General features: G+C 46.4%; 2 protein-coding genes, 1 long non-coding RNA gene, 1 other non-coding gene and 1 pseudogene across 9 annotated transcripts; 1 reads left to right on the plus strand and 4 right to left on the minus strand.

Moving 5' to 3' along the window:
• Nucleotides 1–1,706: 1,706 nt before the first annotated feature.
• LOC136487367 (cell number regulator 13-like) lies at nucleotides 1,707–13,081 on the minus strand. 2 transcript variants are annotated; one of them, XM_066484533.1, is made up of 5 exons: nucleotides 12,429–13,081; nucleotides 11,569–12,342; nucleotides 10,971–11,023; nucleotides 10,258–10,310; nucleotides 1,707–2,347 (listed from the first exon to the last, which is right to left on the minus strand). In XM_066484533.1, exons 2-5 carry the CDS (start codon nucleotides 11,983–11,985, stop codon nucleotides 2,127–2,129), a joined length of 744 nt encoding a protein of 247 aa, XP_066340630.1. In that variant the 5' UTR covers nucleotides 11,986–12,342; nucleotides 12,429–13,081; the 3' UTR covers nucleotides 1,707–2,126. The 2 variants fall into 2 exon arrangements, with proteins under 2 accessions (XP_066340630.1, XP_066340629.1); XM_066484532.1 differs by having other exon boundaries at nucleotides 10,258–10,316.
• Nucleotides 13,082–18,515: 5,434 nt separating this feature from the next.
• Nucleotides 18,516–23,587, minus strand: LOC136485870 (uncharacterized). Of its 4 annotated transcripts, none has more exons than XR_010766596.1 (9): nucleotides 23,122–23,585; nucleotides 22,859–22,963; nucleotides 22,412–22,512; nucleotides 20,813–21,621; nucleotides 20,362–20,719; nucleotides 20,150–20,275; nucleotides 19,747–20,072; nucleotides 19,601–19,666; nucleotides 18,516–19,330 (listed from the first exon to the last, which is right to left on the minus strand). It is a non-coding gene; the product is annotated as an uncharacterized lncRNA (long non-coding RNA). The 4 variants fall into 4 exon arrangements; XR_010766595.1 differs by having other exon boundaries at nucleotides 20,813–20,973; nucleotides 23,122–23,580; XR_010766594.1 differs by having other exon boundaries at nucleotides 20,813–22,512; nucleotides 23,122–23,587.
• Nucleotides 23,588–23,979: 392 nt separating this feature from the next.
• On the plus strand, nucleotides 23,980–27,498 carry LOC136485871 (stachyose synthase-like). 2 transcript variants are annotated; one of them, XM_066482686.1, is made up of 3 exons: nucleotides 23,980–24,817; nucleotides 24,924–26,340; nucleotides 26,708–27,498. In XM_066482686.1, exons 1-3 carry the CDS (start codon nucleotides 24,066–24,068, stop codon nucleotides 27,281–27,283), a joined length of 2,745 nt encoding a protein of 914 aa, XP_066338783.1. In that variant the 5' UTR covers nucleotides 23,980–24,065; the 3' UTR covers nucleotides 27,284–27,498. The 2 variants fall into 2 exon arrangements, with proteins under 2 accessions (XP_066338783.1, XP_066338784.1); XM_066482687.1 differs by having other exon boundaries at nucleotides 24,954–26,340.
• Nucleotides 27,499–30,953: 3,455 nt separating this feature from the next.
• On the minus strand, nucleotides 30,954–45,648 carry LOC136489825 (stachyose synthase-like; annotated as a pseudogene).
• On the minus strand, nucleotides 44,417–44,555 carry LOC136490453 (small nucleolar RNA Z247). Its single transcript, XR_010767734.1, has one exon. It is a non-coding gene; the product is annotated as a small nucleolar RNA Z247 (small nucleolar RNA).
• Nucleotides 45,649–71,608: the final 25,960 nt, after the last annotated feature.

The raw sequence follows: 71,608 nt of genomic DNA on the forward strand, positions 1-71,608 counted from the left end.
TTTACTCATTTGTCATCATTTTTGTTAGGCGACCACTAAAGAGGAAGTTGCGCAACAAATACCGATTGCGATTTGTGAATAAGGTGTGCAAGGCATACTACACATGGGATCAAATAAAAGCGGATGACGGGAGCCTTGTTAAGGTTGCTTTGTACGATGAGAACAACATCAAGATCACATCCGGTCCCCTGTTTTCAGCTTTTGTTGAGGTCGTAGCTCTCCACGGTGACTTCAATGTCAATGCTGGTCAGGATTACTGGACTTCAGAGGAGTTCAATGACTCTATAGCGTGTCCACCACCTGGAAAAGAAGCATCACCAGTCTCAGTCTTAGGAGGTGATCGCATCTTAGTTCTTGCTGATGGAGAGGCATGTCTCAGTGATGCTTTTTTTCAGAGAACATCCATTTGTGCTAGAACTGGAATGTTCAAGATGGGTGTAATGCTGGCCAGCACCCAAGATGACAGAGTTCAAGAAGGCATATCAGAACCATTCCGGGTGATGGATAACCGTGTCAAAGGTACTCTTTTTTATCTGTTCTTTACTTTGTAAAAGAGAAAAAAAAAGCATGCCTACATATATAACTTAACATGGAATTTTATAGATCTTCAAAATTAGTCACTTAACTCACAATCTTGAAGACTGAAATATATTCCAGATGATCTGCAACAGATGTATGTATTCAAACATACATAACATATGTGTGTGCATTCGTGTTTCATATGTTTAATTTTTCAAATGACAACCTTTTGCGGAAAAAATTATTGATATTGTTGTCGTTTGAGTGTTTGCAGAGTTGCATGCAAAAGATGGGCCTACACAAGGTATCCATAGATCAGCTACCCCCTTTTTTCCACTCTGTATTGCCTATGATGGGTATCCTTACTGTTTCCTGGTCATTTTTAGGATTTAATCCAGCTGCAGCAACACTACAGTTCCAAGAAACAGTGTCACTGAAGCCATTGTAAGTTATACTAACTAAAGAAAACTATGACAAGTTTTGTATCTTGGGGGAAAAAACATGACTAGACCATAACACAAGGTTAATTTGCAAAGGTTTTGATGTACACAAATGAACCTAACTGTAGAGGAACATGCTTAAAGATTAAGAAGGTGGATCACATTGCTTTAATTATTTACCTCCAGGACATAGTATAAATTTAACTAACTTCGTTTGCCATCTGGTCGTTATTTCTTCAGCAACAACAGGCTTATATACCACATCAAATTTCTCATCTAACGGCCAGAAGTGCCCCATGCATGAGTATCCTACCTGGTACAGCACTTGTATTCACAGGATTTTGTTATTTAATTTCTAGCTTGTTCCCTACAAATATATTAAATGGTCGTTTAGTAGGGTAACTATTGTGAATTTTCTTCTAAGGATGTGGTCATTACTAGCACTGTGACAGGAGCCATGCTCCAAAGCTCAAATAAATAACACAAATCAAAACTCATTCCGGCTTCAGTCTGTCAACAAATTAAACATCAAACAAATATCATCTCACATATCAAATACACATACTAGTGCTAGATATTTTATATTAATATACAACAGTGTTAAAAGGAGTTACCATATTCGTCTAAAGAACCAAGAAATTACAAGGTTAATTGAGAGAAATAATATACACCGTTGATGTTAATGATCATTTAATGGTCTAGATTTAACAGAACAGCCAATAAAAATATGATTGATATTGTTCTGGACTCAAAGTTATAATTATTTAGATCCACCTATTATAGAAATCTGCATCTAAGAAGAGATACAACGAACTCTTCCATCGGATCATGTATACCTGTTTCTTCACGCTCTTCACGTCGACATACAAAATGGATTAGTGTCTACTTGAGGCATTAGTGGCTCCATAGCACATGGCATAATAAGGCAACTGAATCCGCAAGAGAAACTATAGGATCATAAACAACTTAGAATTTACAAGAGGGCCAATGAACTGAACATTTGGGAAACTTGAAATCTTGAATAGTAGTTTTGTTGAGGAATGGAGCTCTCACAAAGATGAAGTTGAAGGCAACCTTAATTTGGCCTCGAGAAGAATCCATAGCCTGAGTGCTAATAATCACAGCAACAATTTTGTAGCTGCACAACACACGGCATCCATGGCCAGGTTAGGCGTCCTTGAGGCAAGGACGACGACCGCGCAGCAGAAGCAACAGCTGCTGCGACGCACAGAAGTACCAGCAAGCAGAACACCGTCTCCAGTGATAAGACGAGCGTACATGAGTCCAAAGCTGTATCTTGCTCCCATGTTGGTTCAGAGTATCCCGAGCTGCTCGTTCCTGCAGCGTTGCTTCCTCTGCCAGAGGGAGCTCACCGAGGGCATGGACATCTACATGTACAGGTCAGTTCAGTTCGCCATACAAGTTTCAGTTATGATGTCGTGTAGTAGTATGGCGGGAAAAATCTGGTTTCTGATGATCGTGTACGGTTATGTAACAGAGGCGACAGGGCGTTCTGCAGCGAGAGCTGCCGGTGCCGACATATGATGGAGGATGGTAGCTCTGCCACTGACAGCGGCTGGGTCACGGCGCCGGACCGCTTCCACTGCTCTGGCAGCTGCTACAAGGCCACCCCCAGCGTTTGCTTTTTCTTGGAAGGCAGGCAGGTACAGGGATGACCGGTCGACCAGGGAGGCCAGCCGCCAGCTGGCCGGTAGGGAAGAAGAAAGGACATGGGATGGGTGTGATACTGAATTCCAAAGTTATAACAATTTCTACTGCCTGAATTTCTCCTCACCTGCAACTAACTAATGCAATGTGAATGTTTGACACTTGAGAGACCTTGTCTTTGAGCCTCTTACATGTTGCACGGAGCTCTCACCGATTCCGTGTGTGAAATTCCATTTATGATGAGACCCAGACAACTGCTTGCACGGTGGCTGCCTGGCGGGCGGCGAGACTGCGAGTTCCGGCCGGCTGGCCGCTATGAACGGTCAGGACGAGCCCAGCAGACTGACCTGCTATCGCTGCCCATTCAGGAAAAAAAAACTTGAGAAATACTATTTAGCTCTCTCCCTCAGACCTACTTGGGACTTCCACTGTCAAACGTCAAGCTTCAACTATCTGCCTTCGCCCCCCTCATTGCTAAAGTGGACAAGTACCTGGCAAGCTGGCAGGCGCTGCTGCTGTCCACAGCGGGCCGCATCGTTCTTATTAACGCAGTGCTCTCTGGTGTCCCAACCTATGCCATGGACGCGATGCTGTTACCACCTGGTGTCATCGCTGCCATTGATGTGCGTCGCAGGGCTTTCCTATGGACAGGGTCGGAGAACGCCTCGGGAGCTAGATGTTTGGTGGCCTGGGAGAGGGTGTGCCGAGCAAAGGAGGATGGCGGTCTCGGCATCAGGCGGCTGGACACTCAGAATGCCTGCCTGCTTCTGAAACTTGTTCATCGCCTTCATCATCCGCATGATGGGATAAGTCTTATGTGTGGTCTGGTCTTTGTGGGACTGTGCTGGTCACATGGTCCTTGTGGCTGCATGGTCTGTTTTTAGGACAACATCTTAGATTAGAAGATAGCATCTTAGAGGACAGCATCTTAGCATCTAGGACATCATCTTAGACTAGCATCTTGGCATATGCTTGGCTGGCTAGCAGCCTATAAATATGTACCCCCAACCCCTCAGGTTGGCATGGCATTGAAAAAATAAACCAAAAAATTATCCCAACTCCTAGTGTCATCCTCTCTCGATGAGAGTAAGAATTTTGCTACTACCAAAAGTGAGAATTCAGCGACTAACAACTGGTATCAGAGCCGTACTATTATGTAGCCTGATCTCCTGCTCATCTCATTTCCCAGCCGCACAACAGTCCCAGCTAGGAGCAGCGGCAACTCCGGTCGCTCCTGCTCACTCCTCTCCCTCTGCGCAGACGAGCAGCAGCTCATCAGAAGCAGCCCTCTCCCCACGCAGCAGCCCCCCGGTAGCGCGTCATGTCCACAGGGCAGTCTCAGCGCTCGGTCGCCTCGAGCACGCGGCGTCGGTAGGAGGCCGAACTTGCCACGGCAGAGGAACGCGAACGAGCGGCGGCAGAGACTGCTGCTACGGCGGCAAGGGCGTCGAGGCTGGCAGCGGCGGAGCTGGCAGCAGCCAGAGCGGAGGCGGAAGCAGCGGCGGCGGATGCAGCGCGTGCGGCGGCAGCAGAGGTCGAGGCCCTACGTGGCAGCATCAGCAGCTCCGTTTCTGCTGACGACAGCGCCGACGCGGACCTCGAGTTGCTGGGGAGGGAGACAGGACGAGCGCGGCGACAGCCCCGACAGGCGCGGACGCGCCGGTGGCGCTCCTGGAGGAGGCGCGCACAGCGACGGTGGCGGACGGGTCGATAGAGAACGCGGCCTTCACAGGCAGCGTGGCTCTCTCTCCCCGGATCGGTACCGTGGTTACCACGTGCTCCAGGCTGTCGTCAGGGATGTCGGCCCCGACGGTAGGTGGCCTACCCTCACCAAGACCAACTACGTCGAGTGGGCTACGGTGATGAGGGTAAAGCTCCAGGTGCGGCACATGTGGGAGGCAGTCCGGTACGACGACGTCGACTATAACCTAGATCAACGGGCGCTGGATGCCCTAATCGCTGCAGTCCCGCCCGAGATGCAGTTCTCGCTTACCAACAAGCGGACTGCCAAGGAGGCTTGGGACGCCATCGCTGCGGCACGCATTGGCAGCGACCGCGCCCGCAAGTCCACACTACAGGCACTTCGCAAGGAGTGGGAGAACCTGGCCTTCAAGCTAGGTGAGGACGTTGATGACTTCGCTCTCCGTCTCAACACTCTGTTGCAGAAGATGGTGCAGTTCGGCGATGACACCTACGGCGAGGAGAGAGCTGTCGAAAAGCTCTTTCGCTGCGTATCCGAGAAGTACAAGCAGATGGCTCGCTCGATCGAGTCTCTGTTGAATCTCTCCACGATGTCGATCGAGGAGGCGATAGGTCGCCTCAAGGTCGTCGACAGCGATGAGCCACAGTCCCTCTCGAGGCCCATCACCAGTGGCGGGAAGCTCCTTCTCACTCGGGAGTCGTGGCTTGCCAGCCAAGGTGATCGGAAGAAGGGGGAGCCTTCTTCCGCTACAGGCGGCCGCAAGCGTGGCAAGCCGCGCAGAGACGCCCAGGCCAGGGCGCGAGGACGTGCCGAGGGTGATGCCCGTGGAGGCGCCTAGGGCGGCGGCGCCGGCACGAGATGATGCCTGCCGCAACTGCGGCCAGCTTGGCCATTGGGCCAAGGACTGTCGACAGCCACGACGCGGCCAGGCCCACGTCGCACAGGCGGAGGAGGAGGAGCCGGCTCTGTTCATGGCACATGCAAGCATCGAGCTACCTCCAGTGGCACCGGCCGCAGCGGCTCTCCTCCACCTTGACGAGCCAAAAGCACACGTCCTCCTCGGCGACGGCTCCGACAATGACAAGACTGACGGGTGGTGCCTCGACACCGGCGCCACCCATCATATGACCGGTCGACGGGAGTTCTTCACCGAGCTTGACTCTAGCGTCCGAGGCTCCGTCATGTTTGGGGATGCCTCCGGCGTGGAGATCAAGGGCGTCGGCTCCGTCATCTTCACCGTCGTGTCTGGTGAGCACAGGCTGCTCACCGGAGTCTACTACATCCCCACGTTGAGGAACTCCATCATCAGCTTGGGACAGCTGGATGAGAACGGTTCGCGCGTGGTGGTTGAGGATGGAGTCATGAGGATTTGGGATCGCCGTCGCCGCCTTCTCGCCAAGGTATCCAGAAGCGCAAATCGACTCTACGTCCTTAACGTGCAGGTGGCACAACCCCTCTGTCTCGCTGCTCGTCGGGATGACGAGGCGTGGCAGTGGCACGAGCGCTTCGGGCACCTTCACTTCGAGGCCCTGAAGCGGCTCTGTGCCACGGAGATGGTGCGAAGCCTACCGTGCCTCGACCATGTGGAGCAGCTCTGCGACGTCTGCGTGTTGACGAAGCAGAGGCGACTCCCCTTTCCCCAGCGGGCGAGCTTTCGAGCCAAGGAGAGGCTCGAGCTTGTGCACGGGGACTTGTGTGGCCTGGTGACACCATCCACACCGGGAGGACGACGCTACTTCCTACTGCTCGTCGACGACCTCTCCCGCTACATGTGGGTGATGGTCCTCGGCAGCAAGGGAGAGGCTGCGGACGCCATCAGGCGCTCACAGGCTGCTGCGGAGGCGGAGTGCGGCCGTAAGCTGCGCGTGCTGCACACCGACAACGGCGGCGAATTCACGGCGGCTGAATTCACGTCGTACTGCGCTGATGAGGGCATTCAGCGCCACTACTCCACGCCGTACAGCCCGCAGTAGAACAGTGTCGTCGAGCGGCGCAACTAGACAGTTGTGGGGATGGCTCGGGCCCTTCTCAAGCAGAGGGGGATGCCGACTGTCTTTTAGGGAGAGGCGGTGGTGGCGGCCATCTACATCCTCAACCGCCCGCCTACCAAAGCGCTCGACGGTAGGACGTCGTACGAGGCTTGACATGGGCGCAAGCCGACGGTCTCCCATTTGCGGGTCTTCGGCTACCTCGCGTTTGCCAAGAAGCTTGGCCATATCAGCAAGCTCGATGACAGGAGCACTCCGGGAGTGTTCATCGGCTACGCGGAGGGCTCGAAGGCCTACCGCATCCTCGACCCGAAGACACAGCGTGTGCGCACGGCGCGCGACGTTGTGTTCGACGAAGAGCGAGGATGGGCGTGGGACAAGGCGGTGGACGACGGCTCGGCTTCGACGTACGACGACTTCACTGTCGAGTATGTCCACTTCGAGGGAACTGGAGGAGTAGGCAGCTCTTCTTCGGCGAGCACGTCTACCCCAGTCCCCGAGCCTCCACCGACCCGCCGCCTGCTACTCCGACAGCACCACGCTCTCTAGCCAGGACCTCGGCTGCGATGAGTCCTTCGCCGGCTCCACCACAGCCGGCACCGCCACGCACTCCAGCACCGACAGGCACCTCTCCGGGCACGTCTACTCCAACACCAGCTCGTGTCGAGCACAGCTCGGTTGAGCTCACTACTCCGCTCTCTCACGACGAGGAGCGCATCGACATGTACCACGACGGCGAGCCGTTGCGGTACCGTACGATGGAGAACCTTCTCAGCGACCAGCCGGTGCCGGGATCGGTGCCTCACGACCTGGAGGCGCAATTGCACCTTGCGTGTGACGATGGCGAGCCTCGGTCGTTTGTAGAGACCGAGAGACACGCGGCATGGCGCGCCGCGATGCAGTTGGAGATGGATGCGGTCGAGAAGAACCGCACCTGGGAGCTTGCTGACCTTCCTCGTGGTCACCGCGCAATCACCCTTAAGTGGGTGTACAAGCTGAAGAGGGATGAAGCCGGCGCTATCGTCAAGCACAAGGCTCGCTTGGTGGCACGAGGTTTCGTGCAGCAGGAGGGGGTCGACTTCGACGACGTTTTTGCTCCCGTGGCACGGATGGAGTCCGTGCGACTCCTCCTTACGCTTGCTGCCCAAGAGGGCTGGCGTGTTCATCACATGGACGTCAAGTCGGCGTTCCTTAACGGCGACTTGAAGGAGGAGGTCTACGTGCACCAGCCGCCGGGATTTGCGATCCTCGGCAAGGAAGGCAAGGTGCTCCGCCTGCGCAAGGCCCTCTATGGCTTGCGGCAGGCACCGAGGGCGTGGAATGTCAAGTTGGATTCCACGCTAAAGGGGATGGGCTTCGAGCAAAGCCCGCACGAGGCCGCCATCTACCGACGGGGCAGTGGAGGAAATGCTCTGCTGGTGGGTGTCTACGTCGACGACTTGGTGATCACCGGCACCAAGGATGCGGAGGTGGCGGCATTCAAGGAAGAGATGAAGGCCACCTTCCAGATGAATGACCTGGGGCCTCTCTCCTTCTACCTGGAAATCAAGGTGCACCAGGATGACTCCGGGATCACGCTTCGACAGACCGCCTACGCTAAGCGCGTCGTTGAGCTAGCTGGGCTCACCGACTGCAACCCAGCTCTCACTCCGATGGAGGAGAGGCTGAAGCTGAGCCGCGACAGCACGACGGAAGAGGTGGACGCTACGCAGTACCGACGTCTTGTGGGGAGCCTTCGCTACCTCACCCACACACGACCGGACTTGGCATTCTCCGTCGGCTACGTTAGTCGGTTCATGCAGCGACTGACGACGGAGCATCAGCAGGCTGTGAAGAGGATCATCCGCTACGTTGTGGGGACTCTCGATCATGGCCTCTACTACCCTAGGTGCCCTAGGGCGGCACACTTCATCGGGTACAGCGACAGCGACCACGCCGGCGACATCGACACCAGCAAGAGCATGAGCAGGATCCTCTTCTTCCTCGGCAAGTGCCTCGTTAGCTGGCAGTCGGTCAAGCAGCAGGTGGTGGCCCTGTCCAGCTGCGAGGCCGAGTACATAGCGGCCTCCACCGCTTCGACTCAGGCACCCTGGCTCGCTCGACTGCTCGATGATCTCCTCGGTAGAGACACTAGAGCGGTGGAGCTCAGGGTGGACAGCAAGTCCGCTCTGGCCCTGGCAAAGAACCCCGTGTTCCATGAACGCAGCAAGCACATCCGGGTGAGGTACCACTTCATCCGAGGCTGTTTGGAGGAAGGAAGCATCAAGGCGAGCTACATCAACACCAAGGACCAGCTTGCGGACCTGCTCACCAAGCCCCTTGGGAGGATCAAGTTCCTTAAGCTCTGCTCCAGGACCGGGATGGTTCAACTTTCCCACAGGACGACGCACAAGACTTAGGGGGAGAATGATGGGATAAGTCTCATGTGTGGGCTGATCTCTGTGGGGCTGTGCTGGTCACATGGTCCTTGTGGCTGCTTAGTCTGTTTTTAGGACAGCATCTTAGACTAGAGGACAACATCTTAGCATTTAGGACAGTATCTTAGACTAGCATCTTCGACTAGCATCTTGGCATATGCTTGGCTGGCTAGCAGCATATAAATATGTACCCCCAACCCCTCAGGTTGGCATGACATTGAGAAATAAACCAGAAAATTGTCTCAACTCCTAGTGTCATCCTCTCTCGATGAGAGTAAGAATTCTGCTACTACCAAGAGTGAGAATTCAGCGACTAACACCGCAAGGGTCAGCCTGGGCGCATTGGGTGCGCGACCAAATCAGCCTCTCAGACCTCGGCAGTGAACTAGCTGGGACACACTGGGCCGCGCTGAGAGACCTACTGCCAGCATATCAGCGAATCACGACCGTGTCAGTGGGGAACGGCAGAGACACCGCCTTCTAGCACGACACTTGGCTCCTGGATGGTCCGCTTGCCCAGAAGATGCCTGCATTATTCAGCCACTTCATCGGTCGGCTGACAACAGTGAGCGACATCCTGGGCGCCGGGGTTCACAACCTCCTCTAGCAACGCCTCACTGCCCAGGCTGCAGACGAGCTGCAACAACTCAACTCACTCCTAGATGATGTCAGCCTCGAGTGGACCAACACACAAGCTTCTACCAAGATGGAAATGGCAAACTGATGTTCGGCGTCATCTACCGGGCATCAACGAGAGAAGAACAGCCATGCCCCTCCTTCAAATTTGTCTGGCGCAACTTTGCTCCGCCAAGGGTTAAGTTCTTCGGATGGCTACTAACCAAGAACAGAATCAACTGCAGAACAGCCTTGGTGCTCAAGAACATCCTCCAGAACGCGGTTTGTGAGATTTGTGGGGACGCAGATGAATCAGCCGATCACATCTTCTCAGCCTACAACTTTGTTCGTGACTTCTGGCACAGAGTTGGTTGGAATCCGGAGGGAATTGCTCCAGTCACGGAGCTCTGGCAAACCCAAACCCCGCCCAGAATCCATGAAGATGTTGCTCATGCCGTCATCCTCCTATGCTGCTGGGAAATTTGGAAACACAGGAACGAGGTGGTTTTCAGAGGACTACAGCCAAATGCCGATCACCTGGTTGCAGCGTGCAAAGAATCCGCTCGTTCATGGGCATGCCGGATCCCTAGACGGAATGCTTCCCTTGCTGCTAGATGGAGTAATTCATTTGATATGTAATCTCCTCCACTTCTTTAGCAAATTCCTGTAATCATATTTGTACTTAGGGGCTTGACCCCTTCCACCAACCGGCCACGCTGGCATCTGTGGAATGCAATTCAGGTGAGGATCATTTTGATCCTCCCCGTCGTTGACCTCAAAAAACTATTTAGCTCTCATGAACCAAAGATTTAGATCGGTCTCAACTCAACTCTCAAGGGAGCTCTGAAGACTTTGTCAAAAAAACTATTTAGCTCTCATGAACCATTTCTCTATTTAATGGGCCATACCTGCGCAATTCAATTGGAGGGAGCACCTTTTAACTTCACCATACACTTCAGTCCTGCAACTAACAAGGTGAGTAAATTCTATCATGCTATCTAAGGTAGAAGAAAAAATGTTATCCTTGAATCTTACATATCAGTATAAAAAAGGTTCAAAATTCTAGATTGCGTACAGGACTTTCACGAAACTCTCTCTCTAAAGTAGAAAACCGCTTAACAAAACCATGTAGACAGACTTGATTCTTCTGGTAGTGTGCAAGAACATAACCAAATAACTAAAGAATCTCAAGACTCTCAATATCATTGAGGATGCAAAGTACCATAACTGCGGCCAATTCAAGGAATCCCACATCTCATTGAGAAAAATGCCAATACAAGAAATCCCAGATGCAAACTAATAGCAAAACCACAGCTTACTAAATGTTAGTTATTGAACTATGAATGATGAAAGCACAAGGGAGCCCAAATGTCAAGCCAACTAATGGGGTTATTTAGTGAAGTCTCCAGAATGTGCAACAAAAATTAGGCAGGGAAATATGTTGTTAACATTTATGGAACTTATCCATTATGTATTTTTAGCATATACACATAGATTGACATCATTGTCTAAAAATTGAAATGAGACTCAAATCTCTCTCTTTTTACCTGACATCAGGCTCAGGTCACATTCGAGCTAGCCAAAAAAGTATGAGCACACTTAAATAATTGCACATTCTAACCTGGTGTCACAAGACGAGCAACCTGCAAGCAGTCTTGGCACATCTCTTACAACCTGAAATAATAAAATAGGTGTCTGAGCACCAAGAATCTGGAAAGAGGATGTTTCTCAAAATAAATTAATTTGTGACATGGATAATTTGAATCCTACTATACTACTGCATGATGCTTCATAGGAAGTCTACAAATATGAGAAAAAATTACCATGTAAATGTGGTCATGCCATATTTATACAAATTTGTATTCCCCCAAGTGCACTTTGTTTCTCATATTCACTATTATCTAGAAATAACAAAGACCATCAGTTTTTTTTGGGTGAACAGGAATCACAGAGCCAATTAGGTTCACAAGATTCAAGTTTCAACAATGTCTCAAGCATATTTTTGGAGAAAAAACTGCTTAAAGAAGCTTTCATTGTCGCCAAGCTTGCACACGACCAGTTTACAATTCTTATTTCTTATTAACCAATACCAATTTAGAGGTGCTCCATATTTAATTTCAACACAAGACCTTCATGGAGCAAATTAACCAGACTATTTCTAACTACTTATGATTGATGCAATTATAACAAATTTCTTTTTATCTTACCAATTACCATACCTGTGAGCATGGAGGCCGTATGATTTCAAGAATTTTGTCCAAGCGGTCTGTGGTGTCGATGTGGCTGATGAGTGGGAAAACTTGGAGACACGAGTTCATCCTATTCTGCAGAATACGGAACTGATCTGCATGCTTCTTCCCTGTGAAGAGGTGGCATACATAGTTGTTGTTTTGGCAGGATGTGACAAGCATGTAAGCCTCACGAAGAATCTCTTCAAGATTGTTAAGACCGTTCCTAGTCTCTGGATGTTCCACCATCTCTGGAGTCTGCAGCTTTTTCAGGAGGTCACTGATTATCTGCACATGGTGGACTAGCTGCTGGCAGGTCTTCTTGTTATGGCGAACAGTCTGAGCTGCCTGCACAATCATCACGACAAGCTTGACAGCATCAACCCCTGCAAGCTTCGCGATGTCCATTTTCTCTCTGCTTTATTGGTTGCCTGCGGTACAAGTGATGAAATTGGACTGCTGCTGCTACAGAGTTATCATCCAAATAGAACAAGAGCAATCTTTTGCAAACAAGCTCTGGCCAACTAGGTGGATGAAACAAGCTCTGAGGAAGCAAGGTAGATGGTAACAACAATCTTCTAATGACTAATGGTGAACTAGTCCTGTGAAAGACAAAGAGAAGCAGCAGTTGTCATACGCGCAGCAGAAGTTGTCGACAAGGGGTCCCACATTGGCAAGATTTCCAACTTCCATACTACTACAGTGACCCTTTTGGAACTAGTATATAAACCATGGATAGATCAGTGGTGGGAGTGCTGATTGATACTGCATTCGAAAGTGTGTTTTGACTCATCAATGATGGTGCAACTACCTGAATATCTTACATGCAATGCAATTCGGACATTTGATACCTGAGAGACCTTGTCTTTGATCCTCTTACATGTTGGACGGTTTTTAGCTTTTGATCCTTGCTGCGTGAACCGTCCTTTCTGAACCAAGGCTGCGTGGCATTTCCACGAACACCTTGTGCTCGCCCTGCACGCAAACGGATGATTGTGCTGAACTGACGAACACCGCCGGAAAACCCCACAAAATCTTCAGGATCAGATAGTTGGGTTCGCTACAGACAGCGGAACGCCATGACATAAAATGTCCCCTTTTCTTGATTTCCGTGGAGAACGAGCTCCGCGGCGACGGCAAGAGGAGTCAACGCCTGACAGCTGGCTGACACGTCCTGCTCAACCCTCCAGGTGCCGTGCCGACGCCGACGCCGATCCATTACCGGAGAAGAGACGGCACGCTTCCCAGCATTTCCACGAACAACTTAGTCACAGTCTCACAGAGTCAGAGCAGCGCGCCACGGCCCGGACACCTCCGGTCCTCCGCTCTACCTCCTTTCCGTGGTTCCCGGAATGGTCCGATCCCATCGCGGGACCTAGTCGCGGCTGCCTAACTGGCGAGCTAGCACGTCCTGGATCAGTTCAGTGCGGCGAGACCCAGGGAACTGCTTGCACGGTGGCTGCTCACCGGGCGGCGAGACGGCGAGGTCCGTTCGGCTGGCACCTGCAGCTTTGAACGGTCAACACGAGCCCAGCAGATTATTCTTCTCGTTTTTTTAGAGAGAGAGAGGAGCCCAGCAGATTAATCTGTACGGATTGATTGGTAAGCCCACGAGGCCGATAAATAGTGGGCCGGAAGGGTGTGAGAGTTGAGAGAAGAAAAGAAATTGGAACAAAGTTTTATTGCCTCGGCGGTCCTCCAGCCGTGCGCACGCAGCACCCCCCGGCGGGGTGGCGTCTTCGCCTCGCAGCTCCTTCCACCAGATTCACTAGATCCACTGCGCGCGAGAGATCCAATGGTGGTGGGGACTGTGGCGCCGGTTATAGGGGTTGCGAGGGACTGCGTGTCGAGCCCACGATACCAGCGGCCACGCAAGGGGTCCCCGCTGGCCTCATAGTGAGCGGAGTCCATCTGGTCGATGGTGGCGACGGCGTAGCTGCCTCTGATGAACTCCACAGGCCGGCGAGCCTCAATTTCGCAAGCAGCAAGGAGATGCTGCGATGTGCTGAAAACGCATGTTGCAAGCGTATGTTTCAAGTGTTTCAGATGTTTCCGAGGTATTTTGTAATTGTTTCAGATGAATGTTGCAAATGTATATTAGAATGTTGCATATGTTGCAATGGTTTTACACGTATGTTACAAAAGGTCTGTTCTCAGTGTTTCATCTATGATTTTGGACGTATTGTTTCAAGTGTGTTTATCTGGATGTTGCATACGTTTCACACATATGCTGCAAATGTTTTATCTGGATATTGCGTATGTTTGCAACGGTTTTCAAGTTGTTTTCATGTGTTTTTGGAAGTGTTTCAGAAGCGTGTTTCAAATGTTTCATTTGTCTTCAGACGTACGTTGCAAGTGTTGCATCTGAATGTTTTAAAAGTAGATCGGGTGTTGCACATGTTGCAATGCGCGTGAGAAGCGGAGAGGACGAGAGCGGTCCCACGCGTGGTCTGGCTGCGTGGGTGGCGTCCGGGCGGTGCGGGGCCCGCATGGACACGTGAAACCCAAGCGCAGGAGGGGTCGTGCCGGTTTTTTTTTGTGCGAACGCGGGCATCCGGACGCGGGCCTTGGGCCGGACGTCCGGGTGCTAGCTGTCCCGTTATAAATTAGATTTCAGTATTCCTCAAAAAATAGTATTTTAAATAAATATTTATTCTTGAAAAATATTTGGATATTTGAAAACATATTTCTAAATTAATTTTTAAAATCTAGTTGACGTCCTAAACTATTGCGAAGGTCTGATTTACCACGCTCGTGTCTGACGTGGAGCCATCTCACCTAAAATCGTTTCCAAAACCGTTTAGAGAGCTAAATCAAACGGTTTAATGGAGTCTAAAAATCCGATTTTAGGCAATAGTTGAAGCAAGTTAAATGGACTTTTTCTGCAAATTTTGTGTGCCCATTGAATGGTCAGCTCATGAGGCCCATAAACACAGCCCACCGTCCACATCCAGCGCGCACGGCCCATGAGTAAACGTGACAAATCTTCCCTTTTTCTCTTTTGTATAAGCTTGTTGTTTTTATTATGTGTTTTTTATGTGTCTCCTTTACCTATTTTTTGAGAAATACAGTACACCGTCACAACACGCACTAATTTTTCTGCCTCAATAGTCCACGGAAACTCTGGCCTAGAAGGTTCAGGCCAACCGGCAACCCTAGATGTCCTAATGCCTAACTCCTCTATTACCATGTTTCTAGATCCGCCACTGATCTTACCTTCAACGGTTCAACCTAAGTAGGGCCATCCATGCTCTCTAACTGAGTGCTTCTTGCATTTTAATATTGTATATGTACTTAGCTTCAATTCCAAAACATGTAGCTCTTAGAAAAACAAAGATAATGGGAAAAGGCATTAATTATTAGGGGTCTATTTGGTTGGACTTTTGGCTTTGACTTTTGGCCCAAAAAGCCAAAAGCCTAACCAAAGGGACTGTTTTTGGATGCTGTTTTTTCAGAAGCAGTTGCTTTTCTGTAGTACATTTTTGAAAGCTGGTTTGACCCTGCTTTTGGCTTTTGGCTTTCTGTTTTTCGAAATTGGTGGAATAAAAAGCTCTTTCATAGTTGTTTCAAGAGAAATAAAGATAGAAGGTATATTTTATACTTGTTTAATTAAACAGCTTTCAGCTTTTCTACAGCTCACAGCCCACAGCAGCTTTCCCACAGCTCACAGCCCACAACAGCTTTTTTCCACAGCCACAGCTCAACCAAACACACCCTAGATCTTTAGAAGAGTCTCTTGTATGTCAGATCTGGTGTCTGACACTGTAAAAATGAAGGAGAAAAAGGTGACAAGCCCTGAAGTAAAGTTTCAAAAAAGAGTATACGAAGCAACGAGTAAAAACTGGGCTTCGTTAGTACCTTTCTGATTAGCACATCAGCAGCAGCTAGTGCCTTTAACCTTCTCCTAAGTTCCTAATCAGTGGATGCATGGCCCCACTTAATGCAGTTTGGCTTTAAAGAATCATGTCATGTACGTTCGTTCTCTCGAGAACACGCGCTTGTTCAGGAGCATCCTTTGCGCAATGTTTGACGTAGAAATGAGCAAGATCATTTTTGCGCTATCGCCTGCAATTTGCCACACTTTGTTACAGGCGAGTACTCTAGAGCCCACTGCCCACTGGAATGAGAGCAGCTACGGCTGTGTCTCAGATAGGCATTCTCTGAAGCTGATATAAAAACTGAAATGTGAATGGTTGGGATGGGTGGTCTCTATCATTTCCAGCTCCTTCGATGATCTCCTATATTATTATATTGTACATTTGTACTACTATCAAAATGCAGTGAGTAGGATTAGTTCATGCTGACTCATCACCCTCCTGGGCCCACACTGAATCTGCAACAGCAAAATGCTGTACAACTCCCTGTGATTCAGCAACCATTGCAACCAACCAATAAATGAGCTAACGTCAAACGTTTGCCCTCCCTACATTCAGAGATGGATCACAGAATTCAGCAGCAAGTCTTGGCAAAAAGAGATGCAATTGTAGGCCAGTGGGGGCCCATGATGGAATGTGTATGCAGGCAGGAGACGGCAGTGCACATACAGTATTGCAGAGGTTGAGGGCCCCTGCAACGCATTTCGACGCTGTGTATGTGCTCCTACTACGTTCTAGACACTCCTGATAACAACAGGGTCAACTCATACGTAAAGGAGCGTCAGCAGATTGAAGGTTTATCTGAACTTAAATATTTCATGGTGGAGGTTCAGAGAAATTCAGGTCTGTGTGGGACGGATCTAGATGCACTTGGAACGCTACTTTGAGATTCATTCATTCGTGCTACTTTCGTGCACAAACAGAAGTCTGCTTATATTATTATATACATACCTAGTGAGCCTTTTAACTTTGTTTTGCTAAGAGCTTTTCAGTTCACGATCAATGATGCTCTGATTCGAGTGTACTACTATCTTCTTCTTTGCAAAAAGATGATGTCTCGTTTGTTATGTCGTGCCACAAACAGTAACGAACAGTGCATGAACAACCCCTGCGCGGTCTCCAATTTTATTCGCCTTATATGCATCTTCGGTGGTGTATAATTATTTTGTTATGTTTAGGAAAGAAAATGATTACGTTTAGTTTTTGAGTGAGAAAAAAATGAGCATTCGCAACGCAAAAATATGTGAAAAAAAAACACCAACGCACAGAATATACCTGGTATCTTATTCTTACTATTATTAATTAGAAATCTTATTGGAGCCTCCACGCTGATTTTTGTGAGATACACTAAAATAAGACAAATTATAGGAATTCTTGAAATAAATAAAAATATCTTGCTACCAATGTGGTATACTATAATTACCATTAATAATAATAGATAATAGATTTATCATTATGAAAAAAAAACACGAAACAAACCCCAGTAAATATGCATCTAACCACCCATCTCTGCTAATATGAACCGTAATATAAAGTAATCCCTTAGATTTGCATCTAAACTACTCACTTCTGTCATTATTAAAAGAATAAACTAAAATATTCTCTCAAATTACATCTAAATTACCAACATGTTTTATTATGGAACGTTTAAATTACAAAAATTAGGTCCGCATATTTCTCTCTTCTATAATCTAAATTACCAACATATTTTATTATAAATGTTTGCGTCGTGATGTAGATCAAGTGTAGTTGTTTTGCATGAGTAATAATATAGATTTCTATATTTCAACAAACGAAAAAAATGCTCCCTTAATGTTTCATATACAATGTCACTAACTATTCATTTAAAGTTAAATTGATATTTAGACAGTAATTTTAACATCATTCTAGTAATTAACAGAGTGGAACCTTAGACCTGATAATATCATTAATTTAAAGAAAATACAAATGAATAATTTTAAATAAAAGTGCAATAAACACAAGATTTTAAACTTAATATGCGGATAAAAACTTATAGCAACTAATAATATAACAAAAAAAAATCTAATCGTGTCGCGTCACTAGACTATAGCTAGTATGACTTAAGCTATAAAGTTCCGACTTGAATATTCAAAAAAATCTTAATTTGCATAGGATGGGAATGCCATTCTGTCGTTTGTTAGAACAAGATAATAGTATCATGTAAATGCAAGTTCCACTCGAATATCGGCATGTTTGCTGGTTGGTTTCTGGACTGATAAGTTCGGCTGATGCAGGTTTGCTGTGAGAGAAAAACACTGTTGGCTGACTGATAAGCTCGCATCTGGTAACCTAGTACAGTTATAAACGTGCCATGTCATCGAGTAAGAGTCAACGACGTCGCGCGTGACGTCTCGCTACAAAACAATCATCACACTAACCAGCGACAAGCTGCATACATCATTCGCTCGTGTACGTGCATTTTCCTACACTTCTGTGATGCACGTAACGTCAGTAGCGTGGTGCCCGCGCCGCACCGCACCGCTCAGGCCCTGCATTTTTGTACAGTGGCAGCCGCTGCATACATCATTCGCCCAGCCGCCCAGGCCGTGGTCGACCACGTCTCGAACCTCTGCAGAGTGCAGACACTGCACACTACCCCAGCCATTTTTTTCCGTGACGGCCATAACTGTCATGGAAAACGGTGAAAACCGTCAGGGGGTACCCGTCAGGGTTGAGCCGTCAGGGATAGACTGACAGAGAAAGTGGACCTTCCCTGACGGAAAACCGTCAGTAACTATTCCCTGACGGCTTAAACCGTCAGTAAAGACCTAGCCGGACGGTTTTCGGACACCCGTCGGGAACTATTTCTTGTCGGGTACGAAACCATCAGGATGCTTCCAACTTTTCATGTCGGTTACTTTACCGTCAGGATATATTCAAACTTTCCCTGTCAGACAGTAACCCGTCAGGAAAAAAATTTGATCTACCTGCCAATTTGCGCATTCAAAAATTTGAGCCATTAAAATTACTGTTAACAGCATCCGATTTAACCACTCAATGCAACAATATTATATAGCAAGTCATTCAACCATTCATCCATACTCAAGTAATATAAATATTACAGATGGTCTTAAAACATCATTCAAGTTGATCATAACAAATACAACTCAATCCAAAGCTAAATTATAGTTACTGTTGGCTAGTTAGCCTTTTAGGTACCTGACAGCTAGCACAATTTGAAGTACGGTTCCTAGTTAGGTACCTTACAGCCATAGGTTCAAATGGCAATTTCCTAATAGGCGCCTATGAAGGCAATATCTACCTCCCAACACAACTTGTTGCTGCATAAACACACATGCCTTTAATACGCAATCTAGCACCTATTGCTTCAAGATGACATGCCTTGACCCTTCAGGAGGCCATCTGCTGGTAGCTAGCAATCTGTTGGTACCAGAATGCAGCTTTGATGGCAATATGTAGCTGTTTCTGCACAAGCATGCATACGGTGCATAGACAATATGTAGCTGCTACTTCACAACTAGCAGTCTAGCACACATGCCTTGAATAGCAAAAATGCAGAATCCACATTTATTGTGCGACCACCAAAATACCTGTGTGCACATCACATGCCCTTCCAACTTGCTAGTAGCAGCCATAACCTGTAGTCCGATGAAGAAAAGACTACGACCCACAAAATATTTCCTGCCATCACACAAATCAGGCCATCCCACTTGTTCAGGTTGGCTGAAGCATGAGAGGATCCATCTATAGCCCCTCCCTGGTTGTTGCCATAACCTGTAGTCCGATGAGCAAAAGACTACAGCTCCACAAAATACTTCCTGCCATTACACAAATCAATGGCCATCACTGTTGTCCGGGTTGGGTGAAGCATGAGAGGATCTATCTGTCGCTCCTCCCTATATCCAAAACAAAATAAATAGGACCATTCATGAGAATGTGTAGACCATATAAATTCTAGAAATAATTAACTATAAAAGGAACATACAGATCACAAAAAAACATATATTTAAAGTATGACAATGTGATAACTTAATATGGATCATGAATATGAATGCCTATATGTACCAAATAAAGGCTACAAACGTTTCACTATGAAAGGAACAGATCACAAAAAAACATGATTATTCAGTTGGATAGAGTGAAAATAGTTTAACATTTAATCTTACCAAATCATTTTCTTCTTCCTGAAGCAGGACAGGTGGTATCTCTATCTGTACTTGGTTAATAATGAGCTGCAAGTGAAGAATTACCAACATGATTAGTTTTTTTATCTTCAACTACAGACATATAGTGCGCCAAAATAAAATTGTACCTCAAGTACACGACCATTACGCTTCACATCTTGAGTCAATGTGGCATTTTGTTGAGCCAAGGCAGCGTTTTGTTGAGTTAAGCGACCAATGGTTGCAACTGACTCCTCATATCTTGCCATCAGATTTTGAAACCCCTTGAGGTTGCTGGCCTTCTCCCACTTGCCTTAGCAGCATCAATTATTGTACCCTTCTTGACAGCACCATCTCCTATTGCAAGACGACCATGGGGCAAGCCACGACCAATATTATATGCAATTTGACCATCAAAAGGTTGCTCTTGCTAGTTCTCTGGATACTTTTCTTGCAATGCTTCATTATAGTCATCCTAGAAATAACAACAATTATTAGTCACAAACTACAAATGGAAAAGCATGAAACTAGATAGAAAGTTATGCTACATACAACAAGTTTCTTTGTCCGTTCTGGAATCGGGCCAGCATTCCCATTGGCATCACAATTCTTAAGGTCGGATTTCATGCATGAAAAAGCATTTATTAGAGTGCCCTTCCTAGATCCATGCTTTGCTTCCTTCAAGGCATAAAAGAAGTGACCAATGTTAATGCTTTTGAAAAATTCAAAGTTATTCAGAAGTGGATTGTGAGAAAGGAGATTACCAGATATTGTTGAGTCTCAACTAATGGCCTAGAACCACCCCAGTTTTGAGTGCCATCAGGGTTTTTTTTTCTGAGAGTCTTGCCCAAGCTTCCTTCTCTTCAAGTATTCAGCAGAGCACCAATACTTACAAATGGACTCCCAAGCTTCTTCGGTGAACAAATCAGGCTTGCATTGAATGTATTCTTCAAAAGTCAGTAATTTGTCATAGGTAAATGAATCAGACTTTGGGTTTTTTATGATTTCCCGATAGTAGTACTTGACAACATCTGGACGAGGTATTCTTGCTTTAAAATCACTCCAAGGATGGGGCATTTCTTCATTTTATCATCAATTGAGTAATTAGCATAGCGGAATGGCCTGCCTCACAAAAACAAAGTATTGCATAAAAGGATTAGCAAGTTCTAATACTAGAACTGTCCACACTAAGAGAAAAAATTAGCATGTACATACTTGTCACCCTCAGGTATTATGACTATCTGACCATTGCGAGGCTTAAGCATTTTATTGCGGCCCCTTATCCTCTTTGCTACAGGGGGCTGACTCTCGACATCATTTGAGAAAACACTTGATCGCGGTCGCCTATCCGTACGATGATTGAAGGACTGCATCTCCTGCCACATAACATGTTAAAACAAAATGTTAGTAGCAGACTTTTAAATGCAATAGTATAAGCAGCAGACTTTTAAATGCAACAGTACAAGCAGCAGAAAAAGAGATCGCATACATAAGATGCATAACAGCACACATAAGATACATAGCAGCACACATAAGATACATAGCAGTGAGTCCATATTAGGATAGAACTAAGACTTAAGCAGATACATAGCTGTGAGTCCAGATGATGATAGAACTAAGGCTTAAACATCAGTACAATAATTTTAGAAATACAAGAAGGATTTTAGAAATCCTCCTCTTCATAGCAGTCTTCGTCATAGGATTCAGCATCATCTTCGTCGCCTTCTTCATCAGTTTCTAATATCTTTTCCTACTGTGGAGCATCAGTTTGCTTCTCCAGCTCTTCCAATTCTTTTGGATAAGTTATTTCATCTGCTGCTGAAGCAACAATTTCAATGTCACCTAGATCGATTACAAATATGCCCTCTAGTCCATCCTCATGAAAAAAAAGATGTCATGTGATGGTTCTTCAGTTTCAATGCAATCATTATTGATGTCAATTGCAGGCAAACGATCTCGTGGTGCGACTCGGTTGCAAAGTAGTTCCATGTCTTGTCTAGCTTTCACATTATCTTTAGTCTTATCTGAAATATCAAAACATGTGTTCCAAATAGCTTCAGCCACATTTTTTTCATTATGCATCACATCTATGTTGTGACGAAGCAGTAATTTAGTGAAGTAAGGAAGCTGCCAAAGGCCACTTATATATGTCCAGTTGTGTTCTTTGCCATATTTGTCTCTGTCATCAACTAGTCTGTACAGCTGAGCCTTAACCTCCTCTCCAGTTAAGTACCTATGGGGCCCTTCTCGCACTATCTTGCCCTTGCGAAAAGCATTTTCTTGAATCCGAAAGGGATGGTCTACAGGAAGAAACCGCCTATGGCTAGAATGCAATGTTTGCTCATGTACTTGCTCATCTACACTAACAACAATTCTATAGAAGGACTCGGCAAAACCGGTTGGTGTTTCATCATCTAATGGTGGATGTTCACCAGCTAAGTCAACTAACATAGCATCCATCTGATCTGTCTCACCAAATCCCTCATGTTCTACCTCAGAACCATTCTCAAGGTTCTGATTTCTCCGCCTCTCACCATGTGCTGTCCAAATTTGGTAATTTTCCTTGAACCCATTGTGGCACAAATGCAACTCTATCCTAGGCCTTTTATGCCTGAAAAAATTCCGACATATGGAACAAGGGCATCTAATTGTATCAGACTCAACTAATTCAGGGATTGAGAAGGCATGATCCAAAAACTCTTTTGTTTTGTCAATCCATTCATTTGATAGCCTACCACGCTTCCAACCACTATACATCCACCCACGATCTGTCATATCTTATCTGCCAACTTGAGTAAGAAAATAGGAGCTAACCAGTAGCTAGCAGAGTCACATTAGTTGTCCAAGACTTCGAGGCCAGCTCACAGACAGAACCAAATAAAGCAGCAACAGGCAACCAGATCAAAGTGAGGAACCTGTTACCAATTCAGACGTAACACAAATTACTTCAGTCAAACAAAATAAAAATTCATATACAACTAGTAATAGAAAACTAAAAGACATAATAACAAATTTCTATCCAGCTAGTACACCATAACTAGTGAATCACAATGCAAAAATAGAGCAGCAAAAGCAAAATTAGTCACTGAAATTTGTGTTATATCTAAATTTGCGCAAAATATAGCAGATCACAACAACTAGCAACCAAATAGCAGCTAATTCACCACAGCAAGGCTATCACAAATGAAGAACATATATGCTAGATAATAATTCGTGTAGGGAGAAAGGAAACCGGGAAGGAGAGACAAGGCATGGTCTGACCTTGCTGTTCGACAGTGACAGGAGAGTTCTTCCAGATGGAGGTGCCAGATCTGAGTTGGTAGTCCAGGTTGCTCCCGCTACCGCTGCTGCAAGAACAAAGAAGCCCTGAAGCGAGCAGACGAAATGGGAGGCAAAATCAAGTCAGATAAGAGCTCAATCAACAAGGGCGGAAGCAACTTAATTACAAGATGTAAAATTGATTTTCGATCTAAATAGGGAAAAATCGAAGGAGGAAGAAATCGAAATCAAAATCGACACAACACCTTGTGGCGTTGGAGGGAGCTGCTGCCTGAGGCCCACGACGTGTGGTCGCGCTACTGGTCGAGGTGGACGGCGTGGTGGATGGGGCGGCGGTGGCGGCATTGCTGGTTGCTTAGTGCGGCGGGGTTGCTAGCCACCGGGCAGCGATGTCGTGCGGCGCAGGTCGCTAGGGCGGCGGCGGTCGCTGGAGGCTTAGGCGGCACATGGAGCAGGTGGTTGGGCAGTGGTGCACGGGGCACGTGGTTGGGCGGCGGCGCACGGCGCGGGTGGCTGGGCGGCGGCGCTGGAGACTGGCGGCGCCTGTGGTTGCGTGAGGAGAGAGAGGATTTGGGGGAAGAATAGAAGATAAGGTCGCGCCGTCGCGGGAGTGAAGCTGAGGGTCACGGGCGTCGGACATGGGACGAAATAGTTTCGCTGCATGCGTCTCTCTCTGTTTGGTGGGCCAGACGAGTTCGCAGCAGCGCGCCCACCCAAATTCTGCGCGCGAAAGGCTCCGGGAATCGCGCGCAAGTCCATTTGCTGCCTGCGAAAAGGACCAGATCATCTCCGTGACGGTGCCTCACCGACAAGAGACACCTCTCCAGATGGTTTCACTGCCACGTCAGGGATGCTTCAGTGCTGCTGACGGAGGACGCGGGGCCGAGGGGAAAGGGCTGGACCGACGCGAGAAAAAGCAGCTGGGGTAGTGCATGTCGCCTACCGCACGTACACGACGACACCATCATGCTCCAGACGCTTCTGTGTTTCAAGAAAGAAAAAGAAAAAGGGCCCGCCACCTTCGTCCTCACCGCTCCCGCTCCCGCGCCTATATACCGCGATGGAACCCGCTCCGTCCTTCTCAGCGACCTTGGCCAGCCAACGCCCAGCTAGCATAGAGAACAGCAGCCAGCCATACACCATCCGAGCGAGAGCGACCCTCTGCTCGTTCTTGACCACCGCGCTGCCAATGGCGCCGCCTAACAAGTCGAAGCCGACACCCAAGGTCGCCGCCACTGCCGCCGCCGCGGCGCCCAAGCTCACCACCACCGGCAGCACCGCGGTGGCATCCAAGGCCGCCACCCCGTCGTCGTCCGCGCCGCCGTGCCTCTTCTCGCTGCGGGACGGCGCGCTCACCGTCGGCGGCGGGACCGGCAAGGCCGCGGCCGTTGCGCTCCTCACGGGCGTGCCCGGGAACGTCACGCTGACCCCGTTCGCCGAGGCCTTCGACCCCACCACCAAGGCGTCGTCGGACGCGCCGGAGGAGCTGGCCAGTCAAGCCGCCGCGAACGCGAGCCGGGGCGCGTTCCTGGGCTTCACGTTGCCGTCGCCAGCGAGCCGCGCGCCGTGCCGCGTGGGGCGCCTGCCCGCCCCGCGGCGGTTCCTGAGCGTGTTCCGGTTCAAGACGTGGTGGAGCACGGCGTGGGCCGGGCGGCGCGGGCGGGACCTGCAGATGGAGACGCAGTGGGTGCTCCTCGAGGTGCCCGAGCTCGCCGGCGCCGGCGCGGGGTACGTGTTCGTCCTCCCGCTCGTGCAGGGGAGCTTTCGGTCCGCCGTCTTCCCTGGAGAGGACGACGGCGTCGTCGTCTGCGCCGAGAGCGGGTCTGCCGCCGTCACGGGCACCGATTTCCGACGCATCGCTTACGTGCACGCCGGCGATGACCCATACAGGGTCATGCAGGAGGCTTACCTCGCCGCCAGGGTGCACCTCGGCACGTTCAGGTTCGTAGTTTGTTGCTGGTACAAAATTTCGTTCATTCCTTTGTGATGTGACCTGTGTCAGTCTCGACCCTTGATTTCACGATCGGACGGCTGTGATTAACTCTAGAACTGGAACGCGCGCCAAACCTCGCTGCAGGTTGATCCAGGAGAAGGCATTGCCGCCGATGGCGGACCGGTTCGGGTGGTGCACGTGGGACGCCTTCTACCTCACCGTCGACCCGGCGGGGGTCTGGCAGGGCGTGTCGGAGTTCGCCGACGCCGGCGTGCCCCCGCGGTTCCTCATCATCGACGACGGCTGGCAGAGCGTGAACCGCGACGACGACCCGCAGCAAGAGGACGCGCGGGGCCTCGTGCTCGGCGGCGACCAGATGACCGCGCGCCTCTACCGCTTCGACGAGTGCGCGCGCTTCCGCGGGTACAGGGAGGGCGCCCTGATCCGCCGTCCGCCGGAGGTGTTCTACGATAAGAGCATGTCCAAGGCCGTCGTGCGCAAGGCCGCGGAGATCGAGAACGCCGGGAAGGCGAAGAAGAAGGCGGCGCAGGGTGGCGCCACCGACCTCTCGAGCTTTGACGCAAAAGTCGCGCAGATGCGGCGAGAGCTGGACCAGCTGCTCGTGCAGAGGGACGCCATGCTGGCGAAGCTCGGCGACAACGACGGCGACGGGGAGGTGGGGCTGAAGGCGTTCCTGAAGGACATGAGGCGCAGGTTCCCGGGGCTGGACGACGTGTACGTGTGGCAGGCGCTGTGCGGCGGGTGGGGTGGGGTGCGCCCCGGCGCGACGCACCTGGACGCGCGCGTCGTGCCGGCGCGGCCGTCCCCGGGGCTGGCCGGCACAATGGAGGACCTCGCCGTGGACCGCATCATCGAGGGCGGGATCGGGCTGGTGCGCCCCGACCAGGCCGGCGACCTCTACGAGTCCATGCACTCGTACATCGCCGGCGCGGGCGTCACCGGCGTCAAAGTCGACGTCGTGCACACGCTGGAGTACGTGTGCGAGGAGCACGGCGGGCGCGTGGAGCTCGCCAAGGCCTACTACGACGGGCTCTCCAAGTCCATCGCCAAGAACTTCGCCGGCACGGGCATCATCGCCAGCATGCAGCAGTGCAACGATTTCTTCTTCCTGGGCACGCGGCAGGTGGCCATGGGCCGCGCCGGCGACGACTTCTGGTTCGAGGACCCCAACGGCGACCCCATGGGCGTGTTCTGGCTGCAGGGCGCTCACATGGTGAACTGCGCCTACAACAGCCTGTGGATGGGGCAGTTCATCCGCCCGGACTGGGACATGTTCCAGTCCGACCACGCCTGCGCCGCCTTCCACGCCGCGTCCAGGGCCATCTGCGGCGGCCCTGTCTACGTCAGCGACTCCCTCGGCAGCCACGACTTCGCCCTGCTCAGGAGGCTCGTCTTCCCCGACGGCACCGTGCCCAGGTGCCTGCACTATGCTCTCCCCACCAGAGACTGCCTCTTCAAAAATCCGCTCTTTGATCAGCAGACCGTCCTCAAGATTTGGAACCTGAACAAGGTCAGTTTTTTTTTAATGTACCATACCATTTCTTACACAATGCTCTTTGTTCAGATTTGGAACCTGAACAAGGCACAGACACAATCGCTGATAGTTGATCAAATTTTTTCCAAATATCTGGATCAGTTACTAATTGCGATGAACAGTACAGTTCCATGGGGGTGGTATCCTACTGCTTTCATGGAGGCATCAACTTTTATTGCATTTCATAGATTTATTGCCCACTCTTAAAATCTACTAGCGACGGCGGCATCAGGGAGGGTGCACGCATGCTTTCAGTTCTTGAATTGTTGGTCTTGACAACTAGGATCCCATGTGGCATGTAATACCATCAGAATTCTGAAACTGTCCAAATTAATTTTTGCAGTTTGGAGGGGTCATTGGGGCATTCAACTGCCAGGGAGCAGGGTGGGACCCCGTGGAGCACCGCGTCCGAGGCTACTCACACTGCTACAAGCCGGTCTCCGGCGATGTCCGGCCTGCCGACGTTGAGTGGGGCCAGCGGGAAGACACGTCGGCCATGGCGAAAGCTGCATCATACGCAGTCTACAGATGCCAAACCGAGGAGCTCCTCCTAATGACACCAGATTCAGAACCCATCCAGTTCACCCTCCAGCCATCGTCCTTTGAGCTCTTCACGTTTGCTCCGGTCACAACCATCGGTGGCGGCGCCGCCAAAGCGCGCTTCGCGCTGATCGGGCTGGTTGACTTGCTGAACTGTGGCGGCGCCATCGTTGATGTTCAGCACGGCAGTGGAGGCGAGGTGATGATGAAGGTGAAGGGGGAAGGACGGCTACTGGTGTACTCTGACGTGGCACCGAAGAAGAGCCTGGTGGATGGCTGTGAGGCTGGATTTGAATGGGAAAATGGCGGCAAGCTGATGGTCGATGTGACTTGGAACCAGGAGAAGGATGGTGTCTCTGATGTGGTCTTGTGTTTCTAAGAGTGAGATGTCGTGCTGTTATGCTCATGGAAGCAACAATGCTTGCAAGTTGCAGCTGTTAATTCTTTTCCACTTTTTTTTTCTGATTTTGTATGGTGTGATAAACTTAGTTTATTATTTGTGTTGTGTGCAATTTTGTACTGTTTCAAAAATAAGTGAATTAATTTGAAGAAATTCTGTAACGGCTTGCCCTGCAATGGGAACCTTCTACTCTACCTGGATATTGCTCATAGTTGTAGTGGTCAGTGCCGGAAGTTTCTCCTTATTCTAGAATAAAACTAGTAGTGGTCAAAGAAACCAAACAGATAAATTTGGTTTGTAATTTTGTATGGCTCAGTTTCCTTCGCTCTAGCAAAATTATGGTCCCAAATAATCATAAACCCAGTAGATGTGAGTTCAAAAAACCGCATTCCTTGTGACTTACATCTTGTCCAAATTTAACCTTATTATTCTAATTTTATCAAAAAGCATATCCACTAGGAATCTCCGGTGGTAGTACTACTGGAGCTTACCACCAAAGTTCTTCGTGTCAGATATATGGGCTCGGGGTACCTTCACCGCCCGTATACACGATCCATGCCTATCTATAGGGCGGAAGACGAGGGATGGGCCCACGTGGGTTAGGCGAAACCACAAGCTTGGAGATCAACTCATTCCGAGGATATCCGGTGTCGTCATATCTAGGCGATAGGGTAAAATCATTTTGTTACACTTTCCATGTAACAAACTAGGAAACACATCTGTTAGCCGATCAGACCTACTGTAATCCTACACCCCAACTATATAAGGAGGGGTAGGGGCCTCCCGATCGGGATCCCCATCTTCTACATTCTAGCGCATAGCTATAGGCAACAACCCTCTGTTACTGAGCATACGAATACAAAGAGAAGCTACTTCAAACTGGACGTAGGGCACCACGTGTCTGAACTAGTATAATCCCTATGTCTTGTGTTCTATCCATTTGATTCCCTGTACGCGAATATGCTGTAAGGTATTGCTGGAGCTAAATCTTTCGACACTCCCAATGGTCATTGACAACTATCAGAAACTAGCCATTGATGTTCTCAAAGCTCCAGTGCTCCTCTATGGTGAGCACCAGAGAGCTATAGTGCGTTGTATCTTCCCATGCGCATAGTTAAACACCCTCTCTGGAACTAAACTGTATACCACCAGAGTTTCTTGTGCGCTCCAAAGAGCTCTGCAGTAGCCTCTTAGGCCACTGGTACTCTCCCCTGCCCCTCATCGGAGAGATCTATTGAGCCCTGAAGCTCTCTGCATAAGGGTTAAACCCTTACCTTTACTCTCCAGTGCACCTCACCGAAGAGCTCCGGTGATCTTTTTTGAAAACTCATGCGTTCCTCTGAAGAGCTCCGATGATCTCTTTTGAAAATTCTCGCTTTCCTCTGATCACTGACATGTGTCCCAACCTTATTAGAGCCTAAACTCCAATGGTTGCACTCCGGTGCCCACAAGGAGTCAGAGCTCACACAAAACACTTTCACTGTACACCACTATGTAGGGCCATGTGCTCTAAACTCCTGTGGATGTATTCCGGTGAGCGTAAAAACACTCCACCAAGCACTCCTATCAAACCTTTTTCAAATGGATAACACCTTAGGGTCTTCCAAAGGATTGCCAACACCTTTAACACTGATTTTGCATTTTAAAACATTTTTCAAAGGGTTTTCACCCATGTCTCAAACTGTCGCTTGGATCTAAATGCAATGCAAGTTAGACCTCATGAGTGGCACTAGATAACTATTATGTAAAACACTTCTTCCCCTCTTGATAGTACAACTACATATCTTGCCTAAACCTAGGCAATGCACTTCTCTAAACACCTAGGCCATTGAAATGAAATGTCCTATATTTGACACCTTTGACATGCGCAAGTCCATTCCAACTCTAAGTCAATGCCCGCAAGCATACATTTTCCATATCATCCACTTCATTCTGATATCCACTGGTTATTCACATACGAATGAAGTCCATCTAAGCCACATCACTTGATTGTTGCCAACACTTGATGATCTTTCAATCTTACTCATTCGAGCCACTCGACATCCATCCATGGTATCAACTCTTTGGCTCCTTTCTATGAACGACATGAATCACTTCATAGCTTTATATGGCCTTCCGAGTCCATCAACCTAAGCCTTACTCACTCTTCACCATTGCTTCGGCCATTCATGCCAAGCTCTCTACTCGCACTTTGTTGACGGTCACTAAACCCTAAATCTGACCGTCAATATCTATAAAATAAAGTGAAGGATATAGCATTCTCATGGCATTTCATTTCAAATAAAGTCCATATTATGTTATGTCATTTCATGCTCTAAATATTATCTATAATACATTAGTACTCCCATATCCTCAGCGATATAATTTTTTGGGATGGTACTAAACCAAGCCAACTATACCACACATGGGCATAGGTATTTACTTTCACCTGCCTTAAGGTGCTATAGGATTCTTACATGTGTAGCTAAGGGTTCAATGAGACCAGGTGTGCAAAGTATAGTTACAGCTCAGGTCCTTACGAGGAATGAACCCTTATACGTATAACACATCACTTGTATTTCAGTCCTCACTTTGTCGAAAAAGATTAACCCAGAGGTGCTTTGTTTACGATGACAAGGATTACATTCTAGCTCTCACTGTCTCACCTTCCTAAACTTCCATTGTCATAATAAATCTAACTACAACTAAAACCACACTTGAGCTATGTGGGCAAACTACACAACTACTACAACCTCCTAATGTGCCCTGTATTACAGTTATCTTCCATTAATGATTTTAGAGCAAATTTTCTTTACTAGTAAATGAAACCAAACAATAACAAACTAAAATTACAAACCACGGTTATCTGCTTGATTTCTTTGACCACTACCATTATGAGCGCTATCCAAAGTATTAGGCTATCCTCTACAACAGCTAATTACAAACAACCTATTCGTTTCGGCTGGATTGCTCGTATCTGGTTTATAATCCATAGCTTGAACAATATTTTTCTCTCACACCAAACCAGTCAGCAGTACTTTCAGCCATGGCTTATAAGCCAATCCAGCCGAAACGAACAGGCTGAAAAGCCGGATAGAATTTGCTTGGTTTTTCCTACTGAAAAACAAGGCACTATAATTTTTTTTCAAATTAAACTCACTTCTTTTGGAACAATACAAATTTCACACAATACGAAAAAACAAAATACATTTGTCACACCATATGTATCAGAATAAAAAAGGGTGAAAAGAATTAATAGTTGCAACCATTGTTGCTCTTATGAGCATAGCAGCGCACAACATCTCTCCTCCTAGAAACAGAAGAGCACAATCAGACACCATCCTTCCCCTGATTTTGAAACAATACAAATTTCACACAACACAAATAGTAAAGTAATAAGTTTGTCACACCATATATGTATCATAACTCATAAGTAGAAAACAGAAAAGGGGCGCTGGGAGAATTAACAGCTGCAACTTTCAAAGCATTGTTGCTTCCATGTCTCCATGAGCATAACAGCATGGCATCTCTCTTCTTCTAGAAACAGAAGACCAGCCTGTTCGGGAGGCCGTATCGTATTGTGGATTATTTACTGCTGGCTGGTTTGGTGTGAGAGAAAAACACTGTTCCCGACTGGAAATTTACGATCGTTTACGAGCAAGCGAACAGACTAGGCCCATCCTTCGTTCTCCTGGTTCCACGTCACATCGACCAACAGCTTCCCGCCATTTTCCCATTCAAATTCAGCCTCACAGCCATCCACCAGGCTCTTCTTTGGTTCCACATCAGAGTACACCAGCAGCCGTCCTCCCCCCTTCACCTTCATCCTCACCTCGCTTCCACTGCTGTGCTCAACATCAACGATGGCGCCTCCACAGTTTAGCAAGTCAACCAGCCCGATCGGCGCAAAGCATGCTTTGGCGGCACCACCGACGATGGTTGTAACCGGAGCAAACGTGAAGAGCTCAAAGGACGATGGCTGGAGGGTGAACTGGATGGGTTCTGAACCTGGTGTCATCAGGAGGAACTCCTCGGTTTGGCATCGGTAGACTGCGTATGATGCAGCTTTTACCATGGCCGACGTGTCTTCCCTCTGGCCCCACTCAACGTCGGCAGGCTGGACATTGCCGGAGACTGGCTTGTAGCAGTGTGAGTAGCCTCGGACACGGTGCTCCACCGGGTCCCACCCTGCTCCCTGGCAGTTGAATGCCCCAATGACCCCTCCAAACTGCAAAATTTGGACAGTTTCAGAACTCTGGGCACTACATGCCACTTGGAATCCTACTTGTCAAGAGCAACAATTCAAGGGCTGCAGGAGATATTTAAGTTTTATAAAATTAATCAAATATCTTACTTAAGTCAATTTGAGGTGGCAGCATACAGTAAGAAATGGTATGGTACATCAAGAAAATCTGACCTTGTTCAGGTTCCAAATCTTGAGGACAGCATGAGCGGATTTTTGAAGAGGCAGTCTCTGGTGGGGAGAGCATAGTGCAGGCACCTGGGCACGGTGCCGTCGGGGAAGACGAGCCGCCTGAGCAAGGCGAAGTCGTGGCTGCTGAGGAAGTCGCTGACGTAGACGGGGTCGCCGCAGATGGCCCTGGACGCGGCGTGGAAGGCGGCGCAGGCGTGGTCGGACTGGAACATGTCCCAGTCCGGGCGGATGAACTGCCCCATCCACAGGCTGTTGTAGGCACAGTTCACCATGTGCGCGCCCTGCAGCCAGAACATGCCCATGGGGTCACCGTTGGGGTCCTCGAACCAGAAGTCGTCGCCAGCGCGGGCCATGGACACCTGCCGCGTGCCGAGGAAGAAGAAGTCGTTGCAATGCTGCATGCTGGCGATGATGCCCGTGCCGGCGAAGTTCTTGGCGACGGACCTGGACAGGTCGTCGTAGTAGGCTTTGGCGACCTCAACGCGCCCGCCGTGCTCCTCGCAGACGTACTCCAGCATCTGCACGACGTCGACTTTGACGCCGGTGACGCCCGCGCTGGAGAGGTACGAGTGCATTGACTCGTAGAGGTCGCCGGCCTGGTCGGGGCGCACCAGCCCGATCCCGCCCTCGAGGATGCGGTCCACGGCGAGGTCGTCCATGGTGCCTGCCAGCCCCGGCGACGGCCGCGCCGGCACGACTCGCGCGTCCAGGTGCGTCGCGCCGGGGCGCACCCCGCCCCACGCGCCGCACAGCGCCTGCCACATGTACACGTCGTCCAGCCCGGGGAACCTGCGCCTCATGTCCTTCAGGAACGCCTTCAACCCCAATTCGCCGTGGCCGTCGCAGGCGCTGCCGTCGTCGTCGCAGAGCTTCGCGAGGACAGCGTCCTTTTGCACGAGCAGCTGATCGAGCTCGCATTGCAGCTGCGCGTGTTAGAGTGATCTCCCAACCAATAAGCCCAACGGTCTATTGGGCCTTGGTCACGCGCCCTGATCGGGGGCGCCCAACCCTACATGGTTGGTAGCCCCCGTCGCACTGAGCTATATATAGAGGTGGGGGCCGGCGGCTCGAGGTACGAGGTTCGTCGTGAGCCGCAAACTCCACCGACAAACCCTAGACCAATCTAAGAGGGCGCGCAGCCAGCGACGGGAAGCTCCGCTGACTTCGCCGTCATCACTGCTACGCCGTCCGTCTGCACTGCATCGACGTCCGTGCAACCTCTACTCCACCCGTCGCTGCCCGTGTGCTGCCTCCATCACCGAAGCTGAGATGGCCAGCTCAACCGCGACTCCCTCCGAGGGCTCAGGTTCAACACCAGCACCCTTACCCTATCTCCCTCTCGGTGTAGTGTTCTAGGTTTAGATATGCATGTGCTATTACGGATCCAAGGGTTTCCCTCCTAGATCTACTGCTAGAGATCCTAACTGTATTCATCAATGGTATCGGAGCCAGTCTATCTAGTACGTGGATCTAGATCAGTAAATACAATCGAAAGAAACCCAAAGATGTTGGTCCGATTTTGAATCGGATCAAGAAAGAGAAAACCTAACCCTAACAGAAAGGGGACGGTCATTAGGGGCTTCGGCCGACATAGGTTTCGGTTGAAACCTAACCTCGATCCCTTCGGATCTGAGAAAGCTTGAAGGTTCGGATGAAGAACACCTAACCCTAACTCTAGAGAGCTCGGGAAAAGGAAAGAAAGAACCGATTTCCAATCGGGAGAAAAAGAAAACAGTGGCCATCCCAACCCTAACCCTAACCCTAATCGACAAATCGGGCCAAATCCGAACAAACGAATCAATCAAAAGAAAGAGGAAGAAAGGAAAGGGGATGGCCTACCTCGGCGTCTGCGCGGCACTGTAGTCACGTCGGCGCGCGGGGAAAAGAAAGGCCGACCAAGGGGGCACGGCTCGCCGGGATCCGGCCACAGGGGCGCCGCGGCGACGACGCTAGGGCTCCACCGATTCGCCGTCCGCTTGAGTCGCTCGGTGACTGACTGAGGGAGAGCTGTGAGGCGAAGAGAAAGAGAAAGAATGAGGGCTAGGGTTCAGGGAGCGACGGCGTTCGCTGGTTTTGATCCAGCGATATTGAAGGCCAACCGTCCGATCGGCGCGAGCGGCTGAGATCAATTGGGCCAGCGCCGCAGCCCAGGCGGGATAGGGTGCGAGGCCGATTTCCCGGCCCAGGCCCAGGTTGCGGCCTGGGCGCGGGGGAGCGCGCGCCACGCGGCTGGGCCGCGGGCAGCTGGGCCGGTTGCGCTGCTCTGGGCCGAAATGGCCGAACACAGTGAAATAATTTTATTTTTTATTTTCCAGAAATTTTTGATTCATATTTGATAAATTCGAACTGAATTTTGATGTTGAAATCTGTACAATTTTGATTTAACGTCAATTTTGTTCAGATAATAGTAAAGTGCAGTAAAAGTTTCTAGAAAATAGAATTAAAAGATTTATTAAAGTTTTCGCTGCGTACTTAAAAATTGTTGCTTTCATTATTAAATTCGAACCAACGGGAGAATTTAATTTTGAAACATAGATAATTTTTACAGTTATTATAATGTTGTTATTATTCTGACCAACGTTGATTAATAGCAATATTATAATATTGATGTTATTATGTTTTTTTTTGTTATGCATTATTTCTATTTCTGCCCAACGGTGATGTAGATTTAATGTATAAATAATTGTATGTTTTAATTTTGACCAACATTAAACTAAGGCATGCAATTATTGTTGTTATTATTTGTGTTCTCATACTATTTGAATTATGTTTTCAGGAGGATACAACTTGATGAGTTGTATCAAAGAGATCCCACTCTAAAAGGTGATAACTATATTGAGTGGAAGAAAAAGATAGACCTGGCTTTCATCCTCGCTGAGGTGGACTGGGTTGTTACCACACCGTGCCCCAGAGAACCTGTGGCACCGGTGAGGGAGACAGATGAGACCGATGCTGCATGGCAGAACAGAGAGCGGGACTTTGCTCCCGTAAAGATGTCTTTTGATCTCGAAAACAGAAAATGGGTCACAGCTAATAAGAAATGCTTGGCTGTGATAAAGAATACAATTGAGCCTGCAATAGTGGGCTCAATTCTAGACTGTGACACGGTCACAGAGCACCTAGAAAGAATAAAGAGTCAGTTTACTAGCTCTTCAAAGACATATGCAACCCATCTGATCAAGCAGCTGGTAACAGAAAGGTACTCTGGTGGCAGCAGTGGTATTAGAGAGCACATACTGAGAATGGGCAATCTGGCATCTAAGCTCAAACCAATGGATTTGGCACTCAAGGATGAGTTTCTTATCCATTTGATTTTTGCTTCTTTGCCCAAAGAATTTGACACCTTTGTTGTTAATTACAACATACAGCTTGAAAAATGGGATTTAGAAAAGCTCATAGCCATGTGTGTGCAGGAGGAGGAAAGAATAAAAGTTTCACAAGGTGGTACTGTCAACTACCTAAAAGATAAGAAAAAAAACTATAATAACAGTTCTTCCTTCAAGTCATCTGGAAAGGGTCCCATGCAACAGTCTCAGACAAGCAATTCCTAGTGGATAAAGACCAGTGTCTCTACTGCAAGAAGACGGGACATTATAAAAAGAATTGTCCCGATTTCTTAAAGATGATTATGAAAAATAAAGGTGAGAACATCATTAAATTTGTAAATGAATCCTTGTATGTAAAGTTTTCAAAATCTACTTGGTAGATTGATTCAGGTGCAACTATTCATGTTGCTAATTCATTACAGGGATTCCGTTCGATGAGAACTTTGCAAAGAAGCAAAAGTTTCATTAAAGTCGCAAATGGAGCACAAGCAGATGTTGAGGCCGTTGGCGATCTTCCTCTAGAGCTTGCTGATGGCTTCATACTTTTTCTTAGAGATGTTCTTTATGTACCTTCTTTGCAAAGAAATTTGATTAGTGTATCAAAGTTGGACCATGATGGTTATGATTGCCATTTTGAAAATGGCAAATGTCAGATATTGTTTAATAATAGATGTATTGGTCTTGCCTTCCGATAAGACGAGCTTTATTTGTTATCACTTTGTGAAAATGTGAATTTCATATGTGATGTGAATGAGAAAGTATCCTTATCGAACAATGCAAACAGAAAACGAAAGAGAGCTCACGATGCGTTGTCGAAATTATGGCACTGTCGTTTAGGCCATATTTCGAGGGGGAGAATAGAAAGACTAGTTAAGAATGATATTCTTCCTCCATTAGAGCTCTCAGATTTAGAACAATGTAGAGATTGCATAAAAGGAAAGTATGTAAAGAAAATTAAGAAAGATGCCAAACGAAGCGCAGGAATTCTACAGATTATTCACACAGATATATGTGGTCCTTTTCCTGTGAAAAGTGTGGATGGTTATGATTCATTCATAACATTCACAGACGATTACTCTCGGTTTGGCTACATTTATCCAATTAAATAAAGAATAGAAGCGTTGGATAAATTCAAAATATTTAAAGCAGAAGTTAAAAATCAGCATGATTTAAAGATTAAGATAGTTAGGTCTGTCTGTGGGGGAGAGTACTACGGTCGGCATACCCCATATGGCCAAGTTCCTGGACCTTTTGCAAGGTTCTTACAGGAGAATGGCATAGTAGCCCAGTATTCCACACTGGGCGAACCTCGGCAGAATGGAGTAGCTGAAAGGCGTAACCGTACCCTGATGGATATGGTGCGTAGTATGATAAGTTACTCCACTTTACTGATGAGTCTGTGGATGGAGGCGTTAAAAACCACCATTCATATTCTCAATAGAGTACCAAGTAAGTCGGTGCCCAAAACACCGTATGAGTTGTGGACAGGAAGAGTACCCTCACTTAACCACTTGCGTGTGTAGGGGAGCCCTGCTGAGGCTAAAGTTTTTAACCCAAACATTGGGAAGCTAGATCCCAAAACAGTGAGTTGCCATTTCATTGGCTACCCAGAAAAGTCAAAAGGTTTTCGTTTCTACTGTCCTAACAGACATACAAAGTTTGTGGAAACAAGACACGCTGTCTTCCTAGAGGATGAAATGATTAGGGGAAGCATGGTAGCTCGAGAAATTGACCTTGAAGAGAAGCGGGTGTATGCACCCACTCCGATAATTCATGAGTCATTTTTCTCACTACCTGCTGTTGCTGCACCAACAGTATAAGACACTGTAGTGCCAGCACCTGTTGTTATCCCGCCTGTGGCAACAATGAATGATGATGAGGAACCTGTTCCTCAGGATCCTATAGAACCTATTGCCACACATGAGGGAGAGCAACATCAGCCTCAAACAGAAAATGTGCCAAATGAGGAGGCCCCTAGAAGGTCTCAAAGAGTTTGAAAATCAGTTATTCCTGCTGATTATGAAGTGTACAACACTGAGGAATTTCAAATGGAGGATGATCCCACCTCATTTGAAGAAGCCATGAAAAGTGATCATTCATCAAAGTGGCTTGAGGCCATGGAAGATGAAATGAGATCAATGAATGCAAATAAAGTTTGGGATTTGGAGATAATTCCTAAAGGAGCCAAAACAGTAGGCTATAAATGGGTCTACAAAACAAAACTTGACTCTCAAGGGAATAAAGAGAGATATAAAGCCCAACTTGTGGCAAAAGGCTTTACACAAAGAGAAGGGATTGATTACGATGAGATCTTTTCTCCAGTCTCATGTAAGGATTCCTTCAGAATCATAATGGCATTAGTGGCACATTACGATTTAGAATTACATCAGATGGATGTAAAGACGACATTTCTCAACGGAGACTTAGAAGAAAATGTTTACATGGTACAACCGAAAGGTTTTGTCATGGAAGGAAAAGAATGTTTGGGATGCCACTTAAAGAAATCCATTTATGGATTAAAACAAGCTTCAAGACAGTGGTACTTGAAGTTTGATCAGACGACAAAGAATTTTGGGTTTAAAGATAATGTTGAGGACAATTGTGTGTACGCAAAGTTTAAGAATGGGAAGTATATCTTCCTTGTCCTGTATGTGGATGATATCTTACTTGCTAGTAGTGATGTCAGTCTACTACTGGAAACAAAGAAGTTTTTGTCCTCAAAATTTGATATGAAAGATCTTGGTGAAGCTTCGTTCGTTCTAGGGATCGAGATTCACCGAGATAGAAGTAAAGGGGTATTAGGACTGTCACAAAAGGCATACATAGAAAAAGTCTTAAAGAAATTCAGTATGCACAAATGTAGTCCCTCACCTGCTCCTATAGTCAAGGGCGACAGATATGGGGATTTTCAATGCCCCAGGAACCAATATGAGATCGATCAAATGAAAGTGGTTCCATATGCTTCAGCTGTCGGAAGCTTGTAATATGCTCAAGTGTGTACGCGCCCTGACTTGGCATTTGTTACCGGGTTACTTGGTAGATTCCAGAGCAATCCTAGAATAGAACACTGGAAATTGATAAAGAAAGTCTTGCGTTATTTGCAAGGAACGAAATGCCTCATGATGATGTATAGAAGATCTGATTCACTCCATATAGTGGGATATTCAGATTCTGATTATGCGGGAGATAATAGAAAATCCACGTCTAGATATGTGTTTACTCTCGCAGGGGGAGCTATTTCATGGAAAAGCTCAAAGCAAACCGTTACTACATCGTCCACAATGTATGCCGAGTTTGTAGCATGTTATGAGGCAACGGGGCAGGTGAACTGGTTAAAGAAGTTCATACCCGGTTTGAAGGTGGTTGACGACATCAATAAACCACTGAAGTTATACTACGATAATAATCCAGCAGTACAGTATGCTCATAACAATAGGTCAAGTGGTGCTGCCAAACACATTGACATAAAGTATTATGTTGTGAAGGATAAAGTCCGGGATCAAATGATAAGTCTTGAGCATATAAGTACCGAAAAGATGCTCGCGGATCCGCTTACAAAAGGCTTACCACCTAACGTGTTCAGAGAACATGTAGCCGGCATGGGTTTAAGGGAAAGCCTATGATTCCTGGACTATAAAGGGCCCAAAAGTTAAAGTAACTATTTCAGATCAGAGACGTGCATTGTAGCTGTTAAATCTATCGGCGATTGACCGTGACGTGAGACATGCTCTATGCATCATCTGTGAAGAAATGAGTAAGGATAAAAGGATTGAAGTTTAAAGTTTAAAGATAAAAGTAATAGTGAGATCAAGGGGGAGAATGTTAGAGTGATCTCCCAACCAATAAGCCCAACGGCCTATTGGGCCTTGGTCACGCGCCCTGATCGGGGGCGCCCAACCCTACATGGTTGGTGGGCCCCATCGCACTGAGCTATATATAGAGGTGGGGGCCGGCGGCTCGAGGTACGAGGTTCGCCGTGAGCCGCAAACCCCACCGACAAACCCTAGACCGATCTAAGAGGGCGCGCAGCCAGCGACGGGAAGCTCCGCTGACTTCGCCGTCATCACTGCTACGCCGTCCGTCTGCACTGCATCGACGTCCGTGCAACCTCTACTCCACCCGTCGCTGCCCGTGTGCTGCCTCCATCACCGAAGCTGAGATGGCTAGCTCAACCGCGACTCCCTCCGAGGGCTCAGGTTCAACACCAGCACCCTTACCCTATCTCCCTCTCGGTGTAGTGTTCTAGGTTTAGATATGCATGTGCTATTACGGATTCAAGGGTTTCACTCCTAGATCTACTGCTAGATATCCTAACTGTATTCATCAGCGCGATCTTGGCGTCAAAGCTGGAGAGACCGATGGCGCCACCCTGCGCCGCCTTCTTCTTCGCCTTCCCGACGTTCTCGATCTCCTTGGCCTTGCGCACGATGGCCTTAGGCATGCTCGCGTCGTAGAACAGTTTCGGCGGGCGGCGGATCAGGGCGCCCTCCCTGTACCCGCGGAAGCGCGGGCACTCGTCGAAGCGGTACAGGCGTGCGGTCATCTGTTCGCCACCGAGCACGAGTCCCGGCGCGTCCTGGTGCGACGGGTCGTCGTCGCGGTTCAGGCTCTGCCATCCGTCGTCGATGACGAGGAACCGCGGGGGCACGCCGGCGTCGGCGAACTCTGACACGCCTTGCCAGACTCCCGCCGGGTCGACGGTGAGGTAGAAGGCGTCCCACATGCACCACCCGAACCGGTCGGCCATCGGCGGCAACGCCTTCTCCTGGATTAACCTGCGGTGCGGTGTGGCGCGCGTTCCAGATCCAGAGTTAATCGCAACCGTCCGATCGTGAAATCAAGGGCCGGAAATTTTGTACTAGCACGTAGCAACCTGAACGTGCCGAGGTGCACCCTGGCCGCGAGATAGGCTTCCTGCATGACCCTGTAGGGGTCGTCGCCGGCGTGCACGTAGGCGATGCGGCGGAAGTCCGTGGCCGTCACGGAGGCAGACCCGCTCTCGGCGCAGATGACGACGCCGTCGTCCTCCTCAGGGAAGATGGCCGACCGGAAGCTCCCCTGCACGAGTGGGAGAACGAACACGTACCCCGCGCCGGCGGCGCCGGCGAGCTCTTGCACCTCGAGGAGCACCCACTGCGTCTCCATCTGGCTGTCCTGGCCGCGCCGCCCCGCCCACGCCGTGCTCCAGCACGTGTTGAACCGGAACACGCTGAGGAACCGCCGCGGGCCGGGCAGGCGCCCCACGCTGCACGGCGCGCGGCTCACCGCCGCGGGCAGCGCGAAGCCCAGGAACGTGCCGCGGTGCGCGTTCGACGCGGCCTGCCTTGCCAGCTCCTCCGGCGCGTCCGACGCCGCCTTGGTGGTCGGGTCGAAGTGAAAGAATATGTGGTAACTATGGTTGCCTATCTTGGCTCACCATAGGCTCCATGTTTATATAGAACATGTTACAGATATAGTTGGTTTAAGTTAAGACTCCCGTGTAAATAGATTACAACTGTCCTATGTTTAAACTATCCTATCTATGGGAGTCCTAACCGAACCAGCTATGTACAACTCCAAGAATATCTCTAACAAACCAGCTATGTACAACTCCAAGAATATCTCTAACACCCCCTCTCAATCAAAGCTTTCAGCCACTTGCAAGATTTAGATTGTGCACAAAATCATTTAGTTTAGCAACTGGCAACGCCTTAGTAAATCCATCAGCCAACTGGTCCTTGGTAGAAATAAGCCGGACTTGGAGTTGTCTCTTAAGAACTCTTTCTCGGACAAAATGAAAGTCAATCTCTATATGTTTAGCTCTTGCATGAAACACTGGATTTGCTGACAAATAAGTTGCACCTAAGTTGTCACACCACAGAATTGGAGCACGCCTTAATTTTATACCAAGCTCGGCCAGCAACTGTTCGAGCCATATCAATTCTGCCGTTGCATTTGCCATAGCCTTGTATTCTGCTTCAGTACTAGAACGAGAGACAGTGGGCTGTTTCCTTGTGCTCCATGATATCAGGTTAGCACCAAAAAATATAGCAAATCCTCCTGTGGAGCGCCTGTCATCAACATCACCAGCCCAGTCTGCATCTGAAAAGGCACTCAGTGAAAAATAAACTGCTTTCTGAATGCGCAACCCCAAACTAATAGTGTACTTGATATACCGTAGTATCCTCTTTACAGCAGTCCAGTGTATTGTTGTCGGATTATGAAGAAATTGACACACTCGGTTAACAGCAAAGGACAGATCAGGCCGAGTAATAGTTAGATACTGTAGACCGCCCACAACACTTCTATAACGTGTACTATCTTCTGCACTTAGCGGTGTACCTTCATAACTGGACAGCTTCTCAGTAGCGGATAACGGAGTCGTGCATGGCTTACAGTCAAGCATACCTACCCGTGTTAAGAGATCTTGGGCATATTTTGCTTGAGAAAGAATTATTCCTTCCTTGTCTTCTTTAACTTCAATGCCGAGAAAATAATGAAGCTTACCAAGATCCTTAAGAGCAAAGTCTTCACGAAGGTCTGCTAGGAGGGCTGTGACTGCCTCAGGCGCATTGCTTGTAACAATGATGTCATCCACATAAATAAGCATATAGATTGTTATACCACCTTTATTATAAATAAATAAGGAGGTATCTGATTTTGAGAAGACGAAACCCAAGGAAATTAACTTGGTACTTAACCTGGAGTACCACGCACGAGGGGCCTGTTTCAATCCATAAATAGCCTTATCTAGTTTACACACATAATTAGGAGCATCTGAACTTTCAAATCCTGGTGGTTGTTTCATATAAACTTCCTCTTCCAGAACGCCATGAAGAAACGCATTCTGTACATCTAGTTGCTTTAAGCACCAACCCCTGGAAATTGCAACAGAAAGTACCAAACGCACAGTGGCTATCTTCACCACAGGGCTGAAGGTATCTTCGTAATCAATGCCATATCGTTGCTTAAACCCTTTGGCAACTAATCGAGCTTTATACCTGTCAATGCTCCCATCAGCTTTCTTCTTAATTTTGTATACCCATTTACAATCGATTATATTCTGCCTTGACTTAGGTGGCACTAGTCGCCATGTTTTATTTTTCTTTAGTGCATCAAACTCAGTTTCCATAGCTTGCTTCCACTTCGGATCACCCAACGCATCTTGAATCGTGTTGGGTTCCCCCGTTGCACTGAAGAAACCATACCTGATAATGCCATCATATAGGCGCTTAGGCTTCACTATTCCACTCTGCAGTCGAGTCTGATGGCGGTGCGTCGCAGCCACTGGTGAAGTCAACGGCGAAGAAGCAGCAGCATCAGCGGCGCCAGAAGTCGAGCCGGTAGGTGCGCCAGGAATCAAATCAGGGAAAGCAGCAGCCGCGCCAGGCGTCTCGCCCGTGGGAACAGCAGCGCCAGACGTCAGGCTTGTGGGAGCAGCGGCAGGCGATGGTACAGGTGGCGTGCATGCAGGCGGAGCCGAGTCCTCAGCCGGAGAAAATTGAGCCGTGGCCTCACCAGCCTCGGTAGCTGTGCTTGGGGAGACATCCTCTGTATCTGGTGCGCCGACAGATCCTGCACGGGAACTGGTGCCCGGATCCTCTGCACTAGGGAGCACCGAAGGTCTAGGAAACGCCTGTGCACCAGGAGCTGCAGTTGTAGTATGATCACCATGTTCTGTCTGCTGCATGCTATCATCATCAGATGCATTAGTAATGTTAGGATCATAACAATTGTCATCCCCCGGATTCCGAAGAGAGGAAGGAAGAAGCACGATTTCTTTTCGAAGGAGGGCTCCAGCATTAGGATGAAGGGTGGCAAAGGGAAAAATGTTTTCATCGAAGACCACATCGCGGGAGATATAGATGCGTCCCGTGGAAATATCCAGGCACTTAAAACCTTTGTGCATGGAACTGTAACCTAGAAAGGCGCACTGTGTGGAACGAAAAGATAACTTTCGAGAGTTATAAGGCCGAAGATTTGGCCAACATGCGCACCCAAACACACGCAGGTTGCTATAGTTAGGTTGTTCATTAAGGAGCCGAATTGCAGGAACCTCAAAATTGATAACTTTGCTAGGAAGCAAGTTAATGAGATATGTAGCAGTAAGAAAAGCTTGATCCCAAAATTTCAGGGGCATAGATGCATTTGCAAGAAGAGCAAGCCCTACTTCAACAATGTGACGGTGCTTGCGTTCAGCAGCTCCATTTTGTTGGTGAGCATGAGGGCAAGAGACACGGTGACTAATGCCAATTTTCTGGAAGAAAGAATTTAATTTCTCATATTCACCACCCCAATCTGACTGGAGGGAAATAATTTTTCGAGAGAATTTGCGTTCTACCAATTGTTGAAAATCTTTAAAGACTTGGAGGACATCAGATTTTTGGCGGAGAAGATAGATCCAAGTATATTTCGAATAGTCATCAATAAAGCTCACATAGTAATTGTGGCGGCCAACAGAAGTGGGAGCAGGACCCCACACATCAGAAAAGATTAATTCTAGGGGAGCATTAGAAATTTTATTGGACACTGGATACGGAAGCTGATGGCTCTTGGCCTTCTGACACGAATCACAAATGGACTCAACACTTTTACTACTAGCATACGGTAGACTATTTGAACTAAGAATTTTTTGAACTATAGGGATAGTAGGATGACCAAGACGGCTATGCCATAAAGAGGTTGACGGCGCCTGGGCAGCAAGAGCTTCTGGATCCGGCCTCCCTTCTCCAGAAGATGCACCAGAGACAAGAGGATAAAGACCATCTTTGCATCTACCGTGAAACAGGATCTTCTTCGTGTCCTTGTCCTTGATAACAAAAAAATCAGGATAAAATTCAAGGTAGGCGTTATTGTCTTTAGCTAGCTTATGAACGGAAGCAAGACTTTTGGTTGCTGAGGGGACATGAAGGATATTTTTAAGAAAAAGATTACTGGTAGGGGTATGAACAACTGTATGACCAACATTACTAATTTGCATACCTGTGCCACTTGCGGTGTGCACTTGATCACGCCCATTATATCGATCTCGAACTGAAAGTTTCTCCAATTCGCCAGTCACATGATTTGTGGCTCCACTATCAGCATACCAATTTGTGTCAATGCCATAAGCTTCATTGGGTCGTCCATGGTACTGATCATCATCTTCATAGCGGAAGTAACATTGTTTAGCTTCATGATTGTCCTTCTTACAAATCTGACATGGTGTCTTCTTGTTATTCTGTACGTTGCTCCTTTGATTATTGGGATTGTTGCTATTTTGTCTCATGCGCCCTTGATTTGATCTGCCATTGCCACGGCGACCTCCAGAACGACCACGGCCTCCACGGCCTCTTGATGCTAAATTTGCTGAGGATTGGAACTGACCAGCCCCTTGATACATCTCGAGCCGAAGATCATATTCCATGAGAAGTGAGTACAACTCCGAGAGAGAAAGATCTCCTGACCGGCCCATCATAGAAGAGACAAAGGGGTGATAATCAAAATCTAAACCATTAAGAATATGAGCGATAACCTCATCATCATTGATGGTGACGCCTGCTGCGGCGAGTTCATCTTTAATGTTTTGCATCTTGTTGAAGTAAGCCGCGGTCGTAAGACTTCCCTTCTTGACGGTGGCGAGTTGCATGCGCAGGTTTGTAACCCGCGCTCTTGACTGAGCTGCAAACATAACCCCTAGAGCCTTCCATGCTTCAGCAGAGGTCGTTGCAGTCGCAATCCCGGCGAGAACTTCCTTCGAAACAGAGTTCACCAGATAGGAGAGGAGCTGTTGATCTTTGCTTACCCATGAGTCATGCTCTGGGTTGGGAATTTCTTGTTTCTTGTCATCAACGGTGGTCTCCATTGTTTGGCGCGGCTCAGGGACTGAACCGTCGAGGATGCCGAGTGCTTTGGCGCCTCGGACCGCCGGGAGAAATTGAGCTTTCCATAGAACAAAATTGTCCCGTGTAAGCTTTTCTGCCACCGGGGTTCCGAAGGGAGATCGATGATCTGGAGAGGAGGAGGATGACGCCATGGAATCGTCGATCTTCTGTCGCACGTCGCGTCGGCGCAGAGCTTCTGTCGCAGGGAGGTCTGTCGCGGGGAGGAGCGTCACGGCGGCAGGCGTCGCGGCCCCCTTGTCGCAAAGGTCTTCTGTGTCGCAGGGAGGAGCGTCACGATCAGCGTCGTGGCTCCCTTGTCACGAACGAGATTTGTTTTGTGGATCTAATTTGGAAGAGGCGGCTCTGATTACCATGAAAGAATATGTGGTAACTATGGTTGCCTATCTTGGCTCACCATAGGCTCCATGTTTATATAGAACATGTTACAGATATAGTTGGTTTAAGTTAAGACTCCCGTGTAAATAGATTACAACTGTCCTATGTTTAAACTATCCTATCTATGGGAGTCCTAACCGAACCAGCTATGTACAACTCCAAGAATATCTCTAACACGAAGGCCTCGGCGAACGGGGTGAGCGTGACGTTCCCCGGCACGCCCGTGAGGAGCGCGGCGGCGGCCTTGCTGCCGTCGTTGCCACCGCCGCCGACGGTGAGCTCGCCGTCCCGCAGCGAGAAGAGGCACGGCGACGCCGATGACGATGCCGTGTTGGGCGTGGGCTTCGGCTCGTTAGGCGGCGCCATTGGCAAAGCGACGACGACCAAGGACGATAATAGGGTCGCTCGGGCGGTGTATGGCTGGCTGTTCTCTATGCTAGCCGCGGGCAGGTGCCATTATAAGCGCGGCCGGCGGGCCGCTGTAGCGTCGTGGATGAGTAGATGCGGACGACGGTGGTTCTTTGATTTGTGCGTCGTCGTGTACGTTCGGTAGCTGGTAGGCGACAGTGTTTGCAGAGCATTTTGGCATTGCATCTGGAAGACGCCAGGAAGGCTTCCTTTGGGAGGAAGGGGCAGCCCAGCCCAGGGGACAGCAGCCCCGACGGGGATTTTTGTGAAGGATCGATTCCCAGGGTGGCGTTCCCCTTCCCCCGTTGCTGTTTGGAGGAAGGGCCAGATTATCCCAGGGTGTTTGGCTGCTGTCTGCTGAAATGCAATCATGAGATGCCTGAATTTTCTGAACTTGAACGTTGGGTTTTAATATAAGAACACTATGCTTTCGAGTTCAAATAAACAAAAGAAAGAGATGTTCACGGCAGCAATGAAAGCAAATTCAGAAATTAGAAAAAAGGAAAAATTGAGGAAAAATCAACCGAAATTTAGGAAGAACAATAAAATAGTAAATATGTTAGTGCAGATTATGGAAAACTAAGTATCACAGTAAAGCCAGGAACATATTCTATATCACATCATTATTGCGAGGAAACTTATCTCTTTTTGCCCAGGAAGATGAAAGACAAAGGAACAAATTCATTATCTCTACAGACAAATATATACTTGAAATTAAACAAGTCAAATCATGCAAAAAGTACAAGGTACAAGGTATCATACATCCAAGTTACTCCATGGCACTAATACATAAGCCTCTCTCCATCTTCATATCAAGGTGAATAATACAGCCGGCTGCTGGCTGCAAGGATCCTTGCAACTTACCTCTCAGCCCACCGATATAGTAGTTTACCTCTTCAGTATTAATACATGGCCCACATGTCTCTCTTACATAGTTTTTTGGTTCTTGTGTCTAAGCCGGCTGTAAGCTTACAACCCGTTTCTCCTCTCTTTCCTCTCTTCTCTCCTCCACGTCAGCATTCAGCCTGCTTACAGCCTGCTATTATACTTGCTCTTACACGCACACACATAAATAATAATCATGTAAGCATGAAGCACTAATCAAATGCCAAACCTACTTACTGCACAAGGGAGCTAGCAAGAAATAAAGCAGTCCTGACTTGAAAGAAGCTAACATCAACCTATATATATCAGATTTTTAAAAAGAAGCGAGAAGAAAGCATTAGCTTCATATAATGATGCTAAGTTGGATGTATCACAAGACTGAACATGAATCAAGTATTATATGCATGTGCTACTACATAAACACCATGCATAAGCTAGAATGATTAATGAAGTAGAGATGGAAAAAAAAACAGTACTGCTTTACAAGTTGGCTAAGAATCATATGGAAATGAAAAGGTTAGGGAAACTAGTGGCCGTGTTAGCTGCAGGTGATTGCAGCCATGGCCAATCCAGTATATACATGCTAGTTATTTACATGATATTTCCCATGCGCCGTTTCATAGAGGATGTCATGCTGGATAAACTTGTTATCTGTGCGGGCATTTACTCTTTGTTGTCGAAAACTCTTCTATGATGCTCTTTCCACAGGTTCCGGATGGTGTACAAGACAACTTCAGCATGCTTTCTATCTATCCCCAAACTGCCCAATTCAAACATAGCAGGTTGTCAGTAGGTTAAAAAAGCAGAACTGTCACTTAGTAAATGTTCTCTAGGTGCTATCAAATTTGGATTTGGCGAACGAATTGCTAGATCGGCTGCTAGAGGGGACCAAATTCTTTCTCAAACTTTGCCATGCATGCCTAATACCACACAAAAAGCTCCAGCTTTTCATGCAAAATGCAGTTTTCTTCTGAAAGTTTAGAAACTATATGATTTAGGAAAATAATTACTCTTCTTCAAGACACAACAGTTCCCGTGTGTCCACCACCTAACACTGGTACAGAGATGGGCTTTACTCCCGGTGGGGAACCCCCTCACTGGTAGAGAACCGAGCTTTACTCCCGGTGGGGAACCCCCTCTAGCCCCGGTTCCCCACCCGGGAGCAAGCATCCGTGACTAAAGGGGGGGTCCTTTAGTCCCGGGTCAGAAACCGGGACTAAAGGAGGACCTTTAGTCCCGGTGGGTAACACCAACTGGGACTAAAGGTGCCTCCTGACATGCCACGATGGCCGGCACCTTTAGTCCCGGTTGGTAATACGAACCGGGACTAAAGGTTTTTTTCTTTTCTTTTCATTTTTTTGTTTTCTTTTCAAAATAGGTTTTCGAAGTCGTATTGTACGCTGCTAATTATACATTTATATGCGCATATAGTATGTTTCGGTTCAAGCACAATGAACGTATTAAATCACACAATTCAAGCATAGAAAATATATATATATATATATATATATATATATATATATATATATATATATATATATATATATATATATATATATATATATATGAATACATGCATCATATATATATTTACATGCATGCATGCATATGTGTATTTTACATTATATTATTTCATGTGCATATATTACAAAAGATTGCATTACAGTTGTTGTGACATAACAAGTTTCCTCTCATCCTCTAGCTTGGCTTCAATGGCAGTGTTGGGTCGAAGTAGAACTCGCCCTTGGAATCGATGACCTGCTCATTAAAAAATCCGGCTATAGACTCTTGAATTGCTTTGATTTGGTCTTGCCGTATGACCTTTCCCTCCAACCATCGAGTCTACAGGTTTGAATTAAAGGAAAATAAATTAATATATGTACATATATATATATATATATATATAAAGACATAGTAACATAATCAATAATAATAATTAAATGAATATATAGTGTATTTTTAACGTACTTTGAGTCTCTCTGTAGGAGTTCTTTGGGAGAGCACCTTGATAAACTTGCAAACATAGTAACCACAGTAGTTGTTCCCCTGTTCCTGCCTGAGACACCACTTTACGAGAAAAAGATTTGTCATCCAATCTGGTGATCCGGTGAAAGCTATATGTTTAATTAATAAAGATGATGCGATTCAGGGGACTTACTTTCAAAGGGATTACATTCAGTGGCGCTTTGCATTTTTCCATGTGTTGCTTCTCAATAAAGGTTTTCTAAACACTGCCCAATAAAAAATTTGCCACGTCATCAGATATAGTTAATCATCATGTTTGTGTGTATATATAGTTGCTAGAGATCCCGAAATTACCTCTGGATAATATCTATCATATCTTGGTAGTCTTGTTGTGGTTTTCTCATCGAGTCATAGATTATCAAGTGACTTTTCACCAGATCGATGTCCATCAATATCCAGTGATTGCTGCATGTGTTTATAGGATATAACGCATAACACTCATTAATTAACTAGAATCAACATATGAGCCATTAAGGATATGATCGACATGATTAACACTCACTTGAAGTTATAGGGAAAGAGTATATCCTTCTTGTGGCGTTGGTTCACTAAGAAGTTCACGAGGTTACTCTGACTCAGACTTCCAATTAGTCTTTGGAGTAATTGGGTCTTCGAATACTATATGGGGATCAACAAAACCAATTTCATTGCAGCCTTCCTTTCTGAGCTCTGTCATTGTAAATCTGCATATATATAGTACTTGTTAGGATAATTTATATGCATATACACACATATGATGAGTTTAATAATAGATCGAAAGAATTATTACTTACAGGCAATAGCAGCTAATGATAACTTTGTCCAGAGAGGTCAGGTGGCATAGTTGATGAAATTCTGCAAAGTCAACATACATAACATCATCGCCACGAAACCAATGTTCGTCTCTAATTCTGACACCAACGCAGAAGTCTCCACTGGTAGACGCCTGCATGTACCACTTGTTTAGCAGGTACATTTGCGTCCCCAGATCAGATAAGGCTTGAGGGTTGTATAGACTCTGGCCTAGTACAAATTTTTTCTTCCAAATATCAACCTCCGCCGCACTCTCAATGTTTTCATCACCAAACATCTGGTAAAGGTCGAGACCAGTCTCATCAAGAAATTCACCAAGGTGATCCAAATCGACATCCGGAGGTATGTTTGCCTGATGCATTAATCCTAAATTCGAACCATATTCATTACCAACAACTAGCGGGGGGATTGATTGGTGCGCTTGTTGTCCGAGTTGGGCAATGCCTTTCCCTGCCCGCTTCTTTTTCTGTGCCGCCTCAATTGACTTGGTGAGAGTGCAGTCATAGTCTGATAACGTTGATTTGGACGGCTTACGAGATTCCCGCTGTTGTTGCTGGTAAGAAGTCACCTTTTTTCTTAGAATATCTGGAGCTACGAAGAAGTACGGTTTCTCCGGGTTTCTCCTTGCTTCTTGATTCATTTTAAGTTTGTCATAGAATCTAGACATGTCTTTTTTATATGCATCAGTTCCTTCTTCCTTCTCTTCAGATATTATTTTGGGAATAGCCCTTGGTTTCACGGTGGCTTTCTTTGTAGGCGGGGACTGGTTCTTCGTTTGAGGGGTTGGCCTCTTGCTAGGCTTCTTGGTAGGCGGGGGCGGGGGAGGCGTTGGAGACCTCCTTGGAGGTGTTGGCAGCGGCGTTGGAGACCTCCTTGGAGGTGGCGGCTGCGGCGTTGGAGACCTCCTTGGAGATGGTGTAGATGCAGCCTCGTCTTCCAACATAATGTCATCGTACAGAGCACTATGATGATCTGGCGATTGAACAATTGGATTTAGGTTGGGGGAGGATCTGCTACAAAAAAAAGGAATGACATATTATTATGAGCATATTGTTAATTATTTAAGCCAATACAAATTAATGATGTAGTGTTTTCATCCGCACGTACCTATGGTGAGGTAGTTCAGGAGGAGGTGGAGCCGACATCCCTGGAATGATGATGTAGCGCTTGCGCCATAGAATGAATGTCTTCTCCGCTTCTCCTAGAGTCTTCTCGCCATCACCTCCAGGAATGTCAAGAGGCAAATCACTAAAACCTTTTTCAGCTTTATCTACCGAGATGGTAGCATATCCTTCTTGGATTATATTCCCATGAATCCTTGGTGTCTTGGTTCGGTCGATAGGATTAACAAGACCGATAGCCACCTTGATTGTAGAATTCTCCTTCGGAATGTGTAGCTCACACATTGTACAAGGTTCAGTGACGTCATCCACAGGGAAGCGTAGTCCTGTGTCTCCTTAATTTGGTATCTCTGTGGAAGCGCAGCTGCTTTTCAACTGAATAGATTGGCTAATGTTGATTTCTGGCTCTGATGCCTGCTTACTTGCACTCACTGCTATTTGCACTTGCCTTCTGATTTCCTCCTGCATTCTCGCTTCAAGATTTTTTTCCCGCTCCTATGCTTCACGCACCGCTTCCTCCAATCTCTGGAGCCGCTCTGCCTCTTCTTCCTTCTTTCTCTGGCGACTTCTGTAAGAAGGTCTGTCCTGAGGGAATCCATGCTCCCACGAGACACTTCCTTTGCCTCTAGTTCGGCCACCATGTTCAACAGTCCCGATGGCGTATGTCAGCTCATCCTTCTCTCTGTTGGGCCTGAACGCACCACTAGCAGTAGCTCTCTGAGCATAAAACAATCTTTCTGCTGCTTCTTGCAGTCTTGCGCCATAAACGCACTTCCCTGTCTCCTGGTCTAGTGTTCCCCCATGACCGAAAAACCAATTCTTTGCACGTTCTCCCCACTCGAGTGATTCTGGTCTGATACCCTTGGCAAGAAGGTCTGCTTCCATTTTGTTCCACTTCTTAATGGCAGTTGGGTAGCCACCTGATCCCAAGGTATGGTGGTATGTCTTCTGTTGGGCATTACGTTGGTTCTTTATCACCCGACTCACACCCTCTTCCGAAGTCTTGTACTATACAAACTCATCCCAATAGGGCCTCTGCTTTGAGATCGGGCCTGGGACAGTAAAATCTGGTGCTATGTTCTTCTTGACATACGTCATGTATAGGTGTTTCTTCCAAGTCTGAAACTGGGTGGCCATCTTCTTCATTGCCCAATCCCTAACTCGCTCCTTCAATTCATCACCATCTATTATATCATCATAACCATCTGTTTGGAGCGTGAAATGTACCAAGACATCATTCCAAATTAACGCCTTGTCATGATCGGAGACAAAACTGATATGAGGAGCATTGGTCTTCTTCTTCCATTCACGGGTACTAATCGGGAGCCGGTCCCGTACAAGGTAACCACACTGGTGCACAAATTTCATTTTATTCGGCCCCCCCGGTTCTCCTGTATCCACATTGAACTCCGAGATGATGAAGCGGCCCTCCAATGGCTTTTTGGGACCTCGAACATTTTTACTCTTCGTTGTAGTTGTTGATGTCGATCCAGAGGGCTACAAAACATAAACATTATTTTTAATGTCATGAGCACACATAAAGACATATGATAATATATATAGCTAATAATAAAAAATATATACTTGGCCAATCTGTTGTTGCTCATTTTGTTCAAGAGCTAAGTACTGACTCCCGTCATCTGCATCCTCTTGCACGTTATTTTTAGCACCATCATCGCCGGCACTTGAGTGCCAGTGTTGATCAAATTCATCATCAACTCCTCCTCATCCATGTTTCTCGGGTCGGCCATCTAGCTTCAAAAAACAAAACCAATATATAGTACATCAACAGCGCGGTTCGCCCTGGTGTGATTGTTTAGCATTAACGATAATGATAATACGAATGTTGATCAACTAGGCCACGAGAAAGGGCGGTGTGACAAGAGTGGTGGTGCTCCACTCCGCCGTATATATGTCTGTACACATGGGTGAACGAGGGCGGCGGTGCTCCGCCGTATACATAGAAACGCATGGACGAACGAGGGCGGCGGTGCTCCGCGATGTATATATACATGCATATGAATACAAATGACGTATATATACGTGTCGGCGCGGTGGCCGGTGTGCTGACGACGACGACGTGAGGCGGGCCGGCGTGCTGACGACGACGACGACGTGAGGCGGGCCGGGGCGGTGTCGGTGCGTGATGTTGTGATCCTATGTACCATGTGAACCATGTAGTCATTCATCATATGAGAAACGTATAAGTCATTATGAAATGTAAGTATATGTGTCATTCATCATATTACTTTAGCAACATTAATATATTATATCTATATATTCAAAGTTCACAAATGAAGAAACGTTGAAGTTTTCCTTCATTTGTCTGTAGCCATGCATGCAAGTCCAACCAAAACTGCTTACATCATCACATGTGATATTTTTTATAAACTAAAAAACGCTTAGTTTACAAACTGGGTATCAAAATTGAGTTCCTATTTGACCATTATATATCCTACAACAAATCCTTCAAAAAAAAAGACCCTACATGAATATATTTGGATAAAATTTCATTAACAAACATTGATCTATGAAGATAGAAAAAATTCTTCTATTGAAACTGCATCTTGGAATAATGGCATATCATATAGTGATGAATATATGGCGGTTGATTGGCTGGATCATTTTCAGCTTTAGTGACAACGACAATGGTTTCCAAATAATATATAGCGTGTTTATTATACAAGCCATGGATTTACATCGATCTAATTAATTTCTAAAGTAATTTCATTGGTGGTCCTTAATTAAACTTGTCATGATTTTGTGATTAAAATATTCATTTTTAGTTCCTCGCTCGCTGCATATATAGAGTTCCAAATATATAGAGTTCCTCGCTCGCTGCATATATAGAGTTCCAAATATTCATTTTCAGTTCCTAGATTTTGTGATTAAAATATTCATTTTCAGTTCCTCGCTCGCTGCATATATAGAGTTCCAAATATATAGAGTTTCTCGCTCGCTGCATATATAGAGTTCCAAATATTCATTTTCAGTTCCTAGATTTTGTGATTCAAAATTTGGAATTTTCAATCGACCTCGAGCGTTGACATGGCTTCCACCAAAGTTTTACGTAGTTTTTGACGTGATCTATAATTCGGCAGTGGAGGGCTCGGGCGAATGTACAAAGACATCGACGAACATATCACCTCGAGCTCGGCAGTGGAGGGCCTCGGGCGCGGTGGAGGGGCCTCGGGCGCGGAGGAGGGCGCGGTGGAGGGCCACGGGTCGCGCGGAGGAGGGGCACGGGCGCGCGCAGTGGAGGCCGCACGAGGAAGAAGAGGGCGGCGCCGGTGTCACGGAAGGCGCGGTGGGGCCACGGGCGCGGTGGAGGGGCCTCGGGCGCGGAGGAGGGCGCGGTGGAGGGCCACGGGTCGCGTGGAGGAGGGGCACGGGCGCGCGCAGTGGAGGCCGCACGAGGAAGAAGAGGGCGGCGCCGGTGTCACGGAAGGCGAACGGACGCGGTGGAGGCAGCGCGAGGAAGAAGAGGGCGGCGGTGTTCGACGAGGAAGAAGACGAGCAGATCGATCTGCGCCAGGCGCTGGAGGTTATATATCAGAGAGAATTACTCCCGGTGCCAGCCACCAACCGGGAGTAAAAACCCTTTACTCCCGGTGCGTATTACCAACCGGGAGTAAAGGTCTCTTTACTCCCGGTGCGTGTTACCAACCGGGAGTAGGTAACACGCACCGGGAGTAAAGGGTTTTTTTTGGCGGGCCACGAAACTGCAGCCCACCTTTACTCCCGGGTGGGATTCCCACCCGGGAGTAAAGGTGGGCTGCAGTTTCGTTTCTCGCCAGTTTTAAGCAATAGTCTTGTTAAATACAATAGAAATGCAATAGTTTTTGTTAAATACATAGTAAATTAAATAAAAGGCATAAAATTATTTTGTTAAAAATATAAATTTTCTTTTTGTTTATTGCACATAGGAAAAATCTATAACCTAACTTTTTTTATTTTTTGTTAGAATTATAAAACATAATGTAACTAATATTTATTATGTCGTTAATGCAAAAATGTAGTGTTTAATTAAAATTATTAAAACTATTGGTTTTGGACAGGAAATTTGTTTTCACGTCATTTTAACGTTAATATTTTAATTTTTCATCACTCGGTATCCTAATTTACCTTTTTGAGAGAGAAATCCCACCAAATCAAACATTGATTTAATTTGAAACATGACATAATAAACATCTGAATTCACAATTATTACATAATATCTTAAACACACACTATATTAAATCACTATATCATCAAGTGGGCACAGCAGTGAACTTCTTCTTTACGTATGTTCCTTGGTTATGATCGCTTCGTAACCATGGAGTGTCCTCATCATTTACCAAGATGCTAGGGTCTTTGTTCACTTTGAAGGGCGGAATTCGGTCATCCTTTTCATATTCTTCTGACATGTCCGACTTGTCCTCAATTCCCACGATGACTCTTTTCCCTGAAAGAACTATGTGGCGCTTTGGCTCTTTGGTTGAGTCATTATCGTTTTTCCCTCTTTTTGGTTTGGTAGACATATCATTGACATAGAACACCTGATTCACATCCTTGGCAAGGACGAATGGTTCGTCTTTGTACCCAATATTACTAAGGTCTACTATTGTCATTCCATACTCGTTGTCTACTGTTACCCCGCCTCCGGTCACCTTGACCCATTGGCACTTGAACAATGGGATCTTCAAAGTAGGTGCATATTCTAGTTCCCATATTTCATCTATGCGTCCATAATATGTCTGCTTATTCCCATTCGGGTCTGTGGCATCTATGCGGACACCATGTTTTGGTTGGTACTCCTTTTATCTTGGGCTACTGTGTAGAATATGTTCCTATTTATCTCGTACCCTTTGTATGTGACGATATGCCATGATGGTTGCATAGCCAATAAATACAGTTGCTCATGGATGCTCTCATCACCTTGACATTTTTTTCGCAACCAACCGCCGAAAGTTTCCATGTGCTTATGCGTAATCCAAGCTTCAGTCTTCCCTAGAAACTCGGATCGTAAGAGATCCTTGTGTGTCTCAATATATGGATCTACCAAAGAGGAGTTCTGTAGAACTGTGTAGTGCGCTTTATTGAAATAATCATCATCCGTACCAATATATGTTTTCCTCCCTAGTGTCCCCTTTCCGCTTAGTCTCCCCTCATGTCTCGATTCAGGAACACCAATTGAGTCAAGGTCGGGAATAAAGTCAACACAGAACTCAATGACCTCTTCTGTTCCATAGCCCTTGGCGATGCTTCCTTCTGGGCGAGCACGGTTGTGAACATATTTCTTCAGGACTCCCATGAATCTCTCTAAAGGGAACATGTTGTGTAGGAACACAGGACCGAGAGTGAAAATCTCCTTGACTAGGTGAACTAGGAGGTGTGTCATAATATCAAAGAAGGAAGGAGGGAACACCAACTCAAAGCTGATGAGACATTGAACCACATCATTCTGTAGTTTAGCTAGATCAGTTGGATCAATTGCCTTCTGAGAAATTGCATTGAGGAATGCACATAGCTTCACGGTGGCTAGACGTATATTTGGAGGTAGAATTCCTCTTAATGCAACTGGAAGTAATTGCGTCATGAGAACGTGATAGTCATGGGACTTTAAGTTACAGAATTTCTTCTCTGGCACATTTATAATACCCTTTATATTCGAGGAGAATCCAGATGGTACCTTGATGTTGTTTAAGCATTCAAACATGATTTCCTTCTCCTCTTTGCTTAGAGTGTAGCTAGCAGGACGTAAGTAATGGCGTCCATCATCTGTCTTCTCTGGATGCAGGTTGTCTCTTTCTCTCAAACAACGCAGGTCCTGTCGTGCTTCAAATGTGTCCTTAGGCTTTCCATACACACCCATAAAGCCTAGCAGGTTCACACAAAGATTCTTCGTCAGGTGCATCACGTCGATCGAGCTACGGACCTCTAGGACTTGCCAATAGGGTAGGTCCCAAAATATGGACTTCTTCTTCCACATGGGTGCGTGACCGTTAGCGTCTTTTGGAATAGGTTGGCTTCCATGTCCTTTTCCAAAGACGATTTTCACATCATTGACCATATCGAGTACATCCTCACCGGTTCGGTTGCGAGGCTTGGTCAGGTGGTCTGCCTTCCCTTTAAAATGCTTGCCTTTCTTTCTTACGGGGTGATTTGCAGGAAGAAATCGACGATGGCCAAGGTACACGACCTTTCGACATTTTTTCAAGAATACACCTCTAATATCACCGAAGCAGTGTGTGCATGCATTATATCCCTTGTTTGACTGTCCTGAAAGATTACTTAGAGCAGGCCAATCATTGATTGTTACGAACAACAATGCTCGCAGATCAAAGTGTTCCTGTTTGTACTCATCCCACACACGTACACCTTCTTTATTCCACAAAATGAGAAGTTCGTCAATAAGTGGTCTCAGGTACACATCGATGTCATTGCCAGGTTGCTTCGGGCCTTGGATGAGCACAGGCATCATAATGAACTTCCGCTTCATGCATAACCAAGGAGGAATATTGTAGATACTTAGAGTAACAGGCCAAGTGCTATGACTACTGTTCTGCTCTCCAAAAGGATTGATACCATCTGTACTTAAAGCAAACCTTAAGTTTCTTGCGTCATTTGCAAACTCCGGGAATTCTCTGTCGATTGCTCTCCACTGGGACCCATCAGCAGGGTGTCTCAACATATTGTCTACCTTACGGTCTTCTTTGTGCCATCGCAACAATTTTGCATGTTCTTTGTTTCTGAACAGACGTTTCAAGCGTAGTATTATAGGAGCATACCACATAACCTTGGCAGGGATTTTCTTCCGCGGAGGTTCGCCCTCAACATCACCAGGGTCATCTCGCCTGATCTTATACCGCGACGCATGGCATACCGGGCATGCATCCAATTTCTCGTACTCTTTGCCACGGTACAGGATGTAGTCATTAGGACATGCATGTATCTTCTCTATTTCTAGCCCCATAGGACAGACAACTTGTTTTGCTTCGTAGGTAGTGGCGGGCAATTCATTGTCCTTCGGAAGCATCTTCTTTTGAATTTTTAGTAACTCTCCAAATCCCTTGTCAGATACATCATTCTTTGCCTTCCATTGCAGCAATTCTAGTGTGGTTCCCAACTTTTTCTGCCCTGCATCACAAGTTGGGTACAACAATTTCTTGTGATCTTCTAGCATCCGCTCGAACTTGATCTTCTCCTTTTCACTTTCACATTCTCTTTGTGCGTCATGAATGACCTGAGAAAGATCATCAGCCGGCTCATCTTCTGCGGCTACCTCTTCTTCAGCTTCTCCCATTGCAGTATCATTGAAGCACGCACCATCGGGAATAATATCATTGTCGTCCCATTGTTCTTCTTCATCTTCTTCCATTACAACACCGGTTTCTCCGTGCTTTGTCCAACAAATATAGTTTGGCATGAAACCCGACTTGAACAAGTGTGAATGAAGAGTCCTTGAGCAAGGATATTCCACCGTATTCTTACATATGGCACATGGGCAGCACATGAAACCATCGCGTTTGTTTGCCTCGGCCGCACGTAACAAAGAATGCACGCCGTCAATGAACTCTTCGGAGCGGCGATCAGCATTATACATCCAATGACGGCTCATCTGCATTACATGACATAAATACCATATTAAAACCTAGATCATAATTAATTATTTATACAACATGCGTGCCACCACAAAAGATACAAATTTATGAAAGTATCGCTACAATGTAGACAATCCCAACTACCACTAAAAGAACTAAAGCTAAAATACATTTCAGTAGCAGTAGGATTTCACGACCAATCTCAACTAAAACAGACAGATCCCCCGATTATGCAACATCTTTGGGCTTCTTCGGCTGGATCACTGCCTCATTAGCCGTCGTATCTGCCTGTTGTGCAAGATATTTTTGCACGAGTCCAACATACTCTTCCTCCCAGTAGAAGCCTGAACATCGTCCACTGCCATCCCACTGAAATTAAAACAAAAAATTAGAACTTTAATCACAACCATCATGAAAATAGGTATAAACTAACCATAATCATTAAATACGATAAAATAACTTACATTGCGATCCGGACACTTGTAGAAGATACGATCCTTGTTGGGACCCTCCTTCTTCACTCGGTACTCCATCACAATCTTCGTCTCATCACGACACTTGCCGCATGGAATGAGAGGGAGGCCCGGCCTAAGTCGCTTTGGAAACCCATGAGAGGCCGAGGACCCAGAAGCAGTTGCCATCTACTCTCTATACTCATTTTTAATACACTATAAATTTCTTCTTTTATAAACAAATAAAATTAAGAAACTATAAAATTATCTAGATCTCTAAACAATGATATTTTTAATGGTCATTGTGTTCTCGTCTTTTACTGCGGCAGGTAAGTAATTCACATGATATTTCTGCAAATTAACAGAAGAATGGGAGTGTACACACATAACAGACTATTGCGACGATATCGGGACGTGTGAATAAATAACCATCCATACTAGTTGACCTTGCTTACGTGATCATCTCGGCGAGCATTTCTCCACCGGACGGCACCGTACTTGGCCACGGAAGAGCTCCAATTCTACGAGGAAGGGAACACGGTCTTCCACGACCGTTGCCGCTCTCCCTCGTAGAATCAAAGCTCCTCCTTGACGTCCGTTACCGCTCGGCAGAGAACGTGCTCGCCGAGATGAACACGGTCCGCAAGTTCAACTAGTATGGATTTTCTATAATTTTCTAACTATTTTCTAAGTTTATATTTATATATATACTACGTTAGGGTACGGTGATTGACAGACTACTGCGATGATATCAGGACATGTGAATAAATAACCATCCGTACTAGTTGACCTTGCTTACGTGATCATCTCGGTGAGCATTTCTCCACAGGACGGCACCGTACTTGACCACGGAAGAGCTCCAATTCTACGAGGAAGGGAACACGGTCTTCCACGACCGTTGCCGCTCTCCCTCGTAGAATCAAAGCTCCTCCTTGACGTCCGTTACCGCTCGGCAGAGAACGTGCTCGCCGAGATGAACACGGTCCGCAAGTTCAACTAGCTACTTTAACCTTATTTTATGTAAATATGCAAGCTTGAAGTGATTTTGAGCTCAAATTGCTTACAAATGAAAAAAAACCAAAATAAAGAACCATATATATATATAGTGAACAAAATGAGATAAGACAATGGTGAAAAATGAGAGTATGAGATTGGTAACCTTTACAACTGAAGAATCGACGGAGTAATCGAAGAAATCGATGGAGGAATCGAATAATGGATGGAGGAACAATGGAGGGAGGGAGGAAGCAAGAACACTACTGCAGTGAGCTTCAAAATGTGCTGAGCTCGGGCTCAGGGAGGAAGGAGGAGACGGCTGGGATATAAAGGGGGGACCTTTAGTCCCGGCTGGTGGCTCCAACCGGGACTAAAGGTAACTTTCCAACCCCGGGCGCAGCCACGGCCCGGGAGTAGACCTTTACTCCCGGTTGGAGCCCCCAACCGGGAGTAAAAGTATACCTTTAGTCCCGGTTGGTGGCTCCAACCGGGACTAAAGGTCACTGCCACCTCTGTCTGGCGCAGTAGCCGTTGGGGCAGGGACCTTTAGTCCCGGTTGGAGACACCAACCGGGACTAAAGGTATTTCTAATCCCGGGCGCAAAAAATTCCGAGACTAGAGCCCATTTTGGCCGAGGATCAAAGGCCTGTTCTCTACTAGTGCCTCTAGTCCCGGTTCCCCACCCGGGAGCAAGCATCCGGGACTAAAGGGGGTCCTTTCGTCCTGGGTCAGGAACCGGGACTAAAGGGGGTCCTTTAGTCCCGGTGGGTAACACCAACCGGGACTAAAGGTGCCTCCTGACATGCCACGAGGCCGGCACTCTTTAGTCCCGGTTGGTAACCCCAACCGGGACTAAAGGTTTTTTTTTCTTTTTTTGTTTCTATTTCTATTTTCCTTTTTTTTCTATTTTCACGCTGCTACTAGGTTTTTTTATTTCTATTTCTATTTTCCTTTTTTTTCCTATTTTTAATTGATGATTCGTTTTGGTTTTTGAATACGCATTCTACGCTGCTAGAATATACGTACGTTTATAATGTTCAACATTTTATATAAACTATAGTACAAAGGATCTTTAGTCAAGGATCAGCGGTACAATCCTGTTCAAGTTCGTGCTGCTTGGTTCGAGAGCTGAGCTTTTAAGTTAGCTTTCACTCTTCTGAGCAAGCGAGGTGGTGTTAATAGGTGGGACTGGCCAGCAATTCCAGCATATTGCGTACTGGGCCGGCCCATCGAGGCTTCTGTAAACGCCCGGGACTAAAAGACCTTTAGTCCCGGCTGATAATACCAGCCGGGACTAAAGGTACTAAAGGTATACCTTTAGTCCCGGCTCGTAATACCAGCCGGGACTAAAGGTCTTCGTTTTCAGTGTCAACAATAAATGCAAGCAGGTAAATGCAAGCCGGGACTAAAGCTCATAAATGCAAGCAGGTAAATGCAAGCCGGGACTAAATCTCGTAAATGCAAGCAGGTACAAGTAAAGCACCGGGACTAAAAGTTCAGTGCTGGTCATCAGCTCGTAAATGCAAGCAGGTACAAGTAAAGCACCGGTACTAAAAGTTCAGTGCTGGTCATCAGCTCGTAAATGCAAGCAGGTACAAGTAAAGCACCGGGACTAAAAGTTCAGTGCTAGTCATCAGCTCATAAAGCACGGCAATAAATGCACTAAAACTTAGAGGACTTTTAGTCCCGGTTGGTGGCTCCAACCGGGAGTAAAGGTCCACCTTTAGTCCCGGTTGGTGTCTCCAACCAGGACTAAAGGTCCCCTGCCACTGTGCCGAGTGCAGTAGCCGTTGGGCAGGGACCTTTAGTCCCGGTTGGAGACACCAAACGGGACTAAAGGTTTCTCTAGTCTCAGGCGCAAAAAATACCGGGACTAAAGCCAAATTTCGAAGTGGATCAAAAGTCGTTTCTCTACTAGTATAAACCAAGTAATAAGGATGAGAGAGAAATTGTAAAGGAAAGGCAAGCAAATACTATAAGAAAAGTGTGCACTACTAGAGAACAGACTTTAGAACCTTTAGTCCCGGTTGGTAATACTAACTGGGACTAAAGGTTCTTTTACTCCCGATTGGAACCACCAACCGGGACTAAAAGTCCTCCAACCTTTAGTCCCGGTTGTTAATACCAACTGGGACTAAAGGTAACCAACCGGGACTAAAGGTCCCCCGATGAGTTAGTTCAAAATGAAAGCATCCCATCCATTGTTAGATGTGTTGTGTAGGTGGGGTGGTAAGCTCGCGCGAGGCAGTGCATGAGGTCTTGGGTTCGAATATCATAGGGCGCAGCGGTGGGAGGCATTATTTTTTTTAAGCTGGGAGGATCTTTAGTCCCGGTTGTGGCAAACCGGGACTAAAGAACACCACCTTTAGTCTCGGAACGCTAGTCCCGGTTGGGAAACCGGGACTAAAACCAGTTCCCAACTGGGACTAGATGTCAGTTCTGTAGTAGTGGTGGGTGCTTTATAGTTTCACAAGACACCAACTCCATGAAGGCCCAAAGTGCACAAGCCAAACTTAAACTACAAGGAAATTTTGGCCCCATTCATAAGAACAAATTAAAAAAGAGATAAATCATAAAGGAATTTTTGGACCCTTGCATAAGCGTGCCAGTAATGATCATCATGATCTGCATTACGCCTCATTGGGCCCATTATTTTTTTAGATATTAGATTCTTTGCCAAACTGAACTTAAATCGAAGACATCAAATATTATGCACACTTGTCCTAGAACTGTCATTAGAAATACTAGTTCACCAACCCGTGCTCTCGCACGGGTTAGAATCTTAGGAGACACTAACTAATAAAAATTACTAATATATTATATTTTTCCTCTTTACTAACATTTAAAATAATAGCCACAATAGGTACTCTATAGTCTATATCAGTTGTGATAATCTATTAATTATTAATTTTAGTGTATTTATCATCTATATCTATCGTTTTTTTGCTTTACATAGCACCTAAATTTTGACTGTTTTCCCCAAATTTTGAGCTTATTAATTGATACAACAACTATTATTCGCAACGGTGATTATGGTCTACCAATTTGATGGCAAAATGTTTAGATTTTTGTAAGAATTTTAGGAACTATCTTTTTTATTTCTAGCGGTTTCATGAGTCATAATTTGTAGGATTAATCTTTTTTAGCAGGATATGTATTTCGTTGAAACATAAAATTAAAGTATATAAACTCTTATTTTGTCCCGTATTGTGATATCACAAAATTCTATATTTAACTTTTGGCTTTTGATCTAGTTGTTGTAATAATATCTTATTCACGTGTTAATATGAAATTCTTATGCTTATTGTATTGTTTATTCAAAATTTCCATTTTTATTTTTTGAAAAGAATATTCTAGGTCCTAGGCTACCCTCTTAGTTCTTACAATGGAATAAATATTTGTTTGAGCATGCACCACGGCAATCAAGATTTTGAATTTATTATATTGTATTATTATTGTTTTATCAAATAGTAATGCTTGAAATTAAATTACTAATATTCATAAGATATAATGTTTCAATCAAATTGTTTAAACTTTTTCAAGATAATGACTTACAAAGTTTATTATCATGAGTATTAATATAACTTAAAGTGAACTGTAAGTGTCGTTACTATGTGGTTTGCTAAGGATATTTTCCACACTTGATAAGCTTATAAAATAAATACGCTTGATTCAGCTAGCGGATCCGCGTCTCGCCGGAGTAATACGCAGCAGCAACAGTAAGAGGCCATGGAGATGTTAAAGCGGAACCTGAAGCTGCAGGCTCGCCCTCGCTCTCCGCCTTCGCTGGCGCCGCATCCCCGCGCGCCTTCGACCAGGAGAACCTCCACCCCAACCTTGCCACCTCACCGACGGTGTCCGCCCGCTAAGGGTGCCTCCTCGCCACCGCCGAGGAGGATCACTCCACAGCCGCTACCACTGCGCCATCCACGACGAGCCCTCCGTCAAGGTACAGTGCAATGCATCTCTTCACCCGATTCGGCTTCCTACCATGTCAATTTGATATCTCGGGAGGGTTGCGACTTGCGAGCTTGTTCCTGATTTGTGGGGATGCGCGCAGGTGGTGGTGAGGGTGCGGCCGATGGTGAGCTGGCTAGTGGACGGCACGGATTTGTGGTTCGTCCGCAGGACCGCCCCAGACTCAGTTGTCGTTGTTCGCTGTGGATGGCGTCCTCGACGACAGGGCCTTTTAGGTATATCAGCAGGTTTAAAACCCATTACACCGAGTAGCATGCCCAGTCATGCGTGGCTCTGAACGGATTCTGCGAATTGGTGGTTGTTTGCAGGCCGATGCGTTTGATCTGGTGGGACGATTGTCCATGATCGAGAACTAGCTGAATTACCTGTGTTGAACTAGCAGAATTCCACAAAGGAGGAAAGACATCTTAAGAAGTCTCTTTCAAGGCTTGGGCGTGTAAATCTGTAATTGCTTCTTTGATATTTTTTTCGCTTTCAACTTGATTCAGCTATGCCAATAGTCCAAGATTACTGTTCATCATTTCTTTTTATTTTTCTTGGTGAATAATGGTGCTCATCTTATGACTTACACATGGTTCGGCCATGAACTTAGCAATCGTATGTACTGCACATGAGATCTAAAATAAGTGAGAGGAAGCAATGGACTCAAAACTGGAAAAGACTCAAATTACGTTGAGCTATTCCTTTCAAACAATTTTTGGATCATTGATTTAAGGGTTATATTGTGACACCTTGTGTTTCTGATAACATTCAGATAGCTTCTCCGATTATATGGGTTCACTGCCGCCGCTGCGCGAGCGTGGGCACAAGCTCCGCTAAGGCCTTGCCCTCTCCTTCCTGGCCGCTGGCGAGCCCCAGGAGAGAGGAAGACCTGCTGCGAGAGGAAGAAGAAGCAGGACGTGATGCTAGGAGGCAGGCACGTGAACATGGGTAAACCAGATTGCCGGGGTCTCTTCACCACAACCTTTTCATTAACTTTTATATCGATTATAAGATTGAATATCAGATGATCTGTATTGTTTCCTGGGCGTTGGAGCTAAAAAGAACTTTTTGTCTGGGGTGAATTCTTTGCAGGAAAGAAGAGGGTTTGGATGGCGGAATTGTCGAGGATGAGAAGTTGAGCACGGGCAACGCCGAAATTGGATCCGGTAATTTGGTTAGTGCTGCTGCTCTGTATGCATAATTACCGTATACATGTGTGTTCTTTCGTTGTAGTGACCATATAAAATCTTCTGAATAATGGTGTCAGGATGGCAGCGTGTCATAGGAACCCATCAGATTCACAAGGATAATGAAATCACTGCACATCAATTGGTGTGTTTCACTGTGCATACGTTTGGATTAACTTGCCTCGAATCAATATGCATTAATATTATATTTTGCACTGAGGACCATTCAAAACTATATTAGATCTCAAAAAAAAGTCCCCTGCTGAGAGACTACAACCATTGAGCACCAACGAAATTATACCCAGGATTACCGTATCATTAAAATCTATGGCTCCTAATCCTTTCTCACATGCTTTAACTTGATCCGATGGCCAACATTATTTGGATCTCCCCCGCCCAGGCTTCAACGCACACATATACAATTATGTGAAAGTTAAACTCTGGAAAAAAAAATCGTTGTTTGGTTGTTTCCATATACATCCCTGAATAAAGCCGTAGCGTTAGCACGGGCACTATACTAGTTATTATTAAAGTGAACAAAAAAATATACCTAATGGTCAATAAGGATTATATCAAGACTTATTTGTTTGAAGTAATCCAGGGCATTAAAATTAAAATGAAAATTATACCTAATGGTCAATAAGGATCATATCATATTCATGAATTATTTGTTCGCATACTCTAGTGACTCTTGCTTTGATTTTTTCACAATTCTTTTCCTAGTCTAAGCTCACCTAAAGTATTACTAACAACACCAAAACAGTATATAAAAGAAGCACGGAGGAGACAAATTAAATTGTAATTCACTGGTAGAGAATAGAGCTTTACTCCCGGTGGGGAACCCCCTCTAGTCCCGGTTCCCCACCCGGGAGCAAGCATCCAGGACTAAAGGGGGGTCCTTTAGTCCCAGGTCAGGAACCGGGACTAAAGGAGGACCTTTAGTCCCGGTGGGTAACACCAACCGGGACTAAAGGTGCCTCCTGACATGCCACGATGGCCGTCACCTTTAGTCCCGGTTGGTAATTTTTTCTTTTCTTTTTTTCTTTTCTTTTCATTTTTTTGTTTTCTTTTCAAAATAGGTTTTCGAAGTCGTATTGTATGCTGCTAATTATACATTTATACGCGCGTATAGTATGTTTCAGTTCAAGCACAATGAACGTATTAAATCACACAATTTAAGCATAGAAATATATATATATATATATATATATATATATATATATATATATATATATATATATATATATATATATATATATATATATGCATGCATGCATCATATATATATTTACATGCATGCATGCATATGTGTATTTTACATTATATTATTTTATGTGCATATATTACAAAAGATTGCATTACAGTTGTTGTGATATAACAAGTTTCTCTCATCCTCTAGCTTGGCTTTCATAGCAGTGTTGGGTCGAAGTAGAACTCGCCCTTGGAATCGATGACCTGCTCATTAAAAAATCCGGCTATAGACTCTTAAATTGCTTTGATTTGGTCTTGCCGTATGACCTTTTCCTCCAACCATCGAGCCTACAGGTTTGAATTAAAGGAAAATAAATATATATATGTACATATATATATATATATATATATATATAAAGACATAGTAACACAATCAATAATAATAATTAAATGAATATATAGTGTATTTTTAACGTACTTTGAGTCTCTCTGTAAGAGTTCTTTGGGAGACCACCTTAATAAACTTACAAACATAGTAACCACAGTAGTTGTTCCCCTGTTCCTGTCTCAGACACCACTTTACGAGAAAAAGATTTGTCATCCAATCTGGTGATCCGGTGAAAGCTATATGTTTAATTAATAAAGATGATGCGATTTAGGGGACATACTTTCAAAGGGATTACATTCAATAGCGCTTTGCATTTTTCCATGTGTTGCTTCTCAATAAAGGTTTTCCAAACACTGCCCAATAAAAAATTTGACACGTCATCAGATATAGTTAATCATCATGTTTGTGTGTATATATAGTTGCTAGAGATACCAAAATTACCTCTGGATAATATCTATCATATCTTGGTAGTCTTGTTGTGGTTTTCTCATCGAGTCATTGATTATCAAGTGACTTTTTACCAGATCGATGTCCATCAATATCCAGTGATTGCTGCATGTGTTTATAGGATATAACGCATAACACTCATTAATTAACTAGAATCAACATATGAGCCATTAAGGATGATCGACATTATTAACACTCACTTGAAGTTGTAGGGAAAGAGTATATCCTTCTTGTGGTATTGGTTCACTAAGAAGTTCATGAGGTTACTCTCTGACTCAGACTTCCAATTAGGCTTTGGAGTAACTGGGTCTTTGAATACTATATGGGGATCAACAAAACCAATTTTATTGTAGCCTTCCTTTCTGAGCTCTGTCATTGTAAATCTGCATATATATAGTACTTGTTAGGATAATTTATATGCATATACACACATATGATGAGTTTAATAATAGATCGAAAGAATTATTACTTATAGGCAATAGCAGCTAATGATAACTTTGTCCAGAGAGGTTAGGTGGCATAGTTGATGAAATTCTACAAAGTCAACATACATAACATCATCGCCACAGAACCAATGTTCGTCTCTAATTTTAACACCAACGCAAAAGTCTCCACCGGTAGACGCCTGCATGTACCACTTGTTTAGCAGGTACATTTGCGTCCCCAGATCACATAAGGCTTGAGGGTTGTATAGACTCTGGCCTAGTACAAAATTTTTCTTCCAAATATCAACCTCCGCCGCACTCTCAATGTTTCCATCACCAAACATCTGGTAAAGGTCGAGACCAGTCTCTTCAATAAATTCACCAAGGTGATCCAAATCGACATCCGGAGGTATGTTTGCCTGATGCATTAATCCTAAATTCGAACCATATTCATTACCAACAACTAGCGGGGGGACTGATTGGTGCAATTGTTGTCCGAGTTGTGCAACTCCTTTCCCTGCCCACTTCTTTTTCTGTGCCGCCTCAATTGACTTGGTGAGAGTTCGGTCATAGTCCGTTAACGTTGATTTGGACGGCTTATGAGATTCCCGCTGTTGTTGCTGGTAAGAAGCCACCTTTTTTCTTAGAATATCTGGAGCTACGAAGAAGTACGGTTTCTCCGGGTTTCTCCTTGCTTCTTGACCCTTTTTAAGTTTGTCGTAGAATCTGGACATATCTTTTTTATATGCATCAATTACTTATTCCGTCTCTTCAGATACTATTTTGGGAATAGCCCTTTGTTTTACGGTGGCTTTCTTTGCCGACGGGGACTGGTTCTTCGTTTGCGGGGCTAGCCTCTTGCTAGTACTTGGCTTCTTGGTAGGCGGGGGCGGGGGAGGCATTGGAGACCTCCTTGGAGGTGGTGGCAGCGGCATTGGAGACCTCCTTGGAGGTGGCGGCTGCGGTGTTGGAGACCTCCTTAGAGATGGTGTGGATGTAGCCTCGCCTTCCAACACAATGTCATCGTACAGAGCACTATGATGATCTGGCGATTGAACAATTGGATTTACGTTGGGGGAGGATCTGCTACAAAAAAGGAATGACATATTATTATGAGCAGATGGTTAATTATTTAAGCCAATATAAATTAATGATGTAGTGTTTTCATCCGCACCTATGGTGAGGTAGTTCAGGAGGAGGTGGAGCCGACATCCCGGAAATGATGATGTAGTGCTTGCGCCATAGAATGAATATCTTCTCTGCTTTTCCTAGAGTCTTCTCGCCATCACCTCCAGGAATGTCAAGAGGCAAATCACTAAAACCTTTTTCAGCTTTATCTACCGAGATGGTAGCATATCCTTCTTGGATTATATTCCCATGAATCCTTGGTGTCTTGGTTCGGTCGATAGGATTAACAAGACCGATAGCCACCTTGATTGTGGAATTCCCCTTCAGAATGTGTAGCTCATACGATGTACAAGGTTCAGTGACGTCATCCATAGGGAAGCGCAGTCCCGTGTCCCCGTGATTTGGTATCTCCGTGGAAGCGTAGCTGCTTTTCAACTGAACAGATTGGCTAATGTTGATTCCTGGCTCTAATGTCTGCTTGCTTGCACTCACTGCTATTTGCACTTGCCTTCTGATTTCCTCCTGCATTCTCGCTTCAAGGTTTTTTCCCGCTCCTGTGCTTCACGCACCGCTTCCTCCAACCTCTGGAGCCGCTGTGCCTCTTCTTCTTTCTTTCTCTGGCGGCTTCTGTAGGAAGGTCTGTCCTGAGGAAATCCATGCTCCCACGAGACACTTCCTTTGCCTCTAGTTCGGCCACCGTGTTCAATAGTCCCGATGGCGTATGTTAGCTCATCCTTCTCTCTGTTGAGCCTGAACGCACCACTAGCAGTAGCTCTCTGAGCATAAAACAATCTTTCTGCTGCTTCTTGCAGTCTTGCGCCATAAACGCACTTCCCTGTCTCCTGGTCCAGTGTTCCTCCATGAGCGAAAAACCAATTCTTTGCACGCTCTCCCCACTCGAGTGATTCTGGTGTGATACCCTTGGCAAGAAGGTCTGCTTCCATTTTGTTCCACTTCTTAATGGCAGTCGGGTAGCCACCTGATCCCAAGTTATGGTGGTATGTCTTCTGTTGGGCATTACGTTGGTTCTTTATCACCTGATTGACACCCTCTTCCGACGTCTTGTACTGTACAAACTCATCCCAATAGGGCATCTACTTTGAGATTGGGCCTGGGACAGTAAAATCTGGTGCTATGTTCTTCTTGACATACATCGTGTATAGGTGTTTCTTCCAAGTTTGAAACTGGGTGGCCATCTTCTTCATTGCCCAATCTCTAACTCGCTCCTTCAATTCATCACCATCTATTATATCATCATAACCATCTGTTTGGAGCGTGAAATGTACCAAGACATCTTTCTAAATTAATGTCTTGTCATGATCGGAGACAAAACTGATATGAGGAGCATTGATCTTCTTCTTCCATTCGCGGGTACTGATCGGGAGCCAGTCCCGTACAAGGTAACCACAGTGGTGCACGAATTTCATTTTATTTGCCCCCCCAGTTCGCCTGTATCCACATTGAACTCCGAGATGATGAAGCGGCCCTCCAATGGCTTTTTGGGACCTCGAACATTTTTACTCTTCGTTGTAGTTGTTGATGTCGATCCGGAGGGCTACAAAACATAAACATTATTTTTAATGTCATGAGCACACATAAGACATATGATAATATATATAGCTAATAATAAAAAATATATACTTGGCCAATATGTTGTTGCTCATTTTGTTCAAGAGCTAAGTACTAACTCCCGTCATCTGTATCCTCTTGCACGTTATTTTTAGCACCATCATCGCCGGCAACTTGAGTGCCAGTGTTGATCAAATTCATCATCAACTCCTCCTCATCCATGTTTCTCGGGTCGGCCATCTAGCTTCAAAAAACAAAACCAATATATAGTACGTCAAATCTTTGCTTACATGCGTAAAATCTACGAACAATATGCATTATTAAATCTTGCCCCTCGGTCGCGGACGCAATTCTAGGGTGGCGGTGCTCCGCCGTATAAACCCTAAACCCTAAACGAGTAGGTTTTGGCGAGTGAAGGTTGGTTTGTATGATAAGAAGAATCAGGAAGCGAGTAGGTTTTGGTGGCGGTTGAAAGGTCCCTATGTGGTTTTGGTAATTGAGTGATAACCTAGGTGGACTAATTGTGTTTATGTGAGATACACAGGTGATTAGTCCACAGGTACATGTGTGTGAGCAACATATGCCATGAAGGTGAAAATGGCTTGGAGATGTTGCAAAGCTCACACATGTGATGATGAAGGAGCTTAAATGCACATGAGACATGACATTGAGTCATGTGATCAAGGTGGAGAAGATCAAGACAAGACTTGGCTTGATGGACCGGTTGCAAGCGTGAAGGGCAAGTCGAAGGCTTTGGAGTGATGGACCACGTGGCAGTGAAGCTTGAGCAAGACTTGACGCCGATGAACGATGGCAACGGTGAAGAGCAAGTGAAGTCAAGATCGATGAACCAATATGATCATGTGATGATATGAAGTGGATCATATCATTGTTGATCATGTTGGTGCATGTGTTGCATCGACATTGGAGGAGATGGAATGGAATGCGCAAGGCAAAGGTATAACCTAGGGCATTTCATTTCACCGGTCATATGTGTGTAGAGAAGTTGATGACCGAGTTTAGGATAGATGGCTGTACTATCAAGAGGAGCAAACTTGTTTGCATATCGGTCATCTAGTGCCACTCGAGTGATCTAACTTTGCATCATCGCTAGGATCGAGTGGCGTGGCAAGTTGAGTGGCTAACATCCTTTGGGAAATGATTGTGAAAAGCTAACACACATACACATGGTGGTGTACACTTGGTGGTGTTGGCACATTTACAAAACGAGGTGGTGATTCGGCGCTTTCGGAAAAATGGAATGCCTATTTTCTATTGCGCCGGATGCAAATTCTTGTGGTTGGCACATTGGAGCAAGGGTGAAGAAGTTAGAAGTGAAAACGAGTTGATCGCGAAGATGCTGGCGTCGGTCAACTGACCGGACGCTGGGTCTGAAAGCACCGGACGCTGGCAGGGTGCGTCCGGTCAGGCTGACGTACGGTGACGCAGAAGCTGGAGTGTGACCGGATGCTGGGCTGCGTCCGATCATGTGCGTCTGGACGCGTCCGGTCAAAGAAATACGCCTCGGGTACCTTACTAGAAACGACCGGACGCTAGGGTCCAGCGTCCGGTCAGTTGAAGCTGCTGCATCCGGTCAGGTCAAGTGACCATTGGAATCAGGACACGTGGCCGTCTGCGGGCGACCGGACGCTGAGGTCCAGCATCCGGTCAGCCCAACTTTTGCCTAGTGAAGGGGTAACAGCTAGTTTAGCCCTTGGGGCTATAAATAGAAGTGGCCCTCAGCCACAGCTGGGGTAGAGCACCTAAGG

This window comes from Miscanthus floridulus, chromosome 10 (genome assembly GCF_019320115.1).
Source record: "Miscanthus floridulus cultivar M001 chromosome 10, ASM1932011v1, whole genome shotgun sequence".
In the NCBI taxonomy this organism is placed as follows: domain Eukaryota; kingdom Viridiplantae; phylum Streptophyta; class Magnoliopsida; order Poales; family Poaceae; genus Miscanthus; species Miscanthus floridulus.

Excerpts from the sequence above, each read along its gene's own strand:
- LOC136487367 (XM_066484532.1), bottom strand. The coding sequence starts at position 11,985 with ATGGACATCGCGAAGCTTGCAGGGGTTGATGCTGTCAAGCTTGTCGTG. Across the intron at positions 11,024-11,568 it reads TACGGCCTCCATGCTCACAG|GTTGTAAGAGATGTGCCAAG; the intron begins GTATGGTAATTG and ends TTATTATTTCAG. Across the intron at positions 10,317-10,970 it reads TGCTCGTCTTGTGACACCAG|TTGCAGGACTGAAGTGTATG; the intron begins GTTAGAATGTGC and ends TCACCTTGTTAG.
- LOC136485871 (XM_066482686.1), top strand. The coding sequence starts at position 24,066 with ATGGCGCCGCCTAACAAGTCGAAGCCGACACCCAAGGTCGCCGCCACT. Across the intron at positions 24,818-24,923 it reads GTGCACCTCGGCACGTTCAG|AACTGGAACGCGCGCCAAAC; the intron begins GTTCGTAGTTTG and ends GATTAACTCTAG. Across the intron at positions 26,341-26,707 it reads AGATTTGGAACCTGAACAAG|TTTGGAGGGGTCATTGGGGC; the intron begins GTCAGTTTTTTT and ends TAATTTTTGCAG.